This window comes from Clinocottus analis, unplaced genomic scaffold (genome assembly GCF_023055335.1).
Source record: "Clinocottus analis isolate CAN_PGR_092001 unplaced genomic scaffold, fCliAna1.0.p SCAF_22, whole genome shotgun sequence".
Classification (NCBI taxonomy): Eukaryota; Metazoa; Chordata; class Actinopteri; order Perciformes; family Cottidae; genus Clinocottus; species Clinocottus analis.
This window is the reverse complement of record NW_027175954.1, coordinates 6,418,920-6,477,556: the sequence shown is the minus strand read 5'-3', so window position 1 is coordinate 6,477,556 and position 58,637 is coordinate 6,418,920. Positions and strand designations below refer to the sequence as shown.

The 58,637-nt window shown below is 38.5% G+C and overlaps 2 protein-coding genes across 2 annotated transcripts; one reads left to right on the top strand and one right to left on the bottom strand.

The window, feature by feature from the left end:
- Nucleotides 1–403: 403 nt before the first annotated feature.
- Nucleotides 404–25,252, bottom strand: rnf24 (ring finger protein 24). The gene is made up of 6 exons (XM_068588598.1): nt 24,697–25,252; nt 13,575–13,724; nt 10,522–10,564; nt 10,021–10,062; nt 6,070–6,149; nt 404–4,504 (listed from the first exon to the last, which is right to left on the bottom strand). The coding sequence occupies exons 2-6, from the start codon at nt 13,715–13,717 to the stop codon at nt 4,363–4,365; spliced, it is 450 nt and encodes a 149-aa protein (XP_068444699.1). The 5' UTR covers nt 13,718–13,724; nt 24,697–25,252; the 3' UTR covers nt 404–4,362.
- Nucleotides 25,253–41,228: 15,976 nt separating this feature from the next.
- On the top strand, nt 41,229–55,267 carry smox (spermine oxidase). Its single transcript, XM_068588943.1, has 7 exons — nt 41,229–41,315; nt 45,707–45,941; nt 47,597–47,823; nt 50,148–50,321; nt 51,418–52,162; nt 53,158–53,318; nt 54,720–55,267. Exons 2-7 carry the CDS (start codon nt 45,734–45,736, stop codon nt 54,870–54,872), a joined length of 1,668 nt encoding a protein of 555 aa, XP_068445044.1. The 5' UTR covers nt 41,229–41,315; nt 45,707–45,733; the 3' UTR covers nt 54,873–55,267.
- Nucleotides 55,268–58,637: the final 3,370 nt, after the last annotated feature.

Genomic DNA, 58,637 nt, shown 5'->3' with positions numbered 1-58,637 from the left:
GTATTGTGGGTAATGTTGACTCTAGAGTTTGACAGATAAAATAATGCATAGAATAAAGACAGACTTCTTTGTTTCTGCTGCGTTAAGTTTGATTTTTTTTGTATATCTGCCTATTGCAGATAATGTATTGGAGTAACGCTGTTTCACCACAAGGTGGTAGAATTACACACTTTTTAATTAAGGACGCTTCTGCTCAACTTCACAAGTTGCTGTCAATATTAAATAAAGTCAAAGATATTTATGACAACATTAATACATCTATACAACAATATATTGTGTAACTTGTATGAGATAGAAAACTAATTTCTTGCACCAAATACCTGAAGTGATACATGATATTAGATCATATTACTCTTTTTTTTATGAAAGACATTTGGACTGCATGCAAGAAAAAACACCTAAATCTTTCCAAAACTTGGAAATTTTATTTACAGTTCAAGTCAGTCACATGCAACATATTCTTAAACAAATTAGCAAAAACAAGAAAAAGAAAAAAAGGCATATTATTTTCTTCGAAATAGCAATATACAAAAATAGAGCTTACAAATACTGTACAGCAAATTGTCTCCAAAAATATTCTGCTGCAGAATTCTTAGTTTTACAAACAATGTCTGTGAGAGTTCACAAACGTAATCAGTGTTAACAAAAAGGGGTGTGTGGGCAGGGGAAGGGCGCTTGGGTGCACTGGTAAAGGTTGCATGGTTTGTTTGGACAAAGAGCGAGGAAGTTATCTGTGACTTGGAAGGGCACTGGTAGAGCCTCGGAGGAATAAATAACACCATAAAAACAAGAGGAAAGTTGACTTCAGGGAGGCAGTGATAGAGAAGAAAAAACCTAAATGGTCTGGTTAATAAAAACCAACCGTAGAAAGATAATGAAACCCTTCATCTCTAGAGGATGTTGGTACCACATTTATTTAAATAAATGGCCTTATGAAGCTCTCTTCTCTTGAGTATCAGTATCTTTGTAATATATAGTGCTGTCCCCGACTGTGGTATTTCATCTCATTGCGTTTCATCTATTTTCAGTGTAGATAACTCGTCAATGATTTCAGTGGCGGGGAGCCATTTCTTACTATATTCATGCTGGCTCTGTTCCCATTCTTCTTTGGCCATAATGTGACAAAGACTCCCCTCTTTCTCCTTTCCTCTTACTGGCTTTATTTCATAACAGTTCATTTTGGATTGGCACTTTGTTTTTAGTGGGATTAGGACGGCACACAGGAAGGAAACAGGGAAGTTCTGGTGGAAAGGCTAAAAGTGTTTACAATCCATCACAACACTTAAGATGGCCAAATGGCAGGAAGTGTTCAGCTGCCATTCGGTTGATATAAAGGAGCATTTTTTGTGCACCTTGTGTATAAATACTCTACTGTCTACATACATTTAACAATGGTGATATCAATGACAACTTGAATTAGCAAATAGCAGACTTTCACATTAGATCTCTTCTTCTTGCATTTCTCTCGGTCGCCTTACATTCTGACACAAAACCATGAGCAGGAACAAACTTTAAGAATTGTATCATTGAGCATCAAGATATGTCGTCTTTCAGGGACAGTGGCAGAAATACACGCTGTATAGAGAGGTTTTGGAGGAAAATGTTGGTTATCATACTGTAAAATTAGCAGTATCACGCAAGTTCAATTAAACAGTGGCAGTGTCTTCATAACCGAGAAAACTGAGAAGGAAAATGGTACCAAACACTGTACAGCACACACCACACTGACGCTTATGTTGCTTTTTTCCTTCAACATAAAGCCACTACTTCTTCGCTAACAGGCAATATAAATTATTCTCTGATCACACAGTTAATCATTAATAAACTGGGGGTTTGAAATTGCCAATTGACATTTCACATGTCTTGTTTGTGTAATCGTGGCTGTTTTTGTTCAAATGAGGTTAATGTGAAGAATATGTTTTTGAAATCTATGTTTCTTTAAAATGTTAATACTTTCTCACCAGTGGTTTCACTGCACTACATTTATGTGCGAGGACTCGACCTCAAAAAGAGCACGGGACAAATGACTAATACACTACACACAGGATAACAAAATCCTTTGTCACTTTGTAAACCGTCTATGTGTTGGGAACCTGTGAGACTCTATCTGGTGTTGGAGAATAAAGTCTAAAAGGTGAATTTTGTGTTCTTAAAGGGACACTTAATGTTTTTTTAAGCGTATATTCCAAAAGACTAGATAAAAGATATACATTTTTTAAAATTCAGAATATAAACCTGTTTAAGGTTAATTATTTGTTTGGGAACATAAAACAACATGAAAACAAGCTTTGGTTTAGTCCCACCCACACATTGATCAATTTGATTTAATTATATTTTATTGTGTTAGTTTGCAATATTTATGGTGGGACTATTATTTTGCTTAAAGTGGATCAGGGATTGTGCGTATAATTTGCCAACACATATCACAGGTTAAAGGAGATCTCAATATATCTTAAGTCCATCACTCCTGATGCAGAACATTTTTTTTTTCGCGAGACATTTCAGGTCAGCACATTGACAGACCAAATGCAGCTAACAAGGGATGAGGACAAAAACACATAACCACAAAAGCTGGCAGGGCTTAAGAGTTACTGTATGTGTGGCACAAAACAAAAAGCATCCTGTACCGCACAGAAAAAGGGAGAGAGGCGAAAGCGCCAGAATACTGCAGCCAAAAAGCAGAACTACCCTTTATGTGTGTGTGTGTGTGTGTATGCGCACGTGTGCGTGTGTGTGTGCATGAATGAAAATGCTGCTTCATTAAAACCTGCTGACCCCAGACTCTCTGGCAGTCCGTCCATAGGGGCCGTTCAAGCCCCTCCCTTTGTGCATGTAGTGTGTGTTTCTTGACCAAAAGATATGCTGATTATTTGCTGAGGGCAGTAATTCTGATGCAAGTGTTAATCCACTTAGTGGTTCACTCTATGCAGCTGTACCCAGGTGTTATAATAAATAAAAAAATAAATACAAGTACTCTACTCGGATAGAAGCAAAGGTAACTGCAAGTGTGTATGCAGAAGGTAGGTACAGTAGGATCTGAACAGTAAAGAAGGCAAACGGCTGCTTCGTCCTGCTCGCTTCCTAAATTGAGGTATCGATATATTCTAGCAGGATATATGATGCTAGTTTCAGATTAACACGGCTGTTTGACGTCTGTTATTTTGTGAAGTGTCTCAGCCCTAATCTGAAGCAAGCCACTGTAACATTCACACAGAACATCTTCAATCAGATAAATTGATGCAGCAGAATAAAGTAATATTGGAACATGTATGTTACGCAATTTAGATCTTTGTTTAACATTACCTTCCTGGTGTTTTATAGATAAAGCACAACGTTTTACACGCTAATAGTGGTTTAAATAATGACAGTAGTTGAAGTAGATGCTTTTAACTTTGATTTCCTGTTGGAGAGATCGTGAATAGTTTTTCAGGGGTAACAGGATGTCGCCTGCACTCGTATATGGTGGATGTTACTCTGTATATTATTTCCATTAAGAATATAATTTGCCCACTCTATCACCTTCCTGTATTGACAGAATAATAATAAAGGATAACAACAACAGTCACATTGTAATGAATGACAAACAGGCCATCAATGAAGGAAACATATAATAATATTGAATAATTCTGTTTCAACACATTTAAACCTTTCACATTCAGTCAGACAAAGTCTCAAGGTTGCTTTGGGCTTAATTTTGTATGTGTGTGCACTTACAACTAAAAGCATTATCCAATTTTCTTGGCATCTATCTACTGATAGGTTTTGTTGTCCCTTTCAGATGTTTTTCATAACAAATCAAAGTTCACTAAATAAAAATCAAAGCCCATGTGGCTTTGTACTGCACATAAAATAATAGTAAATGATACAATACAAAACATAACCTTGCTACTAGGATCACAAGCAATTAAGGTTTGCCTTATCATAAAGTGCTTGTTAAAAAAAAAAAGCTAAACATTGTATATTTTAGTGTACTGTAGTTCTTGGCTTTTGTGTTCTTTCCCCTCCTGGTCTTAAACTGGTATTCCCAGAAAAGTGCTTTGGTTGAGAAAAAAGTTATCAACCACGCCTTCTTTAAGATCAACTATTTTCTTCATTGTCCGTGAAAAGAAAAAAAAACATTATTACGGTTGATTATCAGTCAGAACTGATAGAAGCAAGTCCTTTAGTGAACCATTGCAAGTATAAGAGAAGGGATGATGGCGGAAGGGTCAAAGTTTTTGAGAGTATCTGCGGATGAACCCCAGTGTCTCCGCTCTGTCCACAGACTCATACCAAAGGTGTACCTGTACAAGTGAGAGTATGAGTGATGGGATGTGTATCTGTATGTGTCTGTTGTGTACTGTGAGTGAGGGTTGGAGTCTGCTACACCAGGTTCTCGATGCCGGGTAAAGGTTGCTGTATTGGCACAGGAGCATCCGTGCTTCCGGCCTGCTGGGCGAGCTGCAGGACGGGCATGTTGCACAGCGGGCACACTTTCCTCACCTCCAACCACTTAATGAGGCACCTGGAAGAAAGCAAAAGCAATAAGTATATGGTGAAGGCAAACATACAGAGGTATGTGAAGGGGTACAGAACATTAAAACTTGGGTTAGCTTGACTTACATTAGGACACACATGAGCTTGGCAGACTTATGCTAAATGGCCTTGTACTTGTAATGGCCCCTTTATAGTCTTCCGACCACTCTTAGCACTTTACCAGTAAGTAATTTACTTACACTGAAACACTAGTGGCAATATCATGTATTAGTGTTATATGTCGTTTATTTTGTTTTTTACAAGAAATTGCAGTCAAGTCATGGAAAATTCACGTTTGCGTAGATATTTAAAAAAAAAAAAAGGGTGTACATGTTACGCAATTTGTCCACCAGAGAGCACTGACAAACGTATCTTTTTAATAGTACATGACTTTAACAAAAATTAATTGAAGAGAACCTTTCACAGCTGTATTTTTATGATAAGAAATAAATTCATATATCATAATCCTATATCAAATTCTTTACACTACTCTAATAGTGAATATAGTTGGTATTGACTTAGATCATCTCTCTGGCTATAATACAGATGAACAGCAGTGAAGGGTTGTAAGTCCAACTAACACACCAATGTGACAATCACATTCGACAACCACCCTAATTTGCATAAGGTCAAACATTAGGTCACACAAAAAAAACTTTTTATCGTGGGATTGTTGTGCTCTCCAGCTGGGGAGCTAGCATTGTCAATCACTGAGAAAGAGACAGGCGATGTACAGATTTAATACATTTCCAGTCTGGTACTTCATATTACAGTTACACCCAACAGTTCTTTGATCGAGAAGTAAATGAATGTGGAACTGAAGAAAGCTATGAATTAATTGATTAAATCCAATTCCGCCAAAATGTAAATCATGGTTTGGTTCCAGCTTTACCAATGTGGAACTTTCTAATTTAGTCTGTTTTCTGCCATTGCTGATTAAATATCTTTGGATTTTGGACTGTTAACCAGAAGAAAAAAAAACAATTAACCAGTCATTGAAATAAATATGGAAGGATTAATCAATAAATACAAGATAGCATGCTCTCCACCACTGAATGTTTTTGTTTGTGGTCTACAAGGAATGTGTTTTTAAAACAGCATGGCTTTACTTACCACCCACTAAAAGGAGAGTTTATACAGTGGATTCAGTGAGTGGTGACCCTCTTGCTGAAACTGGGGGGAAACTAGGCCACGGGAGGTGTCATGCTGACATAAACAACTCAGTTGAAACGGTCAGGGCACGGGGGGAGGTGTGGGGGATGAAGTTGGCTAAAGCAATCCATCATGTCCTGTGAAGTTCTGCACTTGATACACACTAGCCTTCAGTTCTATGTACAAACAATATTTAATCATTAACTTTTGGTTATTGTCATCACCAACATGCAATGACTGGAAAATAATGTCACTTAAGTCTCTTTTGTTTTTTTTAATCTACTCTCTGGGTCTCAGTTAAATTTCTAAGAGCCGGTAAAGATGCATGAAAACGTACTACTTTGTTAAGGAAATCTCTACTGAACCACAAGTCCATGGACGCACACAAAACCTTACACTTACTTCCTATGAAAGGCGTGTTTGCACGGACAAATCCCCAGCTCATCCTTCTGTTTGAACTCCTCCAAGCACACTGCACAAATCTGAAAGGGAGAGGAGAATTTAGAGATATTTTTCTGGAAAGGGAAGTGGAACAACTTTGCATGAGTTGGTTGTTCACTTGTATTTGTTATTTTTCTTCAGTTGTAATCTGAATGTTGTGCCGGTGGGTTGGAAACAAACTATTCAAACAACCAAGGTCAGGCACTCATGGAAAAAGACAACTGTAGCCAACATCTGCCAAAAAATGACACAAACAACAGACTAGTAACTGACTAACTGTGTTGTCTTATATAACTCTGATTTAACTCACACTGGGGACTTGTTCAGGCTTCCTTTAGTGGCAAAGTTTCCAGGTTACAGAACTTAGAAAGAATGAAAAATTTGAAAGACAGCCACAGCCATAAAAGTGGACTCACACCACAGCACACAGGACAGTTTGTGCATTTTAAAACTTTATCTTTGAAGGAAAGCAGACATGTGTTCTCTGATTATCTAGCTCATTACATTCTAACCAACTCCATGGGTCTATGATCTCAATGCTTTTAGCTTCTGCCATCATAGATAGCGATAGATACTAGATAACAGTTTGATACTAGAGGTAATGTCAGTCCTTTATGCCTGACTGAGGCAATCCTGATAAACATGTTGAAGTTCTTTGTCTTTTTGTGTTTATCACACACACACACACACACACACACACACACACACACTAAACACCATCCTTAAGTGTCAGACAACACAAACACAACACACAAACACAGGAGAAAAGGGGACTGTGTGCGGTTTTACTAATTGAGAAATATCTGGATGACGGTCATTGTGGGTAGACAGAAAGATGCTTAAATGGCTGAATGTTCTAGAAAAGACTTGCAATCTTGGGCCCACAAAAGAAAATGTTTCTAAATATTCTAAAATTGAACATCACTGATTTTTGATGTGTTTTCTGGAAAGTCGGCTGTAAGGAATACAAAGCCTTAAAAATGCCAAAATCTGATTTAAAATGTATCTTAAAGTAGAAGTAAAGTAGAAGAGGACAATATTCATATCAATGTTAAAAACGCACGCGCACGCACACGCACACACACACAGACACACACACACACACACACACACACACACACCTGTTGCCCATGCCCAACAGGCATGATAAAAACAGGTCCGCCAGCTAGCATTAGCTCACTGTTTTGGATACGTGTGACAGGATTATTCATGGTGAATCTAGATCAATAAGAAAAAAGATGCTTTTCAGTTGCCTAATTGTGAAATTCTGGAAATGTATTTTTAGCAGACATTGTCAAGTAAATTTCCCTTTTGTCGTTCTATTTATTAAACAACAGACTGCTGGTTTATTGTTATTCTACTGCAAACACATTTTTGGGTGTACAATGTATTCAGTGTATTCTGGGTATCATACTGGCTGAACACATTGCACTTCCATATAAATTGCAGAGAATCTGCTGAATCAGAACAATATGATAACACAACCATCCATTGTGTCCCCCCCCCCCCCCCTCCCCTGTGTTTGCAAGTCCAAGTTAAAGAGGCAGCAACAGTTATCTCTCCAGCGTGTTCTGAGTCTGCGTAGTGTCTCTTCTACTATTTAGAGGGAGCTGTGATGAATAATGGACGTTCAGGAGGCATACTAATCAGAGGGTATAATGACCTCAACTGTCTCTTTCAAACTAAAAAGAGAGGACATGTTGGCAACTTATATGCAATCTCCTCGTTTTCCTGTCACAATCCAGGGCTTCTGACTATAGGATAGAGCTGGCATGAATCTAACCTCTTAGTGAAACTCATTATTGACAAGCAACTTGCACCATCACACATAATGTAGGTAGGACATTGCTGACTACAGCCCTTTTCTAGACCAACATTAGAGTTGCAATGACAAGGGTAACAGTGCGTAAGGAACTATTTTAAATTGTGAAAAAAATGGGCAAAAATCCTCTTACCGTTCCCATCACAACATTTCATCCAACCAGTGGGTGACATTTCCATAAAAGAAGTTCTGATTTGGCACACAGTTTTTTTGGCTGTGGAACCATGCAACCCTGCGTTTAGCCACACAGTGTATCTTTTTCTCAGCTCTACATTATGAGGGTGGATAAGAGGGGATGAAAAGGACAGCATGGGGGCTCTTCTCTCCTGAAGACTTTTGGACACAGAGTAACTCTCTGTTAAGATGTCTGGTTTGCTCTCTTTATTTGTGAATAGATCAGTGTTGTTGTTCCTTTCAGTGCCTTGTCTATGTTGTCACACTGCTGAGATCTGACACCCTTTACCAACCTCTGACAGAATCTCTGTCTGAATACACTCTGAAGGCTTTACTTACACATTTAATGCAAAGAAAATATGTACTTAATTTCATTGAAAAACATTACTAGATCATGTCTTGATCAACAACAAAAAATGTGTGGTACAAATAAGTTACTAAACAAATTTGAGTGGAAATAAAATTAATGTACAATTTTCTAATAAGCTTGGTCCAAGAGAGGCAAGCAACAGGGTAAGAAAAGAGATAGAGAAAAGAAGAGAAGAACCCAGGCTAAAAATAGATATTCGGACTAACTGTATGGATCTCTAATGACGATGTTGACCTTGTTTAATCATCTTTGGCACCTCAGCAGATTGGCTTTTACATCTACTACTTGTCCATTTTTGTCTTTCCACGCACTTCGTAAATTTTTGTAAGAAGAAAACCTGTATGAAACTTGTGCCTGCAAGTCATTAAAAGCTCAATAAACTAGAATTACCGGCTAATGGTTGTAGTTAACAGTTTACATTCATGTCTGTTAAAATGTTTAAAACGTTTGAAATTTGGCATAATCAGTATTTTTTTCGTGAGTTTTTTTGTGAGGACCCAGTTCTGACCACCCAATTCACATCAGTTCATCCTTGAGTCCAAGTTTGTGCCAGATGCCCTTTTTCATCACGGAATCTCTTTTACTTTTCTTTTCTGCTGCAATACCTTGCTTTACAAATATTTAGGTACACGTGTAACAATAACAGTTACTGAAAATGTTATATTTTTGTACAATAGTATTATGTAATTGTAGCCAAATTGTTTTCAGGTGTATTAACTTTACTTTGATTTTTTTTTTAAACTCACTGATTTGCATGTTATGAGCTCCCTTTATTTTCTCTCCAGGTCCGAGCAGTCGATTGCGTAATGATTTGCTGTCTTAGTAAAAACAGAAACTAGACACACAGATTGTGAGTGCAACCTGAATGAAAAGCCCACCACAATCTGTAATTGTAATGTAATGTTCCTCGCTGCAAAGCCAATGCGACTGCTTTACTCACCGAGTTCTGCTTGCTTGCTGAGCTGACATACAGCATTACGTAATAACGGTAGAGAGAACACTCAGAACTTAACCACGAGATGCTAGTTTTCACATGACAGTGTGTCAAAAGATGCACTGAATGTTAACTAACTAACAATGTGTTTGTCGTCACTGTTGCCAAACTAGACAAAATCCATAAAACGAAACAAAAACGGAAGCTGAGAAATACAAACCGTGCTGTGCAGATAGTCCAAACAATTCCTGATATAGTCTGACATGGCATATGTCTGCTTCTGATGTACATTACACCAGAGATGCTACCATTTACAACCAAAGCCGAGTATGTTTATTTTCATATTGACGGCACAAATTTACCCTTTTCTAGCTGTCAGAGCTACCATGGAGCCCCACGGTCACTATCTGCGCTCCCTAAATAAATACTAATACCAATACTAAATACCAATATCTAATTTTTGAAGACAAAAAAAGAAGTAATTCTAGAGAGAGGCAGACATAGGTGCCTAGAATATGTTTTTGAAGGACATATCCTGATTCAGCACTGAATGCTATACACTATAATTTATCATCAACTGATAATAACTGAACAAAGAAGATGAGTGCTTACCTCATGCAAATTTAGCTCTTTGACTTTTTCCTTCTGAATGACCTAAGAGGCATGATAAGAGAAAAAGAAAGATTAGTCACTGAATGACATTAGGATTGTAATATGGTGATAGAAACCACAAACCAGTTCCTCTGAAAATAAAATAAAAGACTGAGCATCCAATATTCTGTGTGTGTGTGTGTGTAGAATTGAAGGGTAGAATTTTTTAGAGAACCTGTAAATATTTTAAAATGGGCCAAATCTATTTTAATTCTTGAAATACCTGCAGCTGCCATTAGAGTCTGCAGATACATGTTTGCATCACCTGAATTAACATTTAGAGACCACAGGGGCTCACTATGATCTTAAAATTTTTTGAACCGCAGTGTGTGTGTGCGTGTGTGTGTATGTGTATGTGTATGTGTGTGTGTGTGTGTGTGTGTGTGTGTGTGTGTGTGTGTGTGTGTGTGTGTGTGTGTGTGTGTGTGTGTGTGTGTGTGTGTGTGTCACTAGAGTGCTTACTTGTTTGTATGCATATAGCTCTTTGTGTGCCTGGTGCCGTAACCTGAAGAAATGCAAAAACAAAACATCTTTTTGATTAGTAAGGGTCCTTCAACTGAGTACGTTAAATAGAGAGAAAGCAGTCATACAGTCCTGAAAGAAAGAACAATGACGAACATGGATGTCATTTCCTTATAATTACCTTCTGACAATCAGTATTGTAATGTAGCACTGTGGTACAAAATGGACATTCGAAGCAATTCTACATCCATAGTGATCAAAAATAATTTGGCATATACAGTGCAACCGGGTTGTAGATTTGACATAATATATCTCAAAGGGAGATGGACAAAAAAAGGACGAGCAGTTTTTCAGAGTAGATCTTTATCTGGAGAAAAAATTTTTTGCTTTGTGCATGTTCTGCAGAAGTGTCAAAAAGGATAGGATTCTGGCTCAGGCATATGTCAATAAATATCAACCAGTTACAGAAAGGAGTACAACTACAAAGATAAATGTTCACCTTATGGAAGTGTTAACTATTTGTTTTGCTTAGCAATACAAGAGAGGGCCAAGTTATATATTAGCAGAAATCCTTCTTAAAAGACCCTAGACCTTAGACCGGACATTAAGTAAAATATAAACACATAATATAACTTAAAATACATTGGATCAGACATTAAAAGCAATATTGCAGGTTGTTGAGTCACTCAATGGTTAAAAAAAAGGGAATACCCACAGATACAACCAACGTTTAAGGTTTATATCAGACTCTTCATAAACATAGCTCTTGTAAATGAGCAAAAACAAAACAACTCAGAACAAAAAGAGAACAAAGAGAGCACTGGATAATAACATAATCTCGGCACTGAGAATGAGAATAATATGTAGAAAAAGGGGACAAAAACAAGAGATAGGAGAAATTCATAGGTTTGTAAGATTTACCTCCATTACAAGTAACCTTAACCTCTCGCAGCAGAGTGAGAGGGATCTGTAAAACAAGCAGCACAGTCTAGGAGAAAAACTGACATTTTGAAAGAGGTCAGCAGGAAAAGGTGCAAAGACTCAAAATGGTAGGGGACAATTTGGTCATGGGTGCGGGGGTTGTGGGGGTTGCTCAATGGTCCTTAACCGCAATGTCAATGTGAGCAACATTAACCAGCTGAGAGAAAAACAGATGTCCAAACTGACCGTCCTCTCAAAAGGTATCATTAGCATTATTTGCCTGTATTCAGCGGACTACTCAAAATGTTAAATATGTGTGATAGCCATCATTATAGTGAAGAATGTCCAAATGGTTTGGTCTACTTTAAGGTGTGTCACCGCACTGAAAGATCATCAGCAGTAAGCTGTTACAGACTTGCTGTGACAAAAATATAGGTTTATTTACATTCCACATGCATAAACATGTAGGCCATGCTTGTGAATTCAGCAGTCAGCAGACCTCCTGTCTGTTACTTTCAGAAACACTCCATGCTCAGGAAATACTTGTTTTAATGCACTCTGTATATTTTACAAATGTGTGGCCCCAGGACTTACTGTTAAAGGTGGTTGAGTTTTTCTGTGACAAGCTGCTTTGCGTCAAACATTGTGTAAGTGTTTGTCTGTTGGAATAATTACCTATGACACTTCAACTCCAAAGTAAATTCCTTGGTCCCATCATTCTCCTCTCAATGTAAGTAAGCAATTACTGCACAGAGACTATAGGAGTCACGCTTTATAACAACTTCTAAGGTTTAAATAAAGCTTGAGCCAATTTCTAAAAGCAGGACACAGACTTTACTTTGTAAATTCATCATGCATGCTGGTTGATATCAATATGGCCCAGTCCTTTGGGAGACTGCATCTTTAGCTGCTTTTTAATGGAGCAAAAATGCTCTTTTTGCTTTATGTGACTAAATCTGGCCACATTGATTCTTATGGTTGAATCATGGTACTGCATCAAAGTCAGAAAGTGTCTTTTCACAATTCAATGAAGAAGTGTAGGAACACAGTAGTAGTTAACCTACTTACCATTCGCCCTGCATGATAGGATATGGCAGGGTGACGAAGGGTGAATTTGGATGGGAACTGCTGCTTCTCACTGTCTTAGATAAAACACGCTGGACATTATTTCTGTTCAGTTAGTTGTTGGCCGGAGGAAACTGCTGCAGAAACGGCAGCCAGGACAACTTAATTAGACCAGTAGTATTAAAAAGAGGGGCAAGGGAATGACTAGAAACCACCTCCACTCTTCTTTTGTGAGGAAATAATTACTGGATTACACTCGAGACTAATTGCTTTAAAAAGGGAGATTCAACGAGGATAATATAATGGTTACAAACAAGAGTTCTAAACACCCAAATGCTAATTTAATGAACAGCAAATGTTAATTTAATTTAAGAAGGAATATTGGGACTACATTTAGAAAGCTAATTTGCTCTGAGAACAAATAAATATAGACCTAGTTTATTTGACTCCAAATGCCATAATTGTGAGAATGTAGACAGGCAGCATAGTATGTGTTTCCTATTAATTTAAATCATAAAGTCATCAATGTCTCCAAACTGTGCTGTTGAAACAGTTTTCCCTTTTGTGAAATAACTACTAGCGAGACAGATACAAAAACACACATTTCTATTAAATAATAATAATAATATTCAACTTTAACGGTGTCTACTGAATAGAAACTACACGATCAATATTTCATTTAACTTTTCTGTATAGATTATTAGAGACGTTCCCATGAGTAGTAAGCCTTTAAATTGACAAACTTCAGTGCAACATAATTTTTTACTGATTTGAAAATGAGACTTTTGGAAGCCTGAAAATGTATTTCTTTAAATAGATTAATGCAAATTTGTGTTTTTTTTTAATCCTGGCAGCGCATTACTAGGAGAATGCAGTCCACAAGGTTAATTAATATCAGAATGGCTTTACACATACCATATTAATGATTTGTCTCAACCAGTAAGTAGACAATGTTTCCCACCCAAGGGACCCCTGCATGACACTCTACTGACACAAACTCACACATCATTCACAATAAGAATTTTAAGCCATGCCAAATCCAAAGCTAACAGGTGCATGGGTGTTACCTTATTAAGTAGCAGCAGAAGAGGAGGCTGAGGATGAAGACAAAGATGGCTGTCCCAAACACCACAATGTAGATATTAAGGGGAAGATTCTGGAACCCTATATTTGGCATCCTGAAACTGTAGTGAGGGAAATCGGAGCTCATGGATATTCTGGATGGAGAGAGACAAATAGCATACATTACATAAGAATTTCCACATTGTTCAACACACTTAGAGACTGGGCAAATATAAAACATGTACCAATAATGACATGATATGAATCAAAGTGAAACTGGAACTGAGGGTAATTTAGTTTTACTTTTAAGTTAGTTTAACTTTCAGTATTGCAGGAACATATTTGATTTATTTTCACTTTCATCAGCCTGTAAAACATTTTTCTTTATTTGCATTACGATTATAATGATTGCATATATTGCCCCCGAAAATAGCATTCATACTAGACAACATAAGGCAAAATGATACCATTGAGCTAAGAATGCAATACTCACAGTGTCTCTAGACTTCAAATAAATAGAAGTTACCTATTTGCTTTACATTTGATGTTTGCATAATTTCAAGTAATCCAAAACTCAATATCAATAAGCCTATGGCGCAATATGTAATAACATGCAACTAGAAACCTTACTCTGACATTATAGGATCGATTATATTCTCATTTACATCTTCTATGGTTAACAGAAAACTCAAGCTTTGTTCCTAAAGTATTTTACGGCTCTCTTTGTTTTTCATTCCCCATTTAGAGAAAATTAGTTCTTTTTTTGGCTTTTATTATTTAAGTATAGTATAATGTTTTAAAATACACACTGCTGCACTTCTAATATTGCTTTTCTTGTTGTTAAATAATCTTTATGAAAGCAACATATATTAATCACATTGTATGAGCATAACAACAACATTTCTTTTGATTCATAAAAGCAAAGGCAAACAAACAAGGATCTACTAGTCAAGAGCTCCTACTCAACTTGCCTAAGGGACATAACTCGACGTGGCTACGCCTGCCTGTAGAAGAGGAGGAGGAGGAGGAGAGAACAGGAATAGCTTTGGCTCCCTTGGGAACACTTTCTTGTGCCCCTCCCCTTCACGAAACACCAAGAGCTTCATTCCTCTACACTCCTCTGGAGAGTGGAAAGTTTTGGAGGATTTGCTAAAGCCATCACAAGTATCTTCTTCTTATGATTACACGACATGTGTATCCGAGTGAAACTCTTTATATTCTAACTAAGGTGTCACAGTATGGGGGACAGTCGCTCAGCATTACCTTCAGAATCATCCAAATAATATTTCATCTGCCAGTATTTTGAGTCTCTATTTGAAACATATTGTTTGTAAATGTCTTACTATGACACTGTTTCTGCCAACTCAGCAGGTACACTTGGAGATGATGGTTCTTGGTCTCATATTAAGCCTAAGCTTTTTATGGGAAAAACAGCTTCGACAAAGGATGGATACCTTCATGTTGTGGATTGGCCCTAGATTGTCTAAACAATGGCACTAAAATCATAGGGGAACCCGACTGTTATAAAGTAATAAGCCACGCCCATGAGCGCGGATCAATCCATTTTATATTTTCAAACAGCGCAGGCCATTTTTGTCTTAAATTTTGCTGCCTGGCTAACTGCTATTGACAATTCAATTAGCTTTAGACAAATCAATGAATTAAATTTGATAGTCCGTATTTGTGCTGCTTCTCTCTCCGTCTTTCCCACCGAACACAGCACAGACAACCACCCTTGCCTATATGAACACACAAATATGCAGCAGAGTTAACATGATCCTTTCACACAAACTACAAGCAGCAAAAAAGAACCAATAACCGCAATATATTCCTAACCAAATACTTGTTTACACACCACTATTTACTTGAAAACTTCTTTCCCACTGCTAGTCAACAAAAAAAAAGGACTGGTGTTAATTTTGCAAGACTAACAACTACATAATATGTTATTATTGTTGTGTAGACACACACCTACATAACACATACATACCCGCGTGGTGCCTTCATGCTGAGGAGCAGAACTATCTGTATCTCTGTATCACAGGCCCTTGACAAGTGACATAACTTGTCCTTAAGAGCCTTGTCAGTGGGTTGCCAGCAGTTGATTTGATTTGGATCATAGCCTGTATTTGCCTTGTTCATGAAGGCTCCATGTCAAATTCAAGCCTTGCTTCACTCTGTGACTCTCTCTTTAAACAACCACTGTAACCTCCCCCTGCTTATCTGAACACATAAACAAGCTGTGGAGCCACATGCTTTCCACACACACAAACAAACCCTTCTTGAGAAAGCAACACACTGACTATCAATCCTAAACAGCTGATAAATAAGTAAGAACAGAGGCCACTAATTAGTGGTAATAACGTCTGTCAATAGTATTATTTTTGATACCCCAAAGTTTAGCATATGTATGAAATAAGGTACAAAGCATACAACTTTAAATTAAGTCAAAATGAAAATAAAAACTACTTCTGAACTTCTTGCCAATATCTGAATATTTCCATGGTCAATTTAGCTTTCAGCCGCAGCTCCTGTAGTCCCCGGGGATATTTTTAGCACATTTTTATTAGCAGATCGGCTTTAGTGAACTGTGGCTCACCACCGGAGCTAACATGCACCTCCAGTGAATTGTCAGCTTAAGCTGCACTGAGCGTTCTCATACTATAGTGATGGGAAATTATTGATAGTAAAGACAACATCAAGGAATGTAAAGAAAGGCTCAGTAGTCTTTCCCTTTTCTGAAACACCAGGCATATTTTATAATCTAGAAAGTAATTTATAGTACTGACATTTATCTTTCGTGGAAACATTTGAATTTTAAAAGCTACGAGGCCAGTCTGGTTCCAGACAACAATCATTTTTCATGTGTTTATGGTTGATGTTTTTTTTTATTATCTACAGATATTTCTTTCCCTTTCTAAAACACTTCCAACATCTCACCAAGGATTTATAAGGTCTTGCACTGCTTCCTCTTACTAAATAGCTTCCTGTGCGTCTAAAAATACCTTGTTGCCCTTCTCCCTCTTTGAAACTAAAGGGCCCACACGGGACCAAAGCCAAACTTTCACGCATCGCTGAGTATAAAACTGTACAAAAAATGTGAATGTACAGCGAGGCAGCACTGACAAAGATTTCTCTACTGAACAATGACCAAATGCAATGTTATCTTGAACACATCTCATACAGAGAAAAATATACTCGAGACCAAATAGCCATCAGAGAGATATATGATGATTGGCAAATCCTATCTGCCCGGGAAGGGCGGATATGATTGGCATCCCATATCTGCCAACAACTGCCTTTCTCACTCAGACAGTTTCACATGGCCTCACCCTGTTACATAACCAGCAACAACACCACGCACAACACAACACATCATAGGATTTGAGCATGAGTGGGCAAATCCCTCTTTGCAGTCATTGTGCAGTTTCCTGTGGTATGATGGAACAAAAAAATATATATAATTTCAAATTCTGTGATATGAAAGGCTGAGAAAGTGCAGAAAAAAGGGGGAATGTAAACATTACAGGAGAAAGCTAAGAAGTTAAGAGTTTAGCCTTGAAGTGCCAGTTCCCCAAAATTCAAAAAAATAAATAAACATATTTGCTCCTACCTGTACTAGTGCTGTCTGGCTACAGCACTTTTTGTTTAATGTGCCCTTATTTTTGTGTCAGTAGATAATTTGTGATGTTTGTTTTGAGCTCCTGAGTAAACTATGATGCAACACAGTAGTTATTTCAAGATCCTGCATGAAACAAAATGCATGCTTCAATAAAAAACACTTCAGACAGTCATAGAAGCCATACTTGCATGAATTAACACACTTTTAATCAATTTAACCCGCAAATAAGTATCTAGCAAAAGAAAAATGAAGTCAGTGAAGAAGGGCATGCAATAGACATGAAAATCGCTAATCTGTCAGATATTTGTATCCACTCTACTTCCTTTTGTGAATTTAACACACACACACACACTATTATGCAACCTGAGATTGAGAAACATAAAATTTGAGTCTGCTCGGTCTGGTCGGGAGGAATTTCTACTGACATTATGTTTTATTTTCCAGTGAAGCTTCCAAAGTATAAAGACATTCAATGAGTTGCTGTTCCTCATGTGTGGTAACGCATTGCTGCATCCGAGTATAACATCACTCCCTAACTTAGTGAATCAAAGACAACACTGGTGTGTAACTCTGTGTACTTCTGTTGGCTGTGATAGTTCCACTAAAAAGTATTTATTAACCCAGACTACTTCTTGAAGGATCCTTTTTCCACTTGGCCAATGATTCATCACTTATTACGGGTCACAAAATGTTTGTTTTTTTACCCATGCCGTGTCAAATAAGTATGCAGACTCTCTTAAATCATTTAGGAAATACATTACAGGCCATACACAGATCACAGTTCAGTTTCACATGTCATTGGAACACTAGCTGCAGAGCTTGATACCAACACATTTGATACAGGATAATGAAGACTCGCGATGAGTAGTTCAGACAGATATTTATAGAACATAGTGAAATTGATTGATGTTTTTACAACATTTTACTCCATATAAGACAATTACTTAATAGTAGTTTTATATAGACTAATTCTTCCCAAATAAAACCCTCTGACCTCTGATGTCTTCAGACAACCCAAGATCCTTCTTTAACATCTGACTAAAGAACATTGCATTTGTCCTTGCTGAGCCATTACGTAACTAATTTATCATACAATGGGATGACAGTAGAGCTTAATCAATATGTCATCAAACATAATGACGTGAGCAGTCCTCCCTCTTCTACACATGTGCCTTACTCATAATCAATAATCAGAAGCCAAACTATTAATAAGTAGACACATCACATGGACCTTGGACCCACACATTTGTCATGTGATGAAATTATTTTCAGGAACCTTTTTTCCAAGGAAAATGTATTACAACACATAACCCAAACAGGTTAATTATATGTACCCTTGTCATGTGTAATTTTTGTCATATACTATACTATATATATAATAATAATTATATATATATATATATATATATATATATATAATAATTATATATATATATATATGTAAATATATATATTTATATAAAGTTTATATATAATACATTTATTCATTTGTATTTCCTTGTTTTATCATATTCTCGATCATAAAATTCCCAACCCCAAAACCTCAGCATTTTTTCGTAGTTTCTTAAGATCAGCCTACAATCTCACATTAACAAGATGTTGTCCAAACGAGAAGTGGAAATTTCCACTCGCGGCCACAGCCGGCCATAAGATTTGCACATCTGAAACTTAATATGCCAAAGGGCAGCAACAAACACCAGGGCCTCAGAGGCTAAAGGGCTTGTCAAAATGTACTGGCTTGTGGCGAGTGAAAGGCCCACATTTAGATGATACTGAACTCTCACACCCAAATTTCAGCAATTTGAGTGGGGGAGGTTGTGGGGCACCAGTCATTCACATATCTGGCCGCCCATCAAAACATACTTGCTCCTGCTTGAAATGTTGCATGACAAGAGAAGCTAGATAAATCATTCTTTTAGCTTTAGAGGAATAAAAACAGACCAGGCTTTGGATAGAGCAGACAGTGAGGGATGTAGAAAGCTTTAAAAGACTCTTTTCTCTCTTTGGAGTGTACAACAGTTTTACTTCATGAGAGGAGTGAAGAATGACATTAACAATGATCACGCACCCAGCAGTGTTTTCACTTCAAACCCTAAAATATGCATTTCAAAAAGGTTTTTTTTTAAGTTGGACTAAATTCTACACTAAGTAGGTCGCTACAACTATAACTCCAGTTATGGAGATGTGGAAGGCAAAAGACTTAATTGGAGCTGACAAGGTTAACTTAATGTCGGCTGCTGATATAATGCCAATTACTGGATTTACATCTAATGCCACTCCATGAAACAACAAGCACTTTTATATTCAAAAAGCATGCATCTAATCATGTCAAGCATAGCATATACATGGTAACATGATTATATGGTAAAAATGATTATTTGTTTTACAAAATGCAGTCATCAAGCTTCTTTTCTAGTGTGACAAATTCTTTTTAAATTAGTTCAAAACCAAATTGTAGATTTGAACCAACTTCTATATGCTAAGCTACTACAGGTGGCCTACTACGGACACTAAAGTCAATCCATATCTACTTCATAAGAGAGTTTATCCATTAATATATTTAATTCAAATAAGTGATATAAATCGGAAATATTAAGAAAGGTTACCACAGCGTTATAGGATGGCTTACTGACACTTGCGAAAAAGTATTCAATTAATGTTATATAAAGTTTTCATTTGTGAAGCAATTACCAGATGAAGATTTGTATGATGAATCAATTAACTAAACTAGAATCTGGATTTTTGAGACACATAATTAATACCTACAATAGTGTCTGAGAATGTAAGGTAATTGAAAGACAAACCTTTTCACAAACTGCTGATTATTTGATTGGAAAGACGGTTCCAAAACATCTAAATTGGACGTAAATGAAAGTGTGTCGTGCCCTTTAGTATATTTGCTCTTTCTCCCTCCCCTTAACGCACACCATTCCACAGTGGACTCTGATTGTAACACAAGCTGACACAAACAAGAGGAACTGACACACACAGCTGTCTCACACTAGCACTCTTGTCTCTCCATGCCAAATCATTCTTTTTTTTCAAACCTTCAGTGCTCCATGTCACCTCATTAAATGGAGCAGTTTGACTCTAAAAGTTGTACTTTCTACCCCATTTCAATCAATGCTTGAAATTATTTTTTTCCAAAGAGTAGCACTAAACTATATAATATTCAATTTGTATCAAGACTAATCCTATGCTATGACTTTTCACAGTTACCTATTTAAGAGAAACAAGACCCTTGGTCTACAGCGTGCAGGGTCACATCACATGTACTATTAATAGATTGTGTAGTCATGTGAGGGTGAGTAAGTCATGCTGGAACATGAAAACAAACTAAACCCTTACTACTACTGACCTGCAGGTCATAAACAAATAGTTTAAGACTAAACGGAGCATTCAAGTGTCAAGTTCACAAACTATAACTAAAACTAAAATATTGTATTTTGTTACATTTTTAATGGACAACCTATTTCCAAATTTCAGTGATGCATTATTTCAGTCAGTCAATGTAAGAAATGTCTTTGAGTTGGACAAGCGCCGTGTGCTTGAGGCCAAAAGCAACAACAGTTAAGAGTATTAGTGGATGAAACTAAAGAGTAACACAGACAAGTAATACACAAAACTTTACCACTAACTGCTCTGCACCCAGATAACACGGAAGGAGGTCCCTTATTGATCAACTATAAATGCCCCGGTCACCCTGCATAACTCCCCTGTTGACGCTGTGGAGTCCTTCCGCTCCCTGGGCTCCATCATCACCCAGGACCTCAAGTGGGAGCTGAACATCAGCTCCATCACTAAGAAGGCCCAGCAGAGGATGTTCTTCCTGAGGCAGCTGAAGAAATTCAACCTGCCAAAGACAATGATGGTGCACTTCCACACCGCCATCATTGAGTCCATCCTCTGCTCCTCCATCACCGTCTGGCATGCTGCAGCCACTGCCAAGGACAAGGCTAGGCTGCAGCACATCATCCGCTCTGCCGAGAGAGTGATTGGCTGCAATCTGCCGTAGCTCCAGGACTTGTTCGCTTCCAGGACTTTGAAGCGACGAGGGAAGATCGCGGCCGACCCCTCTCACCCTGGACATAACCTCTTCGAGTCCCTTCCCTCTGGCAAGAGGCTGAGGTCCATCAGGACCAAGACCTCCCGCCACACAAACAATTTTTACCCAGCAGCAGTCAGGCTCATCAACAGAGCCTGGGTCCCCACTGACTGACTCTGTCTCACCCAGGACCTTCCCTTCTCTCCCTTCTCTCCCCTGCCAATCTCTCCACATCGCACATTTAAAGTCAGTCGCCACTTTAAAAAATTTTTAAAAATATACCCTCATACCGTGCACTATACTTTACCTTTATTATTATTATTATTGATCGTTTTATTTTTTTATTTTAAACTTATATTTTCTGCAACCTTACTTATTTACTTATCACTTACTTGTTTTTACTTAAAGTTTTATACTTTCACTTTGTATAGTTAAATGTTCTTTGTTGTTGTTGTTGTTGTTGTTAGTCACTGATATGATGCACCTTCCGCCATGACAAATTCCTCGTTTGTACAACTTACTTGGCATTAAACGATTCTCATTCTGATTCTGATGTACATAAAGGCTTGATGCATGACTCGTTGCCTGCTTTTACAGTCCCCACAAATGGATTTTACCACGCCCGTTCAGAGCGCATGTGCCCGATTGGTGCTTGTCGCCCATTTGGAGTGGGACGATTGCTTAGCTTCATTGCTTCCAGGGTTCTCAAGAACTGCTGATCGCTTGTTAACTGCACAGAACTTACGTGCTTTACAATGGTTAACCACTGAAAGTCAAAGTCTGGCCTACTAATCAACCACAAAAAATAGATTTGAGTTTGTTATGGTTTGACAACAAATTCAACAAGCTTTGCCAGCAATAACTCCCCTTAGGTTCTTTGCCACTAGTTTTCATTGTGTATCATCATATGTGAGCACTGCAGCAACTGAAGGAGTTTAAAGGACGACTCCTGATCAAGTAAGATCAGTTATGTCATGTGGTAATTGACTATTAACCATCGTTCTCAAAAAAGTAAGTTCCTGACATTATGAATAATGCTAATTTTTTTCTCAACTGGAAAATTGCATAACTGGTTACTGGTGTTAACACATAGACGTATGAAATTATATTTCCTTAACTGTAATGGACGGGCAGGCTTTATATTGTGGTGTTTACAAGGTGTCCATCGTCAAAGTCATCTTAACATAAGTAGTCCCTTTAATCCCAGGGGTGTAACATTGTATGTCAACACCCACTAGCTGACCTCCATTTTTCTAAGGTTATCAAACGACCCTTTAGAGAAGCTATCTAAATATCCCAACAACCAATTACAACTGAAGTCAGAGCAAGACTAGCAGCATGCTGTTACAGAAGCCAAGTGTTGCACCTTCATAAAGAAAAAAAAGTTTGTATGGAAATGGAGAATGGCACTCTGGGCTCCATGTGTTCTCCGACAGTGAGTTTGTATCATATTATCTCACTGAAAAAGTCTAACCTTATTTGACTTAAAGGTGCAAGAAAAGAAATTGGGAGCAATTTGATTGCCTCCCAACGGCTCTCAGCATGTCAGCGATGACCTGGTTGGCTCATAGTTAATCGTGCAAACAGTGAGAACAACAGCAAAAGTGCTGACAGAGCTAACGGTGTTTACCAGAGGGGGACATAGAGGGATGGCTCACCCTTCTGCAACACCGCCGTCAGTCAGGGTGGCATTATTAGCTGTGAGCGCCATGAGCATATGCAACAAACGCATGCACAGCCAACCCGGTCATGACAACAAAACAAGATGAAGCTGAAATGCTAGTATTTTAGCAGTTGCATGTTTCCTGTTTTTATCTATATGATACATGCCTTAAATGCATGATATACTACAAATATGTACACTTAAAGAAGTTGTATGTATGCAGCTATGGAAAATAATGCAATATGATCATTTATAATCGTTTAATGATTAAATCATATATTGAGATATCGTAATGCACAATTTTGCTATTTGAATTGATAATAACCAGGACATACAAACCTTCTTTTCAACTAAACCACATAGAAGATTTGCCTCAGATGGTTTTGCAAACTGTATACAACACATATACACACACTCAATCGCCTCAAATGGCGTAGAAGGCTAAACGTATGTTGTTTAATATTGGGATTTAATATATTTAGACTGATGGAGATTAAGAGAAGAAATTAAAACAATTATCTGGGTATTGTAGAGTTGAAATAATGTATTTTGTCTTAATGTATCCTACGTGCTTTGTTTGCACTTACATTAAATTAGGTTTTTGCAGTAAACTGCTTTGCAAACAAAATTAACATGATTTCTGCCAGTATCAGTTATGCAGAGTTCAGATTGAAATATTCCTGCTAGAATCTCATGCAGCTGGAGAGCATATGCATAGGCGACTGTGGTGAGCTGGATCGTCATCGGTGCCGCTAGCACATGTCTATGTGTACTTGAGCAAGACACTTAAACCTAAATTGCTCCTGTAGCTGCACCGACGGTACATGAATGGTCAATAATCCTGATGTGGCACCTTGCATGCTGGCTCCTCCCATCAGTGTGTGAATGGGTGTGAGTGGGTGAATGATGTCATGTAGTGTTAAAGCGCTTTGAGTGGTCGGTAGACTAGAAAAGCGCGATACAAGTACATGTCCATTTACCACTCACTTCTATTTTATAAGCCTGTCTTTACAAACGAGTGCATGGTGGCATGCACATGAACCTTAACAGTGCCACACCAGCGGTGCTGTTAGTTAACGTTAACTTACTACACCCACTACAGAGGAGCGTGTTGCAGCCCACACAATGCGGTCAGTATTGACGGAAACATAGTCGGGAAGCCTCACTGTTTCTCTGCCATGCGATTTTAACAGAGGTCATCGCTGTTTGAGTAAAAAAGTGAGTTCGTGTTAAATTAGGTTTAAACCACGGTGGCCTCTCGTTTGTTTGCGCCTTACTTGAGAGCACCGACGTGATAATGATGATGAGCAAGGACTGTCACGGTGAAATGGCATCATTGAGCAGACTTGCCATTGGGCGCTACGAGAGCCTACTTTAATAACCCCACCTTGACATAAATGCATGTTAATGTGTTCGCTGCTGAGGTTATATAGCTAAATTATTGCAGGACAGGGGGCCGCTGGGCGTAGGCTTGCGAGCTAGCAGCGTTAACGGTTAACGGCTAAATGTAGCGCCAACTGACATCACGTCACTTATTATGAAGCAAACAAACAACGAATTAATGACTTCAAAATACCGTTAAATAACGTTCAGTCAATTAAGAAACATTCGCACGTCCACAACGACGTTGTATGACAGCTCACCAGCCACACGAGTAAACAGACAGCCCGTTTGACTGGTCTTGAACTATAAATGTGACAAACACACAACTAACGCTGCAAGAAAACGCTAGCTAACAGCAGGGATTTGACGTTAGTGGCTCTGGATAAAGGGTTACAACGAGGAGCATCCACTCACCGGCAGTTCTCTCAGTCACTGTAGTCGCAATGTTCTCCAGCCGTGTATTTCTTCACACACTCGCGGTGCAGGAGAGCTTTGAAAAGCGACGAGTTGACCCCCACTCCAACTGCAACACAAATCCGCCTTATTTTAGCGTAACCGAAGCCCAGCTGCACGGCGACCTCATCACACAGCCCCCCGCCTGCGATGTTGACGATGGCGAAGGTTGTGGTCAACGGGAACCTCGCCGAGTCTGAGTGGGAAGCTGAGGCAACAACAACAAAAAAACAGCCCCGGACGATAAATAAAGAAGGTGGTGGATATAAATGTATGCCTTTGGCATGGGAGAGATCCTGCAAAGGGGGGCTTCCTCGTAAAAATGATTTCCTCTTTCGAGAGAGAAAAAAAGAATCCGTCGTTGGCAGTGGACGTCGTGGTTGGCAATCTGCACGGCTCGCACGTAAACGTTTCCTAAGCCCACTACCACCAGCAGCTAGGTCCCACCTCCCAGTCAGCTCAGCATGCACAGACCGATGCGGGTGACACTGACGTGGGTTTTGAGTTCGGCGTGTCCGAGGGGAGTGATGCTGGCGTGGGAGAGAGGGGGAGGATGGGAGGGCGTGCAGCACATGGTCACGTAGCAGCTCGCGAGTGAGTCTGGAAAAGTAAAATACTTGTTCATGAATGGTTATTCAGGTAATCTTCTGAGTATTAGTCAGTACAAAAATGTAAGAAAATCGAGAGAGAGTTTTTCATATTTGTGACTGACATCAAAATTCTACAGGAATATCAAAAATAACTATGTAAAAGTACAAAATAGGCAGCATAAAAGTACTAGCCAGACAATGTACTGTATGAAATAACACTGTAAAAGTAGGATGTATACACTTTTTAAAAGAATGAAATATAATTTGGTAGAATATCAAATCACTGCACTTTATTGAAAGTCAATTAAATACAAGTATGATACACTTTTGCACTCTATGTACATTATTGTTCTGCATTAACTAAAGACTTGATGATCGACAAATGATCCCAAAATGTCCAAGACGAAAAAGATTAACGCAGAGGAAAGCCATTTAAAGAAGATGGCAAAATGAATACATGTTTGTGCTTCAAGGAGACAAACCGGTAAGTCTTCTGTGTTATGAGGCAGTGTCAGTGATTAAGGAATACAATGTAAGCATATGCCCCAGACCACATACAGGTATGTGACCTGTACACTGGTAATAAAAAAAATTCCCCTTGGGGATTAAAAAAATACATATCCTATCCTGACTAGGTGTACCCCATACCACATATAAGTATGTGAGCAGGTGGGCCCTAGATGCCTACAGATATGTGACGAGGTGTGCCCCAGACTACATACATATAGGTATGTGGCTAGGTGTGCCCCAGACTACATACATATAGGTATGTGACCAGGTGTGCCCCAGACTACATACATACAGATATGTGACTAGGTGTGCCCCAAACCACATAAAAGTATGTGAGCAGGTGTGCCCCAGACTACATACAGGTATGTGACTAGGTGTGCCCCAAACTACATATGTCACACATGTGCTTAGCAGCTCACAACTATTTGTTGAACCAGAGTTATGTTCGTAAAAGGTATGGAAAAAAAAACACCAAAACATTTATAAGAACAAACAAAATCATTTATTGGTAAATTAGGTTTGTCCTTTGAGTACAAAATAGAGTGAGCACATACACAAACTTGTGTCATCTTTGAAAGACGGTGGAATGATCTCAGGTGCATGTAGACTCATTTATGTGCAGACAGGGTATAATTTATCAACTCAGAGGTAACAAGACAGGAAACAAGCTTCATTTCTGAAAGTATAGCCATGTCACTCTCTAGAAGTACTGAATTATAGTACAAGTGTTGGAGGAAACCTTGTTATCTGAAGTGGTTGCTCGTGGGAAATCTTCTCCACATATCTTATCAATATCATGCATTTCCATAGCTGTATATTCAGACTGATTTCGACATTTGTGGTGATATGGAAGTCTGGAACCAGGCTATAAGATCTATACTTCTGATCAGCTTTACTTGTCTTTTACATCCATAATGGATCTGTCTTTTTATTGTTTGTTTATATGTAGTGTTATCAAGACGATTGGTGTTCAACATTTATATAAATCAAATAAGTTCTCATGGTAACTGACAGATAAAGGTGAGTGAGTTTGGTGTGACACATTTGCTGAAACTCACATGTGATTCCCAACACACACACACACGCACACACACAGACACGTTTCTGCACTTCCTCCTCAGAAATATGAATACCGTATGCAGGAAGCCACACTTTGGCCACCCAGCCCGGCTCTTCATTTCCTTTGAAAGTAGTGGCGGAGCACGACCATTCCCCAATGCACATCACTATGAGCGCATGTCAATGAGGTGCAAATGACAGGGTTGCATTGTGAGATGGGCGCAGAGTAGGAGTGCCATGTGACACTCCTGAATGGGCTGCCGGGGGTTGGCCGGGGGGGAAGGATGGCAGCAATCACAAAGGCCCATTGAGGGAGAGCAGACTAGGTACAAGACTGGCACTGGTCCTCCTTCCCTTCCATGGGATGGCAGGAGGAGGCTGCTGCTTTGGTACTGACTGAATGGAGGGATTATTTCTGAAGAATTGGAGAGAGGAGGTTTATTATCACTGTTTTACACTTCCTTCAGGCTGTTGATGGCCATTATGTCCACTTCTGCACATGCACTATTGTCTCGTGGGATTTACCACTGCATCTCGTTCGAATAGCCCACAATAGGATGTTGTGTTTTCAGAAGTACAAAAGCATCATAAAATGACACAAATGAGAATCATGGAAAAATCACATGGTTTTACTAAGGTCAAACGTAATAGCTGGTCTTTCTCAGGGATACGCTGCAGTTCTCCACTGTGGGACTAATAAAGGATTATTTTATCTTGTTTAATTCAGTGGCAAAAAGTAATTTGTTGGTGGCAGCAGCAAGCAAAGTTGAGACATACAAATTGTCAGTATAACAAATACAATAAAAAATATTCAGAACTATTTATGATAGCTTTCAATAATTTTATATCATTGGAGTCAAACAAACTTCGCGAAGACAGACAATATTACATTTTTTAGAAATAGTAGTTGTAACAAAGTGTGTGCCCAAAAGAGAGCATCATGGTATGATTTTATGAATGCTGCCAAACCTTTTGGTTTGGCACAGGATACCGTGCGCTGGGACAAAACATTGGAGACTGAAGAATGGGAAAACAATTAGAAATTTTAGATTTTATGTGAAGCAAAAAAAAAGTTTGACAGCAGTTCACAATGTCTGATGAAGTTTGTACTGTTTGTAAAGTGATCACCTGTATAACCATATTTCATCAAGGGAAGAGGTATATGATAAAGTGCACTTAATCTCAAAAGCAGCAGGCATTTATTCAGTCTTTTTCATAGGATCACTTACTGTAACAGCACTATAACACAATCAATACAAAGTGTAATACAAACAAATAAAAAAGATTGCAGTTTCTTACCACCACTATATTTAAGGAACATACTCATGTTTTTCAGGTGTTTTAAGTTGTTGTACAAGCAGCTGTTGGCCTGTCAGAACAAGCTGTCAAACCTAAAAAAAAATCATTAACTTTGTCTTGATTTCCTTAAGTAAAATATATCTCACAGACCCTCTGTACTGTATGTTAACATTATATGTGCACTGTTCACATGATGATGTGTAACGTTTGACTGGTGCTTTCCTATTAAGACACATTATTGCACTATTTGCTACCCTCTAGTGGTGATCTTGGTAAATTACAGTTAGATAAACTTGCTATTTTAAGGCGCTGTATGAAACGTACACAATAAAGCTCATTGAAGTGAAACAGATGAGTCTTAAGACCTATGGCTAATAAGCAGCAACGTGTGCCTAGTCCTGTGTGTTTTAAAGACACCCACACGTTAAGTTTATGGTGTATATTTCCAACCATATGTCACTTTAAAGGGTCAGAAAAAAGGTTTGCATGTAATATTAAGGTTTTGTTTTTTTCATGTCGACTAACTTTTTTTGAAACAAACATTTATTTAGTTTTACTGGTTGTTTTTTTTAGGTTTATTATCTTGGGTTATTTTAAATGTAGATATGCTGAGGGTGATTCATATGGATCCTGCCTTGTCGGCTGAGTAGAGCAGGCCTGTAGAGGGCATTTTAGGCATCCGTTGAGTCAGGTGAAAAGGATATCTACTCACTCTATTACAGATGTCATGATTATGTTACAGATACTGTGGTATTTGTTACCATGATTCTCCAAAATAGCATTCAAGACAGTGTAGCTCAGTCAGAACACCGTTGCTAAAGTTATTACTGGGACAAAGATAGCAAAGCCCATTACTGCACTTCACTGGCCTGCTGAATTATAAATGGTTGATTTTGATAAAAGCTCAGAAAGTTCATAAGACAGCCTTTTGCTTCTAAATATTATTCAGAAGGTGCTTAAATTATTGCAACTTAAATATTCCACTTATTCCAACTCCCTATTCAAATGTGTACTACACATGTCTGCATCTTTTCACTGTATTGATTGAGTATTGATTGTCCTCCCGAAATTCCATCAACACGTGAACTTTCTGACAAATTGCAATGTTATAGCAATGCATAGTGTGTAAAGATACAATGAGCAATACTAATATCATATTTTATCACATTTATCATAGCAATACTATTATAATATTTTATCATATTTATCATAGCAATACTAGTATCATATTTTTGTGCAATACTGTTATATCTTATATTTTGTGCCTTTTTTTACCTTAAGTTTATTGTAATTCTGTGTTAGGAGGACCGAGCAAAATAAGATTTTCATTGTATAGATTAACTATCTGTTATTGTGCATTTGACAATAAAAACATCTTGAATCTTGAATTTATTGAAACTGTGATTTAACCCCAATTATTTTAGCTAAAGATCTACTTTGTTTCATTTTATTGTTTTTTTGGAACCCATTTTTAGGTTGTAGTCTTACATCCACTTTGAATTGTCCTGCGTACAGACGGGAGGTTAAACAGCTGGTCCTGTGGTGTGGTCAGAACCACCTGGAGCTGAACAAGTCCAAAACAATGGAGATGACAGTGGACTTCAGGACGAGCCCCCCAACACTTCCCCAACCCTCACCATACACAACAGCACTGTTTCTGCAGTGGAGACCTTCTGGTTTCTGGGATCCACAATCTCCCGGGACCTGAAGTGGGCCTCCAACATCAACTCTAGCTACAAAAAGGCCCAGCAGAGGCTGTACTTCCTGCGCCAGCTCAGAAAATACAACCTGCCTCAGGAGCTGCTGATCCTGTTTTACTCTGCCATCTTCCAGTCCGTCCTTTGCTCTTCCATCACCGTGTGGTTTGGATTAGATTGGCCACCAAACAAGAGAGAGCCAGACTGCAACGGATCATCAGGTCTGTAGAGAGAACTATTGGTTCCAGCCTGCCCTCCATCCTGGACTTGTTCACCTCCAGAGTCAGGAAGCGGGCTGGAAAGATCACTGCAGACCCGTCACACCCTGGACACAAGCTGTTCCAACTCCTCCCCTCTGGTAGGCGCTACAGAGAACTGTACGCCAAAACCACCAGACACAGGAACAACTTCTTCCCACTGGCCGTCAGTCTGATGAACAATTAATCAGACACCTCCACCTGCACTGTCTGCACTTTGTGGACCACTGTTTACTGTTCTGTTTTCTTTAATGTCTTTTTTTAATTTCTCTTTTGCTTATTGTAAACAAGTTCGAAGAGCAGAAACCGGCGTAAAATTCCATGTTTGTGAAAATGTACATGGTCATTAAAGCTGACTGATCTGATGATTTGAATGTGCTATACAACATAAATGTGCTTTGCCCATGACATGAAGTAACCTCACTGCATGTTTTCAAATTAGATGAAAGGCGTACAAACAGTGTGACTGCATGGGTGTAACTTATTTGCTGAAACATGATAGTCCACATTTCTTTAAAACAAAGGAAAAGAAAACCAATCAAAGAGTCATACCTTAACAGCATGGAAATTGAATGACTTCCAGTTTGGGCGTGTGCCTTTAAATCCACTTAGGTAAACAAAAACACCCAAGTTTGTACTCAAGAGCTTGACACAAGAAAAAGTGTGTAGGCTGCCAATACTCCCAAATACAAGATATTGTGCACACAACATGTATAGAATTAGCAAAATATATTTTATGATAATACAGTTTGAGAATCAGAAGAATTTATTGGCTATGTACTTTGCAGGAGGAATTTGAGGTAGGAACGAGGACTTTGACTCGATAAAAGGTGCATAAACAAATATAATAATAATAATATATAAAAATGTGTATATATATATATATATATATATATATATATATATATATATATATATATATATATATATATATATATATATATATATAGATTGTTGTGGTTTCTGACAAACTCTAACACAAAGGATTATGATGGCGCAGATGTCAGCATCACTACCCCTTGCTTATCCTAAGTCAGGATGTAGTCCAATCGGCAAAAGTCTTTGCACTATTCCAAAATATGCAATTGTAATAAAATGATTGTTAAACTCTGAGACAAGTCTCTCCTGGTTGAATTACAGATCAACCACAAACCAGACAGTGTACAATGTTTACCTGCCTGAGTCAGCATCTCCCGCAGGCTGTGTTACATTTAGAATCAGCAAGCTTGTGTGGCTGCAGTGTATGTTTTGTAACAGGAGAGGTCCCCAATCACATAACTCACCCAGTTCTCCCAGTGAGACACATATAGCAGAGGTCCCCTTGACGAGGCGACGTATCCAGTGACAAACACAGGCGAGATTGAAACAAGAGTGTGTTTGCTGACCTCTCATGGAGCAAAGTATGGAGGAGTGTTGCTGCAAGCAACGTACTGCAAATGTACTTTTGAAGCAGTCACGTTTCTGTACATTGTAACCTTCTTTGTATAGGAGACTTTAAATAAAAGTAATCATTCTGCAGAATATAATTCAACAGCAGACAGATATAGATAGTGACGAGATGAGTAAATAAGCAACTCTTTGCTAACATATATCATATTTTTGTAGTGATACTAAATGTCAATGTTGAGTCTGCCACTTGTTGTGCTGACCCCAAGAGGCCAAAAAATGAAATAATGCTGCCTCTAAAAAAGAGCATACATTTTATTAATCTCTCATATTTAATAAACAATGATTGAAATAATTATGAATAGCTTCTGGTCATCGAATGATTTCATCAAGGCGTTGGTCTCTGATCCCTTTCCTGGAATTCAAAAATAACCTCCACATGTGCACAGATCAGGTCAGAAGGTTATCACTCACATCCCATTCATGTCCTCACAGTAGGACCACCGGATGACACGCAGCAAAGGGCTTGGACAATAATGTAATTATCATGCGTCATTTTTTTGTTCTTCAGGCCATAGATAAGGCAGGAAGCTATATTTATTATTCTGCCTCTCTCTTCATGTCTATCTTCTGCTTCCTCTTACTCAACATTCAGAGTACTCCCTCTTTTTACTTTGCAGTGAAGTACTTAATCATACTTTTCTCAGTGAATTAACCTTCCTCCACTTTTATTTACTCATATGATTCTCTTGAGGTTCATTTTTTAAAGTTTAAATGAAGGGGTATACTGACAAAGAAAAGGCCCAGAGGCCCACACCAAAAATATTCAAACATACAATGTTATTTTCACGGATAAGGAAGCCTAACAAGGCAACCAAGTGATGAGAAACAAATTGAATGATAGATAATTGATTTTAGTGTATTTTAGAGCTGATTTAAGACATGGATCGGCACCGACCCGTTAACACAAAAGATGCTACTAGAAAGCTAACACAAGAGGAAGATTTGAAGAAATTAAGATTTATTCATAGAAATATTTTGCATGTGGGGAGTTTGTGGCTCCATGCTATATTATACTTAAATCACCGAAAGTAAAAGTTTCAAGTTTATGATATCTAGATTATGAATATCCTATGCATGCTCGCAGTAAACAGTTTTTATACCATAAATAGAGGAATACCAAAATCCCACCTAGTAAAATAAGAGTTAAATTATCAGGAATACATCTTATATAAAAAAAAGGTGTATGGCTGCTACTTCCAAATACAAGACCTACCCACAGCATGTATAGAATATGTAGATTATAAACTGGGGTTTGTGTTCATGCTGCACGTTTGCCATGCTGATTAAGCTTTTAAATAAAAATATTTTTGGTGATTTTCTTCTAGTTCCCAGAATTTTGCACTGAAAAAGTCCACTGAAGTTGATATCTGTTTGACTCTAAATGTTAGTGTGACAGCAAGTAAATAATAAAAAATACTTCCTTTTCAGGCTGTTATTTTCCGATACACTCCCCCACAGAGATGATGATTAACTAGTTGCTTTTCCTTCCATACATTGTGTATAACTGAATGTCCTGTGTTGTGATAACAGAGCACTGCAGTCACATTGGCATATGCATTTGCATACGCGTTCATGATAATCTCCTGCTCCTCAGTGGAGAATAAAGAGGCTGTTCTTCTGAGTTTATTTGCCGTTGTACTGTTAGAACATCATATTGTCAGTACTCGATTATTCTGAAGAGGAACGGGCACGAGCAATTATCCAGATGACTGACATTAATGCATCGAGTGTGGGACCTGTGGAAAATTGTATATTGGGTAGATCAAAAACCAACTGGTCTCAAGGTTAAAACAACACCTATATCTTTAAGACCACAAGGAATATTTAACTTTATTTCCGTTCTACCTCTTCTGTTTGGCATACCAAAGGTGCTTTTACTTAGCTTGTGTGCCTGTGCGTTCCTGCTGTCCTTTGACAGGAGTCTTTACTTTTCCCCTGCACCTAACTCTAAACCCCTAACCCTAAACCCTAACCTGGACCAAGTTTTCATTATTTTGAATACATTTACCATTGTCCTCTTGGCACATTTGTTTTCTTTATCAAACCAGAAAGTTTCAAGAAAAAAAGGTACAAGAAAGATTACAGCCTGTTCCAAACATTCAGAAAGAGAACTGGAAATGGACCAATCAATCGAATATAGTCAGTAAAACAAGCATACACACAACAATGACAAAGTGAGCAAACTTGACTGATGACAATGTTTTATTGAACTGATTTAGGTGTGCGGGGGAGCCGGCTAGAAAGACCTGGCAAGCCCAAACGTGATGGGGGGGCGAACTGGGAACGTCTGGCAGAGGATCCTGTCCCAATTCCCACCTTCCGAAGAACTTCTCACACATCCAGAGGGAGGCTGGGGACATGGAGCTCTGGGTCGTGACCGAAAGAATGAGGTCGCGGATACAAGCGGCCGAAATGAGTTTCCTTCTTAGGGTGGTCGGGCTCAGCCTTAGAGATAGGTTAAGGAGCTCGCACATCAGGAGGGAGCTTGGAGTTGAGCTGCTACTGCTTAGTATTGAAAGGAGTTAGCTGAGGTGGTTCGGAGATCTAATTTGGATGCTTCCTGGATGCCTCCTATTGCAGGTTTTCCAGGCACGTCCAACCGGTAGGAGGCCCTGGGGAAGACCCAGGACACGCTGGAGGGATTATATCTCCTGGCTGGCCAGGGAACGCCTCGGGGTCCCCCAGAATGAGCTGGAAAATGTTGCGGGTGAGAGGGAAGCCTGGGTCGGCCTGTTGGGCCTGCTGCCACCACGACCTGATTCCGGATGAGCGGCTGAAAATGGATGGATGGATTTAGTTGTGAAATTAAAAGTGGCACGGAAACAAGTGCAAAAATGTAACAGGAAGATCAAAAGGCCACTAATTCTCTTTCCGGTGGAACTATCCAAAGCCTAAATAAACAAGATAAAGAAAAAATGGAAAAAATGGAAAAATTTTCAAGAAAAAATAACAGACTAAACATGAGGGAGGAGAATGTTTTATATGACTGTTTATGCACATTGTTACCTCTGCTTCGGCTTAAAATAAGCTACTTTGTCCTTTGGGGCGATTCTGTGTGAAAGGCAGCTTACTAGTTAACATGTGTGATCGAGAGAGACTTGAGAGTAGGAGGAGGGGGCCATCATATTCAGTGAGGGGGGAAGGATTTGGCTGAAACTCTTTGTGACAAGGCTCCTTGTTACACTACAACAACAGAAAACTCAGACCTCTGGCCAAGACCTGTTGCGTAACCGGTGGTGTGATAGTATACACAAAAAAGAATGAAATAGAGTAAGGGGCAACAGAGACGAAGGGGTTAGAAGAAAAAGTGGTGAATGGAAATGACGTTGTTTTTTTTTTACCCTCGCACTGTTTAACAATTTTAGATGAAATACTCATCTTTGTTTTAATCCCTTTTTCATGATAAAATTCCAACATAACTCCACTCCAAAGAGGGTTTTGTAACGAATGTGACGAACAAGAAAAGAATAGGTTACTGTTTACTTTTAACATTTTGATGGCTTAAGGGAACAGCGGCATAGTAGACATTTAACAGCAAGAAAGTCCACGACTGACAGTAGGTCAGCAGGTAGAATTAGCAAGGATTCAGCAGCACACAGGACTACAGTCCAGATTAAGGCAAGGGTAACCAAAATCACTCAAAAAAGTAATTTAAAAAAAACACAAATAAAAGGTCTAACTATAGTCTAAAAGGCTTTCCACACTGCCAAGTGCAAAATACTGGTGGGAAATGCTTTAAATCCCTCCTCATTTGCAGATGTAAAATGGATGAAGTTTATAACTATATTGACTCGAAAAAGTAGGATTTTTTTTATTGAGAATCCCGGACCCTTAACATTCCCAAGTATGGCATGATCTGCCCTATTTCTTGGTTATGCTTTTCTTTTCTTTCGTGTTTCAATCATTCTTGTTTTATGATTGCATTATGAAAAAACGCATCTTGTCTCTTGCCTCACTTCCTGGTATTTTTAATTTTCTTTTTTTTAGAGCGTTACATTCATTTTCTCTATTTCTAATGCTTTGGTGACAGTGACAGTGCTGTGTTTGCGAACCTCATCGGTTAGTCCTCATCCAATAACAGTTAAATTCAGCTAGAGACTGCACCAACTCATGGGACTAAGGAGGGGCAAGCAGTCAGTTCGACTTGGACTCATGACTTCCACATTTCAGAAGTATTGTCTACGGCCCTGATTAATAAGTATTCAAAATGTCCTGCACTGAACTGGACTCCCTGGATGTTGATGTTCTTTCCCTTTCAAAGAGGACCTTGACGTCTGACCAATGTTACACAATAACAATAAACCAGCCATTAATGAGTGCACTCTGATTGGTCCTTTGCACTCGCCTTGCCGCTTCATGGTGGTGGTGGAGGTAATGAGTCACTCTGTCGCATTCATGCAGGATGCTAGTTGCCGGGGAATGGTACAGGATCATGAAAGGCAGTTGTAGCCAGCTGACTGACTCCCCTCTTTACTGAGTTCCTGTGCATGCTCCAACTGACCCATCAATGAAAAGACACTTTCTTCCCTCTTTCTGGTGCGTGGCTGTGCAGGAGAGCGAAAGGGAGGTGGGAAAACGATGGACAATACAGTAACCCAACACTGGCCAGACTTACAATGTGAGGTCTCTGTGCCCCGCTGGACCAACAAACAGAGAGGGCTTTCTCATGATCTAACTGCTTCTCCAATCCCACGCCAGCATTCCTCTGCACTTCAATTATGCAGCAAACGCATGCATATTCACGTGCTAATCGCGTCACCTTGGCTGGGACACCAAGTCCATGTAAAGTAATTTAGATAGCAAAGGAACATGTGACAAAAGTGGACCAATACGTAGAAAGGGCAACTACAGTAGTAAGCAGTTCTCAACGTATTGATTGCATAAACTTGTCAATAAACTACTTGCTGATTGTTGGAGGGAACCACCACTTACTGGTTTGCTTGAAGGAGCACAGTATGACTCAATCCCAATTAAAATATAAAGTACAAATATGTTATTTATATCCAGCTAAGTGTCTCGTGTCATCTTTTAAAATATTTTTATTTTACCTCATGTCACTTTTACATCTGGTCTCAATGTCTTTTCATGTTCATCCTAAAGCACTTTGAATTCCATTGCTGCTCAAAGTACTACACAAATAATGTGTTTTGACTTTCAAAGCTATAACACAACACACACATTCATTTGCAAACACACGAGTGGGGAAATCTGACATGTTATACTTATTCGATACAAGTGTCTAAATGCCTGTATTGATCTAATAAGCTTGTTGCACAAGACACTATAGTAAAGTTTAAGGAAGTTCACATGCATGTTTTCAGTTTATCAGGATAGACTTGTACAATGAAGCATTCCAAAGAAGATAGTGGTTGGCAGTCATTTCGAAATGGGCATGAAACTCATCCAGGGCTGTTTGAAGTAAATGTTAACTTGGTTTGCATTGTCATATGAATACATATATAGGTACTGGTACTTACATGAAATTGTACTTTTGCATTTAACCCATACCGAGTATTTAGGAGTGGCAGGCTATTGTAAAGTACCAAGGGAGCTACTTGGTGTTAAAGAACAAACCAAAAAAATAAGGGAACAGCCAAACTGAGAGTTTCTAGGGAAGCAGTGTAGTCTGCAGAGACAAAGAACCTAAATGATGTCATCCAAAGTATAACGATCAGGCTGACTGAAAGTAACCGCACACCTGAAGATAGTCGTCACCAGTGTATTAACACAACAACCTCATAGTGAAGAGTGCCAAAAAATACGAAGCCGAATGAACAATGAGCACCCTGCTCCAATTAGTGAGCGAACAGTGTAAAATGTGAAACTGGATAGAGTGTTTTTATTAGAAGACAACTACGTGAGAAGGTAATTTACATGTATTATAAATTCATGGTAGAAGTCACTAGTTCCACCACTTTGAAAAAAAGGCACAAGTTCTACCACCAAGTATAATCTCTTTCAACGTTGGTGACTTCCACAAAATCAATGACCAGTGGATCAAAGATCATTGCATCCATTGATGTTAAATAGGTCATGTATTCAAGCTATGCTCAGCCATTTGTCACTGTTGTTAGGTGTCCTGTTTGCTCCTCGTGTGTGCTTCCTTGTTTGTTTCCCTCCTGTCTGTGTTGTGTCGTAGGCCATGTACTGATGTTGTGTGTTGTCAGTCTTCAGTTGGTCACACCCGGGTTTTCCGCCCAGGGCCACACCGCCTCTTTTGGCACAACTGTGGTGCGTTTAAGGTGATCACCAGGCAGCTGTTATAAGGACCGTTTCCTTCCCTCACACATTGTCCGGTTAAGGTATTCAAGCTGTTCATTCTTCTGGAGAAGAGTGGCATGGTCGCGAGCTCGGTGGAGTTGCTCTCCCGATGCTGGAACTGAATAGAATGACATCAGGTGGAAAGGATCACCCGTTGTCCAATGGACATTGAGACGTTTTGTTTGGTCATGTTCTTGTGTTGCACTTTGAAAGGAATAAAGTCCGATCTTTTTTAAAAAGTACCGTGTGAGCGTGCGTTTGGGTCCTCGACACCACACCCCACCTTAACAATTGTATCTTGCAGAGCTTGACTTTAATGATTGACAGATTAACAAAGATATGTCAATCAGGTCAGGACCAAAAAGAAAATATTTTCTAAAACGTGATTTTGTTTGTCACTTGTTTGTCAAACATCAGGTATGATGAATTCTCTCCAGCTGTAAAAGAAAGTTTAACCAGAAGATTGTGACTAAAGACTTGTGACCATCTCTGTTCTCACCATGTGCGCATACACTCGGACAAAATCATCAACTTCTTTTGAATACATTGAATACATTGTATTGTATTTCCCATTGTCCTGTTGACAATTTTGTTTCCTTTATCAAACAAGAAAGCATCAGTTGAAAAACAGGTACTAAAAAGTTTGCAGCCATTGATTCAGAGAAGTGGAAATAGACCAAGGAATCAAAACACTCTGACACTCTGACACAAAATGATAAACGCTGTCCATCAGAAAAGAGCTAAGAGGATTTTCTACCTTCTTATTTAACCTGAGAGGTAGATTTTGTGATGTGAAAACTGTGACACTGGAAATAGTCCAACTTTGTTACAACCTTTATAACTAGAAACCAAATGTAAAATGCTTATTTTTCATGTAACAGTTATATTTGGTGTAAATGATATCTCACTGTAGGCTCATTGAATTATGTTTCAGAGCTGACATGTATTATTACATTGTAAATGTATACATTACCCTGTTAATATTTGAAATATATATATATATATATATATATATATATATATATATATATATATATATATATATATATATATATATATATATATATATATATATATATATATATATTTACATATATATATTGATTCTAGCCGCTTATAATTTTCCGCCAAAACCTTTTTTACAGAGATATTAACTCCTAGGACATTGTCCTCAATGGCTTTACTTGACACAGTTTACTGTAACAGCAATAACAATATGAGCTCTTGAAACTGTATGGTGTAGTGCTTATTTTCATATTAAAATATTTGCAACTATTGTTTCACGTTAGTGTAATTATTAATGTAAATAATGTAATTTTCTGGAGTAGCCTTAAACCATTTTCTGTTGATTATTCAAACAATTGTCGGCCAGACTTCCTTCTTTTAACAAAGCACAGAACAGGAAGGGAGGCAACCTGCAAGATGAACTAGAGATTTAATTATTGGGTACACAGAAAAGCGCTGATGACATCCGAGAGGTGAATGCACCACTTCACTGAATCATCTTCCTGTTGATTTATGGGTTTGGACCTTTAGACAAAACAGCCGGGGGTGGCCTTTTGGGGAAGCCGAAGGGTCAAACCACCAAAGCAAACAGCCCCTGCTTCCTGAGGGATTTCCTGCTCAACAACATGAAACAAATCCACCTCATGCACCATCATCAATTTGAAATACTGTGTCTTGTCATCGTTATGCTTGCTGATTGATATTTAGTTGATTTAGTTTAGTTTATTAGCATCACACACAGACAACCTCTTCATTTAGATCCATCCTTAAAGAGTTGCCTTTGTGACATATATATATATATATATATATATATATATATATATATATATATATATATATATATATATATATATATTGTTAAACATATGATCTTTACTGTTTTAACTTGCTGTGGCCTTTGTATTACCTTTCATCAGACTGTTCATCATCATTATATAATTGGATCTGATTAGTTCCACTCCAGCAGCAACATGAAGTATATTTACTTGAGAAGTTACTTTATACTTCTACACTACAACAATTCAGAGGGAAATATTGTACATTTTATTCCACTGCTTTTATTTGACAGCCGCAGTACTCATTGTTTTTATCATCACAATTTGCAGGCAAGGGACTATCTTTTTAACCACAACAAACCAAAATATGATCATCATGTATTGTGATAGATTAAACATCCCAGTCGTTAAAATTAGATTAACCTTGATTTGCAAGTTTAATTTGCTGCTTTTACAGCAAAGCATCAAGAGTAATAATCATGCAAACACTCTGGAATGGAGCATTTTACTGGCTAATGAGTTCTTTTATTTTAAATGCTTAAAAAAAAATTCTGTACTTCAATTTAGGCCCAAGTGTGAATGCAGGATTTGTATTTTGATTGGAGTACAGTATTTTTATTTTGAACTATTGTCCGTTTTATTTTAAAGGTTAAGTATTTTAATACCTCTTTCACCATCACAACGATGGCAATGCCTGAACATGTTCAGTTTGTTTTTTCACCTGCAAACCATGAATCATCACACACATATTTATTTTGTTGTTGTTGAAGTGCTCCTTTTGCTGCAGTGATGCAGTGTGTCACCAAGTTGTCCTGGAGAGTATACGCCTGTACGTCACTGCAACAAGATGAGAACTTTAACAATGACCAGATGGTGTTAAGTTACACTTATGTATTATTAAAAAAAACATGTAAGTGTCTGCCAGCCAACAAAGTATGATGACAACACTGTCAGTTTTTGGGGCTGTCTAGTTGATAAATACACATTTAAATTTAATCAATGCAAAATCCCAATCTGAGTATCCCCACCCAAAGCTTAAGAACCTTTGCAAAGGTGCACCATATTTTTTTGCAAGACAATCATAGGCAGGGGCGCTTAAATGAACAGCAAAATACAAGTATGAGCCTAAAACTGAGCATAAAATGCGAAATACTATTTTACTTGATGAAAAACATGTGATCATAATGGAAATGATGTTTGACATTGCAGGATATTTTCACACAATAGCTGGTGCCGGATGTATAAAAATGTGAATATAAATTAGGATACATTTTATCAGACAATGATCCGCTTCATATATTATTATTATTATTATTATTATTATTAATAATAATAATAATAATAATGTTACAGTATCCATCCAATACAGTGTGTGTGGTGTGGTGTGGTGTGGTGTGGTGTGTGTGTGTGTGTGTGTGTGTGTGTGTGTGTGTGTGTGTGTGTGTGCACGCTGCAGCTGCAGCAGCGGGCAGCGCCGTGACAGCGGCTTCAGTGGAGGGCTGGTCTGTGTCGTCATCCCTGCTCATATTTAATTAATGAGAAGGCAGCGGCCACGGGGAAACTGGCTGCTTCTGGTTTCCAGGCATAAATACAACGCGTTAGCCGGTCTGAGGCAAAACGGGCACAAAGGAACGCGGAGCACTCTGAGGTTTTAAAGCTGAAGACCACGAGAGTCAGGTAACCAGCCGCTCCACGAACACCACGTTCACGGGATTATTATTTCACAGCGGGACGGAAGGTGGTGGCGACTGTGGCGATTTGAATGTTGACCATAAAGATCAGTCTGTGTGTATGCGCAGGCTACATAGCGCTGGGAATACATTGAGAACTGCTTACTACTGTAGTTGCCAACGCTGCGAGCAACCGTACATACATTATATCAAATGTCACCAGGCTGTTTGTGTTGATAACGCCGCAGCACAAATACACACACAACCTGTGTAAACACAGGGGTTGCTGCTCACATGCAATGTTAGTGACACTGATGTATTGTAGGACAAACTGCTCTGTCTGGAATAAGGTGGATGTGTGTGTTTCGCTCTGTTTGTCGGCATTAAGCTGTGTTTAGGCTTTATTGGGTCTATATCACATGTTGTCTTTTCCAGACAATTAACTGGAGTAACTAACTGAACTTGTCCGCTTTTTTTTTTTCAAACTGCTGCCACTTTGGCATCGCACATACGTGGCAGTAAAGGATTTTCCAATGCATATGAGTTTCCCGGCCAGCCAAGTGTATGATGACATCAAACGCTTTGTTCTTTTCACTTAGATTTTTTAATATCATCCAACTTTTTATTGCGATTTCATTATTCGTATTTTGGTACCAGTTTCACATAAGACCAATGGGTTTTTTTTTTAAACCTTTTTTAAAATTGTATTATTTGAACTAATGGCTGCATTGATGGTTAATACATACATGGTTAATACAGTGTTCCCCTGCTTTATAGGTCAGTATGAATCTACTAATAAAAGATCAAGAAAGCTCAGATTACGTGAACAAAATAATCCATTGCTTTTTCACTTTCTAAAAAGCCTTTCTTAAAAATGTTACTCTGTGACTATGCTAAAACTTGTCTATAAAAAATAAATGTTGGTTAAAGTAAGTGGTACAACCAGATTTTGTATAACCTGGCAACCCACAAGTTGCCCTTATCACTGGCTCATAACAGATCTATATTAGTTGTAAATGTTGTATTAACTCTTAATAAATCCATTATCCATCATTTTAACAGAGTGGTTTTTAGAAAGTGATCCCCCCCCCCAAGATTTTCCTGTGTTATTTTCTTTATTACATAATAAGTAAACACATTGTTTTTTTGTTTTTTTTTTGTTTGCTATCATCTGTCTCTCTGTTGGCATAATGTTCCTATCATTGTGTAATTGAATGCATTGCAGCTCGTGTGTATCTTTGGGAATAATACGATAGTCTCAGTGCACTCTTTATCTGTACCAGGGGAACATACAGAGTGGTGTACAGTCGCACAGCAGGGGAGCATGTGTGTGTGTGTGTGTGTGCGTGTGTGTGTGTGTGTGGCTGGGTGGGGAGCTCCACTCCATCATCCCAGTTTGGGAAAATCTGTACTGGGAGAGAAGTGTGGAATGTTTGGCCTTTGTTATGAAGCCCTCATGATACGCTCTTTTGTTTTAAACGTAGAAATGTTTGTTACCATGCTAATACTCACATGCAACTGATTAAAGAAGATGCAGATGTGAGTGTGGACACAGCTGGAAATAGCAATTTCCACAATTTTAGGAGAGAGGAGAGCAGTTGAGATGAGAGACGAGAAGTCAGACTCATTCATTTAAGATATTCCCGCTAAAAGCTCGCCCTATTCTTGAAAAGGCCACCGGCAGATGCACTGTATAGTAGATTGCCATTTCTAGGTCAGTGGTAACCCCCTCCCACTTCCCTCTACCCCAGCCTGAGCCGCCTATCTACCCAAGGCCAGCCCACACATTAATCTGCAGTGGGGTGTAAAGCAAGATGCGGCATGTGGCGAGAGTATTAACCAGCCGTGGAATAATTACAAGCAACCAGGGATGGATGCATAATCTGTTAAGGCGCCCAGTGTGTGATGTGATCAAAGGCGGTTAATGAATTAGACCTGTAATTCATTTAGAATCAGTGTTTCTTATGTATTCATATAATCAGGTAGGTTTTTTTTTTTTTTTTAAATGGGCTTTGTTTTATAGGTCAAGCACAGCATTAACAGATTACGAGTGAACACTCAATCTTTAAAGCTATAATAGGGAGTTTTGGATACAAAGATGTTACAGCTTAAGTTGTTTTCCTTTCACATTCTTCTGACCTTGTTTGACTTGTATAGTGTAAAGGTAAAACCTAAACCTATCATGTTTTATGAAGATTAATGTGTATAAAAAACGGAAAACTGTCTAAAACAAACAGCTGCCCTCTTGGCGGGAATCATTCCCACCCTATACAATTGTATTTGTTGTTGAATTTTGTCATTTGCTACAAAGCATTGTCCTCCTGCGACCTTCAGCTCTAATGCCTGTGGAATATAAAAGAGCAGTAGTCAAAGTACTGAAACGACTGAAAACATCCATTAAAAAGAAACTTTCACAAAGTGTACATCTAATAGCTCAGTAAACAAACACGTCAGCCTGAATTCAAGACAACAGATTCAATAAACAAAAGTCACTGAACAATCACAAAAAGGCCTTTCGTTGTTTTGTTTGTCTCACATTGTGAATAAACATAATTTTAGAATCTCTATCATTAAGGTGATTCTGATATCGATATTTGATTGTTACAATTAGACAAAAACTTTTACTTTTCTTTGAAACCCAACATGAGTCCAATAATGTTGATGTTACATCAACATTTCATCTGCAAATTCTGGGAATCCAGCTGATGATTAACGGTAGATTTAAACTGTGTTTTTAGTGTTAGAGACTTACAGAAATGATTCCTCCTCAGTTGGACATCACATGTCGCTTTTTACAACATACGTTACCCCCACACATCTTTTCTTGCAGCGACGGCTTGTTTCTTTCCTCTCTGATTCTCTTTGTCAGCTCTTCTGACTCCTCCAGCTGAGTTTCCAAGATTGACAACTTGTGTATAACACATTTTCACAAAAGTCAAAGTTGAATCAAGGTTGTTGTTGTTGTTTTTTAAAGAAGATGTAAGACGGTGATATCTTGCTCTTATACACACCGATTTGTTCACATTCTCCCTGCTTTGTTTAACAGTAACATTGACAGGTTTAGATCACACAGCAGAAATAATTCAGGGTCCCATTAAACGTATATGAATGTGACAGATGAGACTTTATCTTCCTTGTATGCGTACTCTACAAATCCAGATTACCTCAAAGGACTTGACATTAATTGTTGCTACTGCATGTCAGGACCAGCCAAACACACCGGTTTCATATTAAAGCTCAACAGTTACAGCAGCGTGCATCCAACATGTAAAACTGCCACTTATTAATGTTACTGTAATATGGTTCATTTCTACCCTGGCTTGGACTCACACTGTGTTATTCTCACACACAGCTGTCCATACATTCACAGCAAGCAGCCTCGTGTGCTAGAATAACAATGTCCCTTGTGTATTCTTCACTCTGAATGTTAGTGTCCCTGAGCAGTTTCAGTATAATTTGGTGCGATAATAATCTTTTATGTTTGTAGTTTATTCTCTGATCGAAAAAATAGTGTTGTGTCTCCAGGAAAAAGGGACTTCTTCATTGGCCTTGTGCACAATAAACACTGTCGCACAGCATGATACAGAGCAGGTAGACATAATAACGTAAATGCGTCATGGAACAGACAAAATGTAAATAATCACATTTCTAAATGCAGCTGTAAATCTGGGTCATATTAAGGGGATTGCTGAAAAGCAACAATTATCAGCTATAAAATATATATTTGTAGTCAGTGTTTAATTCACAACAAAAGACATCAGGGCTCTAAAGGGGCTAAAATATTTCTGCAAAGCATGTAGGTGCATTGGTCATTCTTGGAATTTGGATCAGTTTAGCAAAATGATCTCAGTTGTTTTATCAATAGAGCAACGTTTTGACATTCTGTCTCTGAGATTTCTGCCTCCACTCCACTTTAATGGAGGTAAAGGGAATTTAGTTTGTGGGGCTTAGAGCACTTACATATTAGAATAAATAAGACAGTTTTTTTTTGTTACAATCCACAGACCTCACTTCAACAGTTTTCAGAGTATATATTTCAGAGTAGTTTATCCAAAGCAACACGGACACTGTTTCTTTTCTCAAGGAGTCCTGCAAAATACAGTTTTATCTTGTCGGAAGTATTAATTTGCATGCATAACAATATGTGGATCTTGTTTGCATAGGATAGTTATCTATCTTAAAATAATATTACCTTAAAATACCCACAGGGATATGATAAGTGGATAGTAGGAAACATCCTGCAACCCAACATGCCCAACCCAACCAAGCATTCGTGAACTACTTACTTCAAAGTGTAATCTTTTTCTCAAGGAATGTATGTAATTTATTTTAGTCCGTAAACTAAACTTTTTTTCTTTCACGTATTTTTTAACTTGACTTTTCTAAATGTTCTCACAGACTCCATCGAAGAGGATCTTGGACGGCATGCAAAGTTGTGAAATTTCGTCAGACAGCACTGATGATCCTCTTAGTAGCGGCCTACGCACTCATCGGCAGCCTCGAATAGTAGTGATTGGTGCTGGCTTGGCCGGCCTTGCTGCAACTAAGATCCTACTAAAAAACGGCTTCACGGATGTCACTGTCCTAGAGGCATCAGACCACGTCGGCGGGAGAGTGCAAAGTGTTCAGCTCGGTAAGAGTCTCTGTTTACCTGTTGTAACTTATCAATGAATAACACCTGAAACTAAAACATGATCATTTGGTACAATACCTCTCGTCCTTTTCATTTTTACAAACATACAGCAATGTAATTGTTGATTATAGATATTCCTTCTTTAGCTGAGAGCATTATTTTAGTTCAGATGTCCTACAATTTATAATGATGATGAAAAAAATACAAAGTGGTATCAATCCATCAGGGAAACCCAAAGTAATAGCCAGACATATTGTTAATTACGCTCATTTGCTCTCCTTCAGAGGGTTGGATCAGAAGATTAGTACCTTCATTATATAAATATGACGAAATAGAGCCAATAGGTGGCTTGCCTAGCTTGGCACAAAGACTGGACGCATTATGAAACAGGTGAAACATTAACGCTTTGGTTTTTACAAAGATAAAATTAACGAGATATAATGTGTTAATTAGTGGGCTTTAGAAGTGCCAGCAGACATATTTTGCTATCTTTAGACAGAGCCATGCTAGCTGTTTCCAGTCGTTATGCTACGTAGCTTACTCCCTGCAGAAACATTATATAATGTGCCTCTTTCATAATAATGTACGGTGCATCTGTTTATTTTTTATCTCAGGTCAAATTAAATTAGATTAGATTATTGCTCATATTTACTTAGAAAACCAGTCCAATCAGTCTTTGTTTCCTCAAATAACCAGAATGAATGCACTTATTGGATGCATGCCTAGTGTGGTTATTTGGATCGAGTCCATGCCAACTACTCATTATATGAATAATTTCTGTCTTATTCATTAAATTTGCTGTAACTCTGTTATGTTATTAATTATTAATACGTTACAAATTTTGGTCACATGACATCTATTGATTCTGTCCATCCGGGGAGAGGGATTCTCCTCTGTTGCTCTCCCTCCGGTTTCTTCCTTTTTTCTCTGTAAAAGGGTTTTTACTTTATTTGGTGGCATTTTTTCCTGATCCAATGTGAGGTCCCGGGACAGGGATGTTATCTCTACAGATTGTAAAGCCCTCCAAGGCAAATTTTGTATTTGTGATTTTGGGCTATATAAAATAAAATTAATTGAATTGAATAGTTACAAAAGAAGAAATGGTGCAACGATGCTGGTAGACTTTATCAACAAAGTCAACTGAACGTCTGTTCTTACACCAGAAAAAGTTTAATGGCAAAAACTTTCAACTCGAAAGAACAAACAAGGAGGGAACAACATATGCTGAAAGCGCCAATACATGTATGCAAATAAAAGAGGTCAAGCGTAAAATCATGCATTCTGCACTGTTAAACGTAAACTGGGATGAGGCACACGGATATTCGCGTCTGTTATGTAAAGGCCTGTTTATGTACCGAGATGTTATGTAATTATAGAAGCATTCAGACATAACTGTATTTGCAAAGGTCTGTTATTAATATATAAATTAACCTAAAAAATATGAAGTGTGGCATTCATCATCCTGAGGAAAAATATCTAATTAATGGTATTCCAGTGGGCTAAAGCCACTGCAGCATGCTAATCGAGTTGACCTCCTCCTTGAACTGTCCATTCATGTAAAACTCTGGTGTAATTCTGCTAGAACCAAAAGAGTTCAAAGAGATAATTTTTTTCAAACTCGCACTCATCTGTGTATCTTTCCTCTTTTTTTGTAGGAAAAGCAACTTTGGAGCTTGGAGCCACCTGGATCCATGGTGCCAATGGGAACCCAGTGTACCACCTGGCAGAGGACAATGGGCTGCTGGAGCACACCACAGACGGAGAGAGGAGCGTGGGACGCATCAGCCTGTACACTAAGAATGGCGTGGCTCACTACCAGACCAACATCGGGAAGAGGATCCCCAAAGACCTGGTGGAGGAGTTCAGTGACCTTTACAACGAGGTTAGAGGACGCATGTGCACACAGGCACGCATACAGTCGTGAATTCACTTTTACACATAGATGAACGCATGCACGGACAAGAGCACAGATGATCTCACTGTTCAGCCGGCCTTACATCAAAATGTGTTTATGCAGGTTACGTTATGGAGCGTAGCCATAGTAACAAGTGGCAAGCACCTTAAAAACAATCGCTCTGAGGCAAAATATTTTTTAAACCTGCAAAAGTGTATGTTAAATTCATGGAGATCTGAAAGGTTCCACAGAGGGAACATGCGTCAAATTTGCTGAATTTTACGAAATGTGTAATGAAGTTTGACAGACATCTAAAATATTTCCTCTACATACAAAGATGCAGCCATAAAAACACAGATAAATGAGATTAAATACAGAATATGTACGAAGGAGTGGCTCCTGTTAAGAGAATGATTATCGCATTTAAGTAGGTCACCTCTGGAGGAGCAGTTGCAGAGAAAAAGTATACGACGCTCTGAGGGGGATTTAATCTTCATTAGCCATTGGTGCATCTCTGTTTTCAGCCCTGCATTGTCATGCCATCCACCTTCCTCTAGTTTTCGTTCCCCCTTTTAAAATCCTCATCATGCTTTCTTTGTCTGTTGTCTATATTATGAAACTCTTTTTAACAAACTTTCTATTTTAGGGTGTGTGAATAAAGTTGACTTGACAAGGCTTCTAAAGCCTCCAGGATGTGTTTTTAATTGCTGGTTTAACAAAAAGAGAGAAAAATGAGACCATGCTTCAGGTTCACTTCAATTTTGTCTTTCTCTATGAAGTCCTTTAGACCTTACCGAGGTGCTTCAGAGTGCTACGACCAGGATTATGGTCAACATCACATAAAGAAGAGTGAACAGATCACCTAATCTGACCATCACCTCCATAGCCACAACACTTGCCTGCTATTGCCTCTAGTGCACTGCAGCTGGTGAAAGTAAACTGAAATGAAGCGTTAACCTTTACTATTGGTTCATGTAGTCTATTATTTTGTCTGCCTTTCCGAATACGTGTGAATCATATCCTTTGGGAAGAGTTACAGCTCATGATTAGCTTATATTTTTCTTATGTTCATCATTTTCCCTGTGTGTGTGGCATAACACTGTATGTATGTAATACATACAATAAGATGTAAAGGCTAAGGGCATGGAGCGAGCATTAATATCATCCATGTTCAAATAAATGTAAGCGCTGTATTCACATACAAAGTAAAGCGTGTTGTCAATTAGGTAGGTATGTTTGGGGCAAAGGAAGTTATGACTATCTTGTATAAACAGCACATGATGTGTTTTCCTTGTCCCGGAGTGCTGTAAAAGTAAACTATGTAGTCTCTTCATGAAGCCACTTCTTTTTTTTACATCTTTTTTAAGGTATTGTCTCCCATCTATTGTGTACAACATAAAATACTTTAATCTAGTACTTTAATCTAATACTTTAATCTAATACTTTAATCTAATATTTTAATATAATACTTTAATCGTCAGCCAATCGGTGTGTTGTGCATCATATTCTGTATGTTTAAGTGCTCACAGATAATTAAACTGATAGATAGATAGATAGATAGATAGATAGATAGATAGATAGATAAATAGATAGATAGATAGATAGATGCATACATACATACATACATACATACATACATACATACATACATACATACATACATACATACATACATACATACATACATACACATAAAGTCAGATATATGGATTGGTCAACTAATTGTTTCAAAATCAGCAAGATACAATCTCCAATAACGTAATAAATTATATCAAAGTTATATTTAATTACAATGTTATAATGACACAAAGCTGAAGACAAGATCTTGTCTTCAGCTAATGCTCCACTTTATCAAACAATAAATTAAGCACTTGCAGTACTTCTTCTGCAGATTGTAGTTAAGGTCTTTTAGTTTTAACTTCATTAACTGAAAGTGAAAACAGCCCACATTCATACTGTAACTGTATGAATTTTACTGGTGTTGTTTTACTTACTTTCCAGGAAAGGGTGAATTAGCAACTCTGTGTAGCATCTTGTCAGTGTATCAACAAGTCTCTTTTTCTACTTTCTTCTTTCTGTTAACAATGTCCAGTTCTTGTAACTGCTGACAACATTTCTTACTAAAGTGCTGTGATTTGAGCTACCGTTAGTGTTTCTCCGTCATGCTGCACTTCACAAATATTTAAAAAAATACTGAACTGATCTATTCTGAGCTGGACTAAACTGGTTTATTTGTCTTCTGTCTGCTTCCTTTATACCCTTTCGCAATGTCCTTCTCCTACTACTCTCCCATTCACCCCACCCCGCTCTAGGTGTACGAGCTGACTCAGGAGTTCTTCCAGAATGGGAAGCCTGTCTGCGCTGAGAGCCAAAACAGCGTCGGCATCTTTACGCGGGATGTGGTGCGCAAGAAGATTATGTGTGATCCCGATGATTCTGAGAGCACCAAGAAGCTCAAACTGTCCATGCTTCAACAGTACCTCAAGGTGTGTGTGTGTGTGTGTGTGTGTGCGTGTGCGTCTGTGTGTGTGTGCGTCTGTGTGTGTGTGCGTGTGTGTGTGTGTGCCTTGTATTCATGAATCATCAACTTTAACTCCACTTACTCCACTTTTTCTTATCGGCTCAGCTCGCTTTAAATCTCGACAAAGGTCATAACAAAATAAGTACCAGGTATCAGATCCTCGTCATGACTTTTGTAAATAGAAAACCAAAATTGGTAAATATTTTGTCGAGCTTCGAATACAATTCTAATTTAATAACTTCGAATACAAATAAATAATTGTGTGAGGGAGCCTAACACAATCATTCCTTTCAAATTGGAGGTTGTGTTTTGTTTTGTTTTTTGTCAAGGAGATGTCTTAAAAATCTCCAAGAACTAAAACTGCAGCTCCCCGAGGTTATATTGTCTGCATGAAAACACCTTAATTGAAATGTTGCCTCGCTGGGATTTGATATCAACAGCCATTTAATATATTCATGTGGGGGCTACATCAGCGCTACATTCCTTTGAGTGCTCCTCGATACGCTACCACCCACACACAAAGACACAGAAACCAGAGCATGTTGTGAACTGTAGCAGAGAAGAGACAGACGGTTGCGGCACATTAGCCACCAGCTAACCGCTACCTTGCTAGCTCACTATTAAATGAGCCGCGTTTTGCTGAAGTGACGATAAATGTTGTGTGACATTTGACATTGACAACACAGCAGCTTAAAAAGGAACCTCTACGAATCAAGGTGCAAAAATGCCAAGTGCTAAAGCGTGTGCACATATCTCTATTACACTAAGATTTAGCATTAGTGTTCAACAGCTTTATGGAGGCTTAAACAAGCGATTGTTTCAAAAGAGTTGATTTGTCCTTCGCCACAGAGATTTTTCTCCCTGATGGCAGAGGTTCGTATTTACCTGGTCTATTGCCTTCATTGCTGTTTTGTGAAGGCCTGGAAGTCACACTGTCAGGTCTCCAAACAATGCTTTAATTCTGTGTCTAATGATGTTCTCTTGGATGCCTGATCAGTACATCAGTATGAACTTTCTGCTGACTCCAAACATTCTCTGTGTTCATATTTCCCCTGCTTTAGGTGGAGAGTTGTGAAAGCAGCTCTCCCAGTATGGATGAGGTGTCTCTGAGTGAGTTTGGCGAGTGGACAGAGATCCCTGGTGCACATTATGTCATTCCTGAAGGTTTTATGAAGGTCGTGGAGCTCCTGGCCCAGGACATCCCGTCTCGCACCCTCTGCCTTAGCAAACCGGTCCGTTGCATCCACTGGAACTACTCAGCGCAGCATCAGGAGGTGATCGCCAAGAGCAGCGACACCCACACGGACAACAACCATAATGACAACAACCACTGCTGCCAACCTTGCGAGGACCCTCTGATCCTGGGTCACCCCATTTACGTGGAGTGTGAGGACGAGGAGTGGATCACAGCTGACCATGTGATCATCACAGCCTCTCTGGGCGTCCTGAAGCAGAACCACGAGGCCATGTTTATCCCCTCTCTGCCTGAGGACAAAGTGTTCGCCATCGAGAAGCTGGGCATCAGCACCACCGATAAGATATTCTTGGAGTTTGAAGAGCCCTTCTGGAGCCCCGAGTGCAACAGTATCCAGTTTGTGTGGGAGGATGAGGCTCAGCTAGAACAGCTGGCCTACCCTGAGGAGCTGTGGTACAAGAAGATCTGCAGCTTTGACGTCCTCTACCCGCCCGAGCGCTACGGCTACATGTTGAGCGGCTGGATCTGCGGACAGGAGGCGCTGTACATGGAGCGCTGCGATGACGAAACAGTGGCCGAGACCTGCACTGAGCTGCTGAGGCGCTTTACAGGTCAGGACAATTTTTATGACGGAAAACAGACAAGATCAACTTCCGTCTTCCAACTCTCTCTTCTAGTTAATCTTTCACTAAGAATTGATTAATGTAAAACTAACTTAGTAGCCTGGGAAGGCTGAGTATGAGCTCAGTGACTCAAATAAAGGAAATGACATCAGCTTCGGCTGTGACATAATCAGCTTTTTATTGTGACAAAAGGTTGTCAGATAATACAGCTGGATGACTCAGGTGTTTTTGTGTCCAGTGAGCAGCAGCTAACTGGTCCGGTGTTACCACCACATAAGCAACTCTGAGCTGAAGGATTCGTCATAAAGTTGGATAAGGGGAAGAGTTCTTTACTTTAACTCACATTTGATTAGTACATCCTTTTTCTTTGTGACACAAATGCCATGGATGTTTCAATTTCCCATAAGCGTTCCCAATGTTGCTGCCGCAGCATTTCTTGCGCAACACATTGCAACATAGAATATCCAAGTTTCAAGACATGACTATAGGTTGACTCATTTTGAAATAGATTACTAGTGTGTCGATACTGTAAGAATGACTCAGAGTATTCCTCGGAATAGTGATTGCCTCATAAATAGGTAACAGTTTGAGTGTAGAGGCAGTGACTGTCAAGGCTTGATGATGTTAGTGGACTTCCTACAGATAGCAGATGTTAAATCAGACACAGAAAGTACACACACACACACACACACACACACACACACACACACACACAAACTCAAAGAAACGCATTCCTCATTTAGGTCAACGTAGTTTAATTCCCTCAGCTGTTGCTTAATTACATATAGACTCGCTGGTGCCTTTCTGCTTCAAGAGGGTCACGAGTTGATTGGAGTTGGCAGATTACACGTCCCAGTAAAAGGCCTCAACTGACAGCCGCCACATTCTTGATTTGAACTGGTTTTGTTCTGTAATGCACAGGATTTTGTTGACACCAGACTGTCCATGATCGTCATAAAGTTTCTCTGTCCATATGTCCACAGGGAACCCCGACATTCCTAAGCCCTGGCGTGTCCTGCGCTCCTCGTGGGGCAATAACCCCTTCATTCGAGGCTCCTACGCCTTCACCAGGGTAGGGTCTAGCGGCGGGGACTTTGAGAGGCTGGCCATGCCTCTGCCTTATGCCAACAGCACCAAGGCTCCGGTAAGACACCTACTAGAAGACACAGTGGGTGGACAAAGTAATAAAAAACACCTCACCCATTAAAATAAATTCCATATCTCTGTCAGACTCAATTCATAACTTTGGCATTGTTCGGCCAAAGTTAGTAGTGTTGGTATTGTATTGAGTCGTTGCATGCTTCTGTAATTTTTCCCACTAGATCGTGAGATGTAAAATGCAGCAGATAATATTTAGATTTTAGCTGAAAAGGACAAAGTGTTCACTTGTTTTAAAAAATACAGTCTCACTCCCAACTTAAGTAAGTAAGATAAGTAGCAAAACTACATAAGTCAATGTTGACTTTTGGTTTTCACACAGGACATAAACAGCTTCCTGGGGGAAAGTTTGTTTGAATATTTTCTAACAATACATGTCCTTATAATTTTAGGTATAGTTTTTCTAGAAATAATAATGCAATTTGTTATTAATTAGAGAAAATGAAGGCAAAATTCTGAGACAGTTTTGCTCGTCGTGGTATGTTCATCTCTAGTTGATGACGTTCAGAGTAAGTTAATTTACATATCTTTATTAAAAGAGGGACCATGTACAGTTTAAACATAAATGTCAACATTTGAGCAGTACCAGATTATCGCTTCAGATAATTTGCATCCGCAGTTCCTTGACAGGTCATAACAATAGCATAATTTCCATCATGGATGTTCTTCATTTAAACCCAGTTAAATATTGATTCATTAATCATGTATTACTGTAAACTGTATTCTTCATATAAAATAGATGTTATGCCTGTTGCATGTTCAGCTGACCTGCTGTATACTGACTAATATAGTCTCTCGGTTATGATAACGGTTAATTGTAAACACATAGATAGAAGTTCTGAAGAAAACTTCCTATGAATTTAAAGTTACAACTCAGTGTCTTTGTAGGAAATTAAATGAAAATAAGGAACCTGTAGAATAAAAGATTATATAATATGTTTTTTTTAAAGATAATTACATCATACTATTTTCATTGCACTCCGAGAGCATGTGGGTAGTGCGGCGATGTCATCACTACCATGTCACAGCACATGGAGATATTACAGCTGGTGTCGGGGGTTATGAAGGCTGTCTCCTGGCTCGCAGTCCAGACCATGAAACCTGAGTGACTTGGAGCTGGGGGTGGGTTTGTGTACTTACTTGACACTGTTGAAGGAATGGCATGACCCCTCCGCAGAAGTCCTTCAACCCTGTCAAACTGAAATTTGAACGCCTTAAGGAAAGTTACTGCGGCCGCCTACACGTAGAGCGTTAACAAGTGATGAAAATAGAAAACAGCGCAGTGCAGGAAACCAAACAAATGTCAGGATGACATTGACCACTCTGGTTTTAAATCTGGTTTTCTTCTCTCAATCGTTTATCTCTTTCTCGCGTCCTCCTTCCTCAGCCCCTACAGGTCCTGTTTGCTGGAGAGGCAACCCACAGAAAATACTATTCCACTACCCACGGTGCTTTGCTGTCAGGACAGAGGGAGGCCACTCGTCTTATAGAGATGTACCAGGACTTGCACAGAGCTGAAACCACAAAGCCTAATATGTAAAATATAACAAACCTCTGACTAGTGAAACACATTACTGTTGAGTTTTAAGCATTTTATCTTGATGATTAAGTTATACTTAAAAACATAGCTTAGGTATTATTTCATTAATGAGTATTGTTTCTATTGTACGGCAAAATCAAATCATGCTACATTTTTATTTGAGATGTACTGTTCAAGAGTTGCCAATGGTGCTGTCATTTATTGTCTTTATTCTGTCATTACATTTTTTTTAAAATCATTAATGTAATGTTTATAATAACAGCATCTGTAATTTAACTTGTTTTTGTAAGTGCCTTCTGTACGTAATGTTATGTTATTTTAAAAATTAAAGGAAATGCTAAATTAAAATTGATAAAGTTTTAACAAAAAATAAAAGTTATATCATCATTTAACAAGACCAGATGAATATTCTTAATTCATTAAAAATATTAAACAAACACTCGTGGTAGCCATCAGTTATTTTGTCTTCATCCACTTCTGAATATTTTCCAGGCAAGAACAACCACAGCAAAGAGCTGTGTCCATACTTTCAACCTTTAAGTCTAGAAGATCAAGGCAGACAGAGAGCGCACATGAAAAGAAAAGAAATGGTTCCAAAGCCAAATATTCTGTGCAGAGGTGACAGATGGAGTCCTCCATGATGTTGATTCATCAAGTTAAAGTTACAGCATTTGAAATGTATCTATAGAGGGAATCCTCTAGTTAGTTCATGAAACCATCAGTTGTGGACAAAGTATTCTGATCCTTTACTTATATAAAACTTCACAAGTAAAAGTCTGTCTTTGACGTTGAAGTATCAAAGCCATGAGTAATCAATATGCATCAGCATGGACAGTACAGTTGATCACGGAGCTGATTTTAACCATTTAACATGATTACTGGATTTATTTCCGAGAATAATACAAATAGTTGACTTCTATTTAACCCAGTTGAAATGATCTCAATGCTACGTCAGATTATTTCATTTGGTTTTATAAGACTTTTAAAACCCAGTAATAGACTAAATGTTGCACTATATGCAAAATGTTAATTTAACTTTTACAATTTAACTCAAGCAATCACATAATGTAGTAAAAAGTGCAATATTTCATCTACCGTGTAGCCTAGTGGAGGACAAGTAGCAAAAAAAACAGTATTTCAGTAAATTTAATAATAATGTAGATGTTTTTTCCACCACTGGAAGGCATGCAATGTCACAATATGGCTTCACTACAAACACCATAAATATCAACAAAACATTATGTACACAATTAGAGCTTGACCAATCACATTGTTTGTCATTCACACGTAAAGCCTTTATTTAGAGAAACAGTAGAACCATTAAAATGAGACATAATATGGGAAACAGCTAAAGTTAAAACTAATGACCAATTAGATTCAAAACCGAACAAGGGCCAAGAACACAGAGCTGATCCATTTTCTGGACGCCGACTTGATGCCAACCACAAATATCAACGAGCATCAGATGGTAACTTGGTGAAAGAGAAGGAACAGAAAGTCCAAAGTTCCCGTGTGAGAGTGACATGCATCCAAAAATGTAACCTGCCAATGTTTAGAAGCAGTGCCAACACCGTTCATGTTTCTACTGATAATCAGGGCTATAAAACAGACTAATCTTGTGTTGAAAATATTCTGGACTAAAATATAAAATATAAAATCCATCACACTTGAGCATCCAGAAACTTTTGTTTTCACTTTTTGGCCTGATTAGACCTCTGTGTGCAGACCGTGTCTCATTGAGGTCACCTGTTAGTTTATTGCAACTGTTAAGATGCAGCTACACTACTAACACCGGGCAAACAAAAAGGGAAGCATTTATTCAGGACATGCAAATGGTTACTTGACGTATGAAACTACTGAATCAAGCAGGTTTTGTTTCAGCTCTGAAAGGTCACAAAATAAAGTAAACTCAAGCCACGATCTGTGTATTTTTGAGTTTATAATAACAGCTGGATAGCAAACAAAAGTCTTAATAATAGGAAGAACATGTGCTGTGTATTTGTCCAACATTACACACTTGACATTATTTCCTGTTATATGTTATACTATGGAAACTACTGTATATAATTAGTATGCAATATGGTTCACCTTTATCACGCTTGGTAGCATCATGTTGCTCAGCTCTGTCCAGCTTCAGTGTGAGCAAAAGTGAAAATACTTGTGTGGGTTTGCAAACTGTCATTTACTTTCGTTCACCTGAACAAAATTTGAGAGAATGAAACATTTCATCAATTACAGTAAATTTAACTAAACAATAAAACAAGGGGGGCATTAAACAGATCAGAATAAGCAGGTGTTTCTGAATATATAAATATTCTAATGGTACAAAGTTGAGACTTCTAGACACTTTTAGATATACTACGACCCTGATGATCGAGAATTGTCACGGGCAATGTTAAAAGAAACAGTTTCATAAAAAAATGAATGCATCAACACAGTTAAAACGGTCAATACTTATAAAGGTGCCCCCTGTTTTAGGAGCTCTGTGGAGCTTTGATGTGGCAAAATTGTCAGACGTAATCGGAGCTTAATGTTCTGCTGACACCTTAAGGGCACAGACGCAGGCGAGCCAGCCAACAATTTCAGAGCAAATCAGAGCTCATGTTACAAACAAGACTCGTCAACGTTTTTCCAAACTTATATTGTCCAAGTGGAGAGCTCATGCCAATTCTAGGTCAGTTTCCCATTCGCTGACAGACGCTGTACCTTTATTCAGTCTATTTGTTCCAACTGTAGGATACAGTCTTAAAATGGGTAATTACATATTGTCTCACTTACCTCTAGTGGTATCTATCAGATGTGATGCTTTGGGCCATCTTGCACCTCATTGTGTCGTGAGCGCAGAGATTGTCTCAGAACATGCTGCGTTGAAAAATTACATGAAGGAATTCAACAGAAAACATGTGTTAAAAGACACAATGTCATGTTCTGGACAACATAAATTAGTGATTGAAATCAAGAAATGTATCGGGATCTCTGATCGGTAGCAAGTCCTTTTAAACATTATTGTAAAAAGGAGCTTGAAGTACAAACAAATACAATTTAAAGCAACTTTATTGATGGCAACAAATGAGTGAAAATGAGTAATAAAACATTTCCCTCTATTGCAGTCATCGCAGAAGGCTGATCATCATTTAGGAAAGTTTTTTCAGCGATAGAATCCATTTTGTTATTGTCGCAACATGGATGAAGTTCATGGGGCAATTGGCGTACCTGTCGATGGCAGTCAGAGTTGAAAAGAATTACAAAGACAAACTGCACACTTAATTGCCCAGATAAGTGTTGAGGTAATGTGTAAAATACTATTCAGATGAATGGGCAGAATACAATCATTCATACATAAAATATGTACAGAGAGGTTCACGAACACTCAGACACTGTTTTTCAATTGCACATTATGATACATAATACGTAGAACTGCAAAACAGGTGGAATAAAGCTTGATTAAAAATATAAAACACTGAAATAAACATGAGAATGTGGAAGCACAATAGTTTATAAGCGATGCTTCAGTTTCTGAATCAAAATAAATAAATTAGAAATTATTTCGCTTTATATTTGGAGAGGTATAGGCCAAAAAGTGATTTGTACTGTGCACCTACACCTCTAATCTGCCGTTTCAGAGCACGCAAGCTCTGTTACATCATCAGCAGGTCCATTTTCACAATAAAGCAAACGTACTGTTGTTATGAGCGTGAAATCTACATCATAATGCAAAACTGAAACAAAGACAGTCACGAAGACAAAGAGAGACTGTAAGGTCAT

What these genes read in the sequence shown, in the direction of transcription:
- rnf24 (XM_068588598.1), bottom strand. Translation starts at nt 13,717, where the DNA reads ATGAGCTCCGATTTCCCTCACTACAGTTTCAGGATGCCAAATATAGGG. An exon ending in TTCTGCTGCTACTTAATAAG is followed by an intron (nt 10,565 to 13,574) that starts GTAACACCCATG and finishes GCATTTCTTCAG; the next exon opens with GTTACGGCACCAGGCACACA. An exon ending in AGCTATATGCATACAAACAA is followed by an intron (nt 10,063 to 10,521) that starts GTAAGCACTCTA and finishes CATGCCTCTTAG; the next exon opens with GTCATTCAGAAGGAAAAAGT.
- smox (XM_068588943.1), top strand. Translation starts at nt 45,734, where the DNA reads ATGCAAAGTTGTGAAATTTCGTCAGACAGCACTGATGATCCTCTTAGT. An exon ending in GCTGCTGAGGCGCTTTACAG is followed by an intron (nt 52,163 to 53,157) that starts GTCAGGACAATT and finishes ATATGTCCACAG; the next exon opens with GGAACCCCGACATTCCTAAG. An exon ending in CCAACAGCACCAAGGCTCCG is followed by an intron (nt 53,319 to 54,719) that starts GTAAGACACCTA and finishes CTCCTTCCTCAG; the next exon opens with CCCCTACAGGTCCTGTTTGC.